This window comes from Thamnophis elegans, chromosome 10 (genome assembly GCF_009769535.1).
Source record: "Thamnophis elegans isolate rThaEle1 chromosome 10, rThaEle1.pri, whole genome shotgun sequence".
Classification (NCBI taxonomy): domain Eukaryota; kingdom Metazoa; phylum Chordata; class Lepidosauria; order Squamata; family Colubridae; genus Thamnophis; species Thamnophis elegans.
The window spans coordinates 66971813-67043156 of record NC_045550.1 but is presented as its reverse complement, the minus strand read 5'-3'; the positions used below and the strand labels follow the sequence as shown (position 1 = coordinate 67043156).

At 45.2% G+C, this 71344-nt stretch overlaps 2 protein-coding genes across 2 annotated transcripts in view; both read right to left on the bottom strand.

Annotated features, from left to right (window-relative positions):
• Positions 1-15552, bottom strand: part of LOC116514267 (cytochrome P450 2C8-like) — a 25479-nt gene extending 9927 nt beyond the window's left edge. Inside the window, exons 1-5 of the mRNA XM_032225779.1 lie at positions 15246-15552; positions 11748-11910; positions 8779-8928; positions 4557-4717; positions 2383-2559 (exon numbers count right to left, since the gene is read on the bottom strand). Coding sequence (XP_032081670.1) covers positions 2383-2559; positions 4557-4717; positions 8779-8928; positions 11748-11910; positions 15246-15419 — 825 coding nt within the window. The 5' untranslated portion in view covers positions 15420-15552. The remainder of the gene's footprint in view (positions 1-2382; positions 2560-4556; positions 4718-8778; positions 8929-11747; positions 11911-15245) is intronic.
• A 15055-nt stretch (positions 15553-30607) lies between these two features.
• On the bottom strand, positions 30608-57998 carry LOC116514420 (cytochrome P450 2C8-like). Its single transcript, XM_032226001.1, has 9 exons — positions 57096-57998; positions 50726-50888; positions 49248-49397; positions 45330-45490; positions 44041-44217; positions 42171-42312; positions 36092-36279; positions 32586-32727; positions 30608-31239 (listed from the first exon to the last, which is right to left on the bottom strand). Exons 1-9 carry the CDS (start codon positions 57267-57269, stop codon positions 31061-31063), a joined length of 1476 nt encoding a protein of 491 aa, XP_032081892.1. The 5' UTR covers positions 57270-57998; the 3' UTR covers positions 30608-31060.
• Positions 57999-71344: the final 13346 nt, after the last annotated feature.

The window sequence follows — 71344 nt, the reverse complement described above, 5'->3', positions numbered from 1 at the left end:
AGCCAGACAGGAGGTCATGTGGAGCCCCAGTGCTGCCACCACTGTGAGGCGGGTGTGTGTGTGGAACTGTTTGATGCAACCTGCACCAGCTTACCTCAGGACCCCCGCAGTCAGGCCACCCATGCCTCAACACGTGGGGCAGCTCCACTACTGCCTCATCTTGTGGCCATGATATCATAAGCAACCAGATGGAATTGACAGGGCAGTCAGCTATGAAGCCTCTTTTAATAAAGCTTATTTTTGGGATAGGTTTTATTTTTAGGGGAACAGGGTGTGTATCAGAGGTGGGCTCCTCCGAGTATGGTATGGTACACCAGAAGAGGTAGTGAAAATCTGGCATACCTGATAGGACTGATAGTAATGATGGCTTGGCCACGCCCCCGAACCTGTTTTCCCATCAGAAGCTTTTTAAAAAAATGTTTTTCCCCCTGCTGGTTCAGACAAGGGGAAAAAACCTTTGAAAAGTAATAGAGAGGGAGGGAGGGAGGGAGGGAGGGAAAGGAGGAAGAAAGAGAAAGAAAAAGAAAGGAAGAAAGAAGGAAACTCACTTTTCAGCCGGGAGATTCAGCAAAAGGGAAAAACAAATGCTGTCATGTTAAATAGGAACTAAGCATGCCTGGCTGTGGAATTCTGGGAGTCCACAAGTTTTAAAGCTGCAAACTTTGGAGTCCTGCTTTAAATTGAAAAGCTGCTTGGAAAGAGGTTTGCAAAGTGGCATTCAGCAGTTACTGGGGGGTGAGGTTGCTTCCTACAGAGGGAAGGGAGAAAGGAAGAAAGGAAGGAAGGAAGGAAGAAAGGAAGAAAGAAAGAAAGGAAGGAAGGAAGGAAGGAAGGAAGAAAGAAAGAAAGAAAGAAAGAAAGAAAGAAAGAAAGAAAGAAAGAAAGAAAGACAGCACAGCAATTTAGGGCCAGAAGGCTACTCATCTAGTCCAACCCCCTGCTGCAGCAGGAAACCTTACATTGTATGGATTATTTTGGTGCCTCTAACAGAGAGGAAAATTGCCAGAAAGGAGAAGGAGTTTACTGGAACAAGACTGCCATGCAGAGGAAGGCAGAGATAGTCCTTGACTTATGACTACAATTGAGCCCAAAATTTTGGTTGCTAAGCAAGAGCGTTGTTAAGTGAGCTTCACCACATTTTACCCAATCTATGACATCAACTTGACATCTCACCCAGCCACAAGACTGCCAAGCCATGCCCACAAAATAGGCCACGCCCACAGACCAGTTAGTAAAAAGTTTTGAAGCCCACTCCTGGTGTGTATATATAAACAGACTTTCTAGCATTGCTAATTTCAACAGTTGCAACCTTCCCTCTTTGAAGAAAGCAGGGCCAAAATAATTTCTCCTATAGGTCTCAGAGTCCTAGTATTCGCTCCAATGCTGCATGGTCACAATCCCCAGAACAGACGGTACTCAAGGCTTCTATACAGCTTGCTGGCTGGGGAATTCTGGGAGCTGAAGTCTGACTATCTTGTAGTCGCCAAGTTTGGGAAGCCTTTATATTATAAGCCCGTGATGGTGAATCTATGGCGCACTTAGCCTTCTCTGATGGGACTCCAGCTGTCGCCGCAGCCCAGCTCCATCGGTCAGCTGGTTTCTAGGTCTCTGCCGCGCATGTGTGTGTGGGTGAGGTGCATGTGCAGGGGGAGGGTGCTCACAATCCTCCTGTGCCCCATTTTGGGCCTGGTGTCAGGCCTGCAGTCATATTCCTTTTAGGATCTTTGGCCTGCCACACACTCTCTATTATTTTACTATGCTGTTTCATTAGTGGGGTAATTGGGAGGGGGAATAGTAAGGAGTAGAATTGTAGAATGTGTTGCCATCAAAATAGAACATTCCTTTCTAGAAGCCCAAGGTCATTCTTTGTCTCCGCACCTCTGCACCTGACCGGAACCAGATGGGTGGAAATGCCAGCGTGGCAGAGGAAGATTGGACCATGGGATGGACTTGTGGGTGTGGGGGCAAGATCATGAACTTTTAACTGGGTGGGAACCACGGGAAGCTTTCAGATTCGGGTTTCCCACAGATGTGCCAACATGTCTCTCTTAATAAATTGGAACTTTGAGGAAAGCTCTGCCTTGAACTCTGATTTAATTTTGGATGATATCTGGAACGCTGACACCTGGAAGGTGTCATGCCCCAACTTGGAAGCTGAAACGAGATGCAAGGGGAGCATGGCGCATGCATGGGGGTATGTGGGAGACCGGGGGGGTTGTGTATGCATGTGTGGGAAGCCACACGTGCATGCATGGGGGAAGGGGCACTTGGGGGGGGTGTCACGCATGTATTGCATTATGGATGCGGGCACACAATGATAAAAAGGTTAGCTATCACTGTTATAAAGCTGTCTAAGAGTCACACAAAAGTGTATCCCCTTACTTTCTCTATTTTAGCCAGGTAACAATCAATGAAGTCTTGGTCTTTTCCTTGATGTTCTGCTTCTTGGTGTTTCTTGATCTCCTCTCTTATGAAGGACTGAACAAAGTCACGGGAGGAAAATGCCTTCTGGTGACTTCCTGGGACATGCTGCATAATCCTGGGGAAAATATTGTACAGCTGTCGGAAGAGAAGGAACATCACCTGAGTTAGGCAAACATATCGTTAAAATAAAGAAATAAGGATTAAACACAGGCAAAAGGAACTGAGAGGTGGCGCAGTGGCTAGAGTGCAGTACTGCAGGCTACTTCTGCTGACTGCCGGCTGACTGCAATTGGGCAGTTCAAACCTCACCAGGCTCAAGCCTGACTCAGCCTTCCGTCCTTCCGTCCTTCCAAGGTTGATAAAATGGGGACCCAGATTGTTGGGGGCAAGAGGCTGACTCTGTAAACCGCTTAGATAGGGCTGTAAAGCACTGTGAAGCGGTATACAAGTCTAAGTGCTATTGCTATTTGAGAGCAAAATCATGGATCTTTGAGAATATTCTTGGCAGAAATTATGAAGACGTTGATGTGACCAGAACATTCTACCCTACTTTCTTTAACTCCAGGATGAGTTAATTTCTACTTTCTAATTTCTCTATACAAGGAGTATAAATCCTTCCATTCCCCACCATCCAGTCAGAGTGGAAGAAGCTTCTTGGATGAGAAGCAAAAGGTTTTCAAAGGAAAAACCAGAAAGTCTAGTTGCCTCTTGAAAAAGCACCTTTGAGACTCCAAGTGGCCTCAACGACTCTCTAAAAGGAGGCAAATGATCAGCTGTCTGCAAGGAGTATAAATCCTTCCCAGGGGTGGTGTACACTTATCTTCCCTACCAGTTCACAAATGTGAATCACCTGCAATTTCCGCTACTGGTTCAGGTGATCCAGTCCGAACTGGTAGAATAACACCTCTGATCCTTCCATTCCTCAGGTAGTGAAAGTCTGGCGTACCGGTTCGGACCGGTAGTAATGGTGGCTTGGCCATGCCTCTGAACCTGTCAGAAGCTTTTTTTTAAAGCCCTTTTTTCCTGTCGGTTCAGGCTAGGGAAAAGAGGTTTTAAAAACTAAAAGAGAGAGGGGAGAGAGAGGGAGGGAGGAAAGGAAGGGAGAAAGAAAAAGAAATAAAAAGAAGGAAGGAATCTCACTTTTTAACCAGGATTCAGCAAAATAGGAAAAAAATGCTGTTGCTTTAAATCGGAACTGAGCATGCCTGGCTGCGGCATTCTGGGTGTCCACAAGTCTTAATGCTGCAAACTTTGGAGTCCTGCTTTAAATTGAAAAGCTGCTCAAAAGGAAGTTTGCAAAGTGACATTCAGCAGTTTGTTTCTGGGTCAACCAAACAACAAAGGTATCCAAACAACTGGATAAAAGGTAGGATTCTTATATGGTTCTATGTTTTTGAAGTTTTGGAGTTTGTGCAATATGGGCTTTGTGTTTCTAAAAGGGTTTGGATCATTCCCTTCTTGTGAATGGAGCCAAACTTTCTATAGGCTCATTATCTCATTATTTATCTGGCAGGCATGTGGAATGAGCATTTCTCGGAGTAATATTTTATTCGAGGGGGGGTGTTGGTTGCTTCCCACAGAGGGCAAAGAGAAAGGGAGGGAGGAAGGAAGGAAGGAAGGAAGGAAGGAAGAAAGAAAGAAAGAAAGAAAGAAAGAAAGAAAAGCAATTTAGGACTAGAAGGCTACTTAGAGGTCATCTAGTCCAATCCCTGCTGCAGGAGGAAACCTTACATTGTCTGGATTATTTTGGTGCGTCTAACAGAGAGGAAAATTGCCAGAAAGAAGAAGGAGTTTACTAGGACAATTTTACAACCAATATGAAAAGTTTTACGACCAACACAAGTTCACTAAGGTAGTAGCTCAAGGGCCATCTGATTGGTTCAGGAAACCCAACCAATCTTACTCGGCAAGGATGGGATGAGAAATATGGCTGCCACCACACTTCAATCAAAGATCTGTCCTTTTCACATCTGTGCCCTCTGTGTGACGCCTGGGGTAGGTTTTCGATTGCACTGTCATGGCCGCCATTTCTGGACTCCTCTTGCTGCAGATAGGCCTGCTTCCCAGCTATACTTTTAGTCCCCATTGCAGGTTTTTTGACCCACAACCTCTAGGCCTGTTCAGTGACCGACGTTACTCACGGGGGTTTCAGAAATACTGAAAATATTCTCTATGGCTTCCAGCAGGTGGTGAAAAGTCTCATCTTCTATGGGGAAACGATGACCAAAGACTAACGCACAAATCACGTTGGAAACGGAGAGGTTCAAGGCGAAATTCGGATTCATGGGTTTTCCTAGAAAGAGAAAGAGGGACTTGGTTACTGGCATGACTCTTGCAAAGATTACATCGGGCCTGGGGAGAAAGACTAGGGGTGACACGATAGCATCTTCTAGTCCTTGAGGGGTTGCCACAAAGAAGAGGGGAATCAACCCTGAAGGCAGGACAAGAAGAAAGGGATGGAAACGAATCAAGGAGAGTCTGTAGATATTCTCAGTCGTCCAGGTCATGGTTTAGAATAACAGAGTTGGAAGGGACCTTGGAGGTCTTCTAGTCCAACCCCTTGCCTAGGTAGGAAACAAATGGTTATCTAACAGCTTCTTAAAAACTTCTAGTGTTGGAGCATTCACAACTTCTGGAGGCAAGTTGTTCCACTGGTTCTAACTGTCAGGAAATTCCTCCTTAATTCTAAGTTGCTTCACTCCTTGATTAGTTTCTACCCATTGCTTTTTGTACTGCCTTCAGGTGCTTTGGAGAATAGCTTGACTCCCTCTTCTTTGGGACAGCCCCTGAGATATTGGAAGACTGCTATCGTGTCTCCCTTAGTCCTTCTCACCTGGTCCCTCAACACCGGTTCCATAACAAGGAAGGCCCAGCAGCGGCTTTACTTCCTTAGTAAACTGAGGAAGGCACATCTTCCACCACACATCCTCACAACCTTCTACAGAGGGACCATCGAGAGCACCTTGAGCAGCTGCATGTCTCCTCTAGTCCTTCTTTCTATTAAAGTAGACATCCCCAGTTCCTGCAACCGTTCTTCATATGTTTGGCTCCTATTTAAATGGTTGTCCACTAGGACTCCAAGATCCCCCTCACAGTTACTACTATTGAGCAAGGTACCATCCTGTGCATTTCATTTTTCTTCCCTAAATGTAGAACCTTACTCTTTTCACCATTGAATTTCATTTTATTAGATAGTGCCCAATGTTCAAGTTTTTCAAGATCCTTCTGTATCTTAAGCCTGTCTTCTGGAGCATTGGCTATTCCTGCCAGCTTGGTGTCATCTGCAAATTTGATAAGGTCCCCATTTATTCCCTCATCCAAATCATTGATGAATATGTTGAAGAGTCCTGGGCCTAAAACAGAGCCTTGGGATACTCCACTGCATACCTCCCTCCATGAAGATGCAGTTCCATTGAGGACGACACGATGAGTGCGGTTGGTCAGCCAGTTACGAATCCATCTGGTGGTGATGCTGTCTAACCCACATTTTTCTACTTTATCTAGTAGTAGGTTATGGTCTACCTTATCGAATGCATTACTGAAGTCCAAGTAAACTATATCAATGGCATTCTTCTGGTCCACTAATTTTGTCACATTTTCAAAGAATGCAATAAGATTAGTCTGGCATGATCTGTTTTGACAAACCCATGTTGGCTTTTGACTATTACTTTGTTTGTTTCTAGGTGTTCGCTAATTTGTTGCTTGATTATCTTTTCTAGAATCTTTCCTGGTATTGAGGTCGGGCTTATAGGTCTGTGGTTTCCTGGATTTGTTTTTTTCCCTTTTTTGAAGATGGGAACCACATCAGCTCTTTTCTAGTCCTCTGGTAGTTCCCCAGTGCTCCAGGATCTCTGAAAGATATAGTTCAGTGGTTCTGAGATCTTGTCTGCCAGTTCCTTCAGAACCCTGAGGTGTAATCCATCCGGTCCTGGTGATTGGAGATTTCTCTCTCTCTATCTCTCTATCATTTATCAATCTCTATTTTCTCTCTCACACTCTCTCAGATAGATCTATCTATCTATCATCTATCTATCTATCTATCTATCTATCTATCTATCTATCTATCTATCTATCTATCTATCTATCTATCTATCTATCTATCTACCTACCTACCTACCTACCTACCTACCTACCTACCTACCTACCTACCTACCTACCTACAGTATCTTATCTATCTATCATTTATCTATCTTATCTATCTATCTATCTATCTATCTATCTATCTATCTATCTATCTATCTATCTATCTCTATATCTATATCTATATCTATATCTATCTATCTATCTATCTATCATCTATCTATCTATCATCTATCTATCTATCTATCTATCTATCTATCTATCTATCTATCTATCTATCTATCTCTATTTCTCTCTCTGTGTGTGTCTATCATCTATCAATCTCTATTTTCTTTCTCTCACTCTCTCAGAGTCTCCCGACACGCTTCAAGGTGCTAGTCGTTACTTTTAAAGCCCTACATGGTTTAGGACCTGGCTACCTGAGAGACCGCCTCCTGCCATTTACCTCCCAAAGACCGATAAGATCGCACAGATTGGGCCTCCTCCGGGTGCCATCAGCTGGTGAATGTCGGTTGGCAAATCCTCGGGGGAGGGCCTTCTCTGTTGCTGCCCCGGCCCTGTGGAACGATCTCCCCGTAGAGATCTGGACCCTCACTACTGTCCCCGCCTTCTGCAAAGCTGCCAAGACCTGGCTGTTCCGGCAGGCCTGGGGCTGTTGATGAGTATCCAGCCCGACGCTAAGCTGTATGCATGATGTGAATTTTTTAATTAACTGTATTCTTATTTTTAATTTTTATATGTCTCCTATTTTGTCTGTAAGCCACCCAGAGTCCCTAGGGAATGGGCGGCACACAAATGTAATAAATAAATAAATAAATAAATAAATAAATAAATAAATAAATAAATAAATAAATAAATAAATAAATAAATAAAGTATCTTATCTATCTATCTATCTATCTATCTATCTATCTATCTATCTATCTATCTATCTTTCTATCTATCTATCTATCTATCTATCTATCTATCTATCTATCTATCTATCTATCTATCTACAGTATCTTATCTATCTATCTATCTATCTATCTACAGTATCTCATCTTATCTATCTATCTATCTATCTATCTATCATCTATCTATCTATCTATCTATCTATCTATCTATCTATCTATCTATCAATCTATCCATCCATCCATCCATCCATCCATCCAGTATCTTCTCTATCTATCATCTATCTTTCTATCTTTCTTTCTATCTATCTATCTATCTATCTATCTATCTATCTATCTATCTATCTATCTTTCTATCTATCTATCTATCTATCTATCTATCCATCCATCCATCCATCCATCCATCCATCCATCCATCCATCCATCCATCCATCCATCCATCCATATCTATCTATCTATCTATCTATCTATCTATCTATCTATCTATCTATCTATCTATCTATCTATCTATCTATCTACAGTATCTCATCTTATCTTATCTTATCTATCTATCTATCTATCTATCTATCTATCTATCTATCATCTATCTATCTACAGTATCTTATCTATCTATCTATCATCTATCTTATCTATCTATCTATATCTGTCTGTCTGTCTGTCTATCTAGCTATCTATCTCTATTTCTCTGTGTGTGTGTGTCTATCATCTATCAATCTCTATTTTCTCTCTCCCACTCTCTCAGATAGATCTATCTATCTCTCTATCTATCCATCCATCCAGTATCTTATCTTTCTATCTATCTATCTTTCCTATCTATCTTTCCTATCTATCTATCTATCTATCTATCTATCTATCTATCTATCTATCTATCTATCTATCCAGTATCTTATCTATCTATCATCTATATTTCTATCTATCTATCTTTCTTATCTATTTATCTATATCTATCTATCTATCTATCTATCTATCTATCTATCTATCTATCTATCCATCCATCCATCCATCCATCCATCCATCCATCCATCCATCCATCCATGTCTGTCTGTCTGTCTGTCTGTCTGTCTGTCTATCTATCTATCTATCTATCTATCTATCTATCTATCTATCTATCTATCTATCTATCTATCTATCTACCATCTCTATTTATTTATAAAATGTATTGGCTCATATTACATTTCCTTACACATAACATGAAAAAAGGACCAAGGCTTTGATTGGGTGAGCCTCCATTTTGATCTTTTATGACACTTTGCCTTCCCTTGCAGACATGGAAGAAACGACTTCAGCCTGTCCTCTTCGTCTTAGCTTTTGCATTTTGGGAAATGAAAACAAATAAGAAAAGACAGGTTTCCGGTCAAAGGAGAAAGGGCCTGGCCTTCGTAGTACCTTCACTTTTCCTGAAAACGTCCACCAGACTTTCTGCTTCCTCTTGGATCTGATACTCCAGAGCGCTCCTCCCCATGCCCAGGGTCTTCAGGGTCGCCATTGAGAATCGCCTTTGCTGCTTCCACGTCAAGCCCGTGGAAAGCAGGATCCCTGGTGACACAGAATGACGGGTTATTGGCCTTATTCGAGTTTTTAGAAATGACAGAAGACAGTGGTGGGTTCCTACCGGTTCAGACCGGTTTGACTGAACCGGTAGTGGTGTGGCAGCCTGGGTCACTGGAACCGGCAGCGACCCAGGCCTGCCATGTCCCCAGACCATTTCCCCGGTCCCTTCTGCCATCGCCGGCTTGTTTCTGTGCATGCGCAGAATGGTTTTCAGTCAACTGCACATGCGGAGCAATACGTGGCAAAGCGCCCTCTCGGCCAACCGGTAGTAAACTGGTTAGGAACACAGCACTGACAGAAAGGCAAAATACCTTCCTCAGCAGTAACACTGGCGGTAGCCCACCCCTGTGCCCACTGCCAGCAGTTCAGTCATGACTGGCTGAAGGTTGACTCAGCCTTCCATCCTTCCAAGGTTGTTGGGGGCAAGAGGCTGACTCTGTAAACCACTTAGAGAGGGCCATAAAGCCCTGGTATATAAATCTAAGTGCTATTGTTTAATGCTATTGCTTTTAGGCATGGTTCTTGTTGTGACTCAGCAGAAGTCTCCTGTGAGTCTTTTCAGGATGCAAGATTAACAATGCAGCTGGGGCTCGTTAGTGGCGTCTTCTGGTGATAAAAGGATGGATGGTGCCACGCAACGTTCGTTCGTTCATTCATTCATTCGTTCATCATTCATCGGTCGTGGTTTGTTTGTGAGAGAGACTTGGAGAAGTGCTTTGCTTTCTGTAACCCTGATTCAAGGAGACACTTGGAGAAGTGAATTGCTTTGTAAGAGCTTTGTTTTGCATTCTGTTATCTTCTGGTCAGAGACTTTATTTATGTTTATTTTTGGGCTTGCAGCCAGTCTGAGCCGAGGACTGATAAAGTTCTTTCCTTTTAAGTTTGTCTGCCTGTCGTCTGTTAGCGAGCGAAGAAGGGGGGACAGAACCGTTCTTAAGTGAATCACTGCAGTTCAGTGATGGGTTTCAATTTTTTTTAGAACCTCTTCTGTAGGTGTGGCCTGCTTTGTGGGAGTTGCTTGCCGGCCATGTGACTGGGTGGGAGTGGCTTGCCAGCCATGTGACTGGGTGGGAGTGTCTTGCCAGCCATGTGACTGAGTGGGCGTGGCCAACTTGTAAAATGTGGTGAAACTCACTTAACAATGCTCTTGCTTAGCAACCAAAATGTTGGCTCAGAAACTCTGGCATTTGAAGCACGCAAGTCTTAAAGCTGTCAAGTTACAAGACCCTTGCACCCCTAACCCTTTAGGAAAAAAAAACCTCCAGGGGTGTTCAAACTTGACAGCTTTAAGACTTGTGGATTTCAACTCCCAGAATTCCCCCTCCAGTCATGTTGGCTCAAGAACTCTGGCATTGAAGCACACAAGTCAAGACCCTCACACCCCCAACCCTTTAGAAAAACCCCAGGGGGGTTCAAACTTGATAGCTTTAAGACTTGTGGACGTCAACTTCCAGAATTCCTCCTCTCACTCTTCATCGTGATGATGTGTGGACGGGCGGGGGGAGGGAGCTGGAACCGGTTCTAAACGGCATTGTAGATTTGTGGAACCTCTTCTATAGAAGAGCTTAGAACTGGCAGGAACCCACCCCTGCTGCAGTTGTTAAGTGAGTCACAATTTGTCCCATTGACTTTATTTGTGAAGCTGGCTGGGAAGATTGCAAAGGATGACCACACAACTATGGGACACTGCAACCATCCAAAATGCATGTCGGTTTCCAAGCATCTACATTTTTATCACCAACCATGCTGCAATCTAAGGGTGGGAACCAGTTGCAAAGTCACTTTTTTTCAGTGCTGATGTAACTTCAAGCAGTTGCCAAATGAATAATTTTAAGTTGAGGACTACCTGTCCACTCAATTTTTGGAAGACATGGAAGCCAAACAAATGAACATGCCATGCAGTAATTCGGCAAAAGTTATTTTCCCTCTGGAAAGTTTTTCTGTAAAAGGGATGCGGTAACTCAGGGGCTAAGATACTGAGTTTGTTGATCAGAAAGGCCAGCAGTTCGGCGGTTTGAATCCCTAGCACCACATAACGGAGTGAGCTCCCGTTACTTGTCCCAGCTTCTGCCAACCTAGCAGTTCAAAAGGATGTAAAAATGCAAGTAGAAAAATAGGAACCACCTTTGGTGGGAAGGGAACAACGTTCAGTGCGCCTTTGGCATTTAGTCATACCGGCAACATGACCACGGATACGTCTTCGGACAGCATTGGTCTTCAGCTTTGAAACGGAGATGGGCACTGCCCCCTAGAGTCAGGAACGACTAGCACGTACGTGCGAGGGAAACCTTTACCGTTACCTTTAAAGTTTTGTGCATTTTTATTAGCTACTCTTCCTCATCACTTGAACCAAAAACAGAATTTGTACCAGAACAAAAGCTCCTTCTGCATTCAGCAAGGCCAAAAATCTACTCATTTGTATTTTGACTCCGCCTTCCGTCCTTCCGAGGTGGGTAAAATGAGGACCCAGATTTTTGGGGGCCAAAGGCTGACTCTGTAAACCGCTTTGAGTGGGCTGTAAAGCACTGTGAAGCGGGATATAAGTCTAAGTGCTATTGCGATTTCCCAGCCAGCTCCTGACGAGCAAAGCCAATGGGGGGGAAGTCAGATTCACTTAATGACTGTGGCAAAAAGAGGCAGCAAAATCAGGCATAACTCACTAGAAGACGTCCTTGCTTAGCAACAGAAGTTCCAAATGGGGTTGTAAGTAGAGGACTAGCTGAACCACGACAAAGGTGACACCAAAGAAATGGACATAGTCCTGTTTCCTGTGCCCACATCTGAAGGAAGTTGATTGTTTTTACCTTTGTTCTTCGCCAACTCTTTAAAAAGGGGGATCAGAGGACGGCCAGAAACATTTTCAGGATGGGTGGTGAGACCGTCCTTCACGGCTTGGTAACCTTGGAGTATAATCACAGGGTATGGCCCGAACCACAGTGTAAAGATATTCCCGTAGACCTTGGACATCTGTTAGAAAAACAATCCCACACGGTGTTTAAGATTCTTGGGCTAAATCGGTGACTATGTTACTTTCTTTTCCTTTGAATAAAAGCTTAAATTCATTAGATTCATTACACATAGGAGAGGGAGGAGGAGGAGGGCTGTGGGGTTCTTGGTGCCCTCTGAGCTTTCTTGCAGACATTTCATCACCCGACTAGAGAACATTATCAGTCTTAGAAGGGAGAAAGGTTTGGAGGAGGAGAAGGAGGAGAAGGAGGAGGAGGAGGACAACGACTGTGGGGCAGTGGTGAAATTCATATTTTTTTACTACCAGTTCTATGGATGTGGATTGGTTGGCATGGCAGGGGAAGGATACTGCAAAATCTCCATTCCCACCCCACTCCAGGGGAAGGATACTCGGGCTCTGTTTTCAGCTGCGACAGCCTCCTGCAGCCCTCTGCCAGCAAAAATGGAGCTCTGTTTTTGCTGGCAGAGGGCTGCAGGAGGCCGCTGTGACCAAAAATGGCATCCTGAAGCCCTCTGCCAGCAAGAAAGGGTTCCATTTTCGCTGGCAGAGGGCCAGCAAAACAAACTAAAAACAAAACAAAAGGAGAACTGTTTCCCCTTTTGCATTTGAGCATGCAAGAAGGGACAGGAAAGGAGAAAGGGAAAGAAGAGAAGATGGGAAGAGAGCAAGGAAGAAAAAAGAAGGAAAGAGGGGAAGGAAGAAGAAAGGAGAATGAAGAGGGAAGGAAAAAGAAGAAAAGGAAGGAAGGAAATAATGAGACTGAGGAAGGGTCTGAGGGGAGTCCTGCCTTAGCACTTTGCCACCACAGGTGCCCCTAACACAAGTGACATCAAGCTGGTCACACGCACCCTGGCTATGCACACTCCGGCCCTCCAAAGTCAAACACAACCCTGATGCGTCCCTCAATGAAATCAAGTTTGACACCCCTGCTGTAGACAGTCAAGCATTTCCAAATGACACCGTGCGTGGCCCGACAATAGCGCGCCCGACAACAGCATGCCGACAAAACCGCGTCGATAAAACCGATAAAAGCGCCGACAGAAGCGCCATTATGGTTAAGGTAAGGGTTAGGGTAAGGGTAAGGGTTAGGTTCAGGGTTAGGTTTAGGGCTAGGTTTAGGGTTAGGTTCAGGGTTAGGTTTAGGGTTAGGTTCAGGGTTAGGTTCAGGGTTAGGTTTAGGGTTAGGTTCAGGGTTAGGTTCAGGGTTAGGTTCAGGGTTAGGTTTAGGGTTAGGTTCAGGGTTAGGTTCAGGGTTAGGTTTAGGGTTAGGTTTAGGGTTAGGTTCAGGGTTAGGTTCAGGGTTAGGTTTAGGGTTAGGTTCAGGGTTAGGTTCAGGGTTAGGTTCAGGGTTAGGGTTAGGGTTAGATTCAGGGTTAAGTTCAGGGTTAGCTTTAGGGTTAGGGTTAGGGTTACGTTTAGGGTTACGTTTAGTATTACATTTAGGGTTAGGTTTAGGGTTAGGTTCAGGGTTAGGTTCAGGGTTAGGTTTAGGGTTAGGCTCAGGGTTAGGTTTAGGGTTAGGTTCAGGGTTAGGTTTAGGGTTAGATTCAGGGTTAATTCAGGGTTAGGTTCAGGGTTAGGTTTAGGGTTAGATTCAGGGTTAATTCAGGGTCAGGTTCAGGGTTAGGTTTAGGGTTAGGGTTAGTATTACATTTAGGGTTAGGTTCAGCACGCTCCTGTCGGCGCGCTAGTATTGCATTTTGCACAGGGCGAATTTGCCCTCCGCTGTTTTGTCGGCACGGAAAAGGGCTTCGCGCTTTTGTCGGTGAACCACACCGTGTCACACAACCGTGCATTTTCATACTCTTAGACAAGGTCTCTAATTCTTCCAAATGATCATCAGCAAGTGATGCATTTGGCCGTTGCCCACATAAAGGCTGAAGTGGGAAAAGCAAGAGCAACTTTAGAAATGGAATAACAAATGAAAAGAGAGAGAGCACGGTTAGAAGCTGAAAGTATGGAGCAAGAGGCATCCCGGGAAAGATTAGATTTTTTTTTCCTGGTTTCTTTCTCTTGCCTAAGTTAGACCTCCCAATCTGGAATTTCCACAAATCTTCCAATTAGTTTGTTAATCTCTCCGCCTTATTACATCAGGAGCTGCTGATTCTGTTCTACAGAGGAATTATTGAGTCTGTCATTTGCACCTTTATAACTGTCTGGTTTGGTTCTGCAACCCAACAAGACAGACAGAGACTTCAGAGGAGAATCAGAACGGCAGAAAAAACAATTACTGCCAACCTGCCTTCCATTGAGGACCTGGACACTGAACAAGTCAAAAAGAGGGCTGTGAAAATATCTACAGACCCCTCACATCCTGGACATAAATTGTTTCAACTCCTACACTCAAAACGAAGCTATAGGGCACTGCACACCAGAACAACTAGACACAAGGACAGTTATTTCCCAAACGCCATCACTCTGCTAAACAACTAATTCCCTCATCACTGTCAAACCATTCACTAAGGCTGAATTGCTATTACTCTTAGTCTTCTCATCGTTCCTATCACCCATCTCCTCCCACTTATGACTGCCAGACTGTAACTGTGTGGGTTGTATCCTTAAGATTTATATTGATACTGATTGTTTCCTGATTGCTTATTTGTATCCTATGACTATCATTAAGTGTTGTACCTGATGTTTCTTGACGAATGTATCTTGTCTTTTTATGTTCACTGAGAGCCTATGAACCAAAGACAAATTCCTTGTGTGTCCAATCACACTTGACCAACAGTAGCTCTTACGAAAAAGAAAAATAGATTTCACTGCCACTCTCTTTGGCTACATAAAAGCCACAGTGTCACCTAGAAATAAATGATAAGTCCTCAACTTATGACCACGGTTGAGCCTGACATTTTGGTTGTTAAGTGAGACATCCATCAAATGGGTTGTGCCGTTTTACGACTTTTCTTGCCACTGTTGTTAAGTGAGCCGCTGCAGTTGATAAGTGAGTCACCCGGTTGTTAACTGCACCTGGCTTCCCCATGGACTCCCCTTGTCAGAAGGTCACAAAAGGGGATCGCGTGACCTTGGGACACAGCAACGGTCGTAAATATGAACCCGTTGCCAAACATCTGAATTTTGATCACACGGCCATGGGGATGCTGCAAAAGTCATAACTATGAAAAAATAGTCATAAGTCACATTTTTCTGTGTGGTTGTAACTTTGAACGGTTACTACATGAACTGTTGTAAGTTGAGAACTAATTTGTTCTGTTCTGTTGTTAGCTGTATTTTTAGCAAACTTATAAATATGCATCGGCGCCTCTTTCCTCTAACAACAATTCATTTTTTGATCCGGGTCAATCAGCTGATGAAAGGGATAGAAAATTCTTACCTCACTCAGGAGTTCCCGGTTGAAATAAAAATATTTGGGGTTCCATAAGCACCCGATGAAAGGCAGAGGGGTCGGTCCAGGTGGGTAGAGTCTTCTCTTAAACTGGAGCCTCACCAGTTGGACAACCAGAAGGCAGAAGGCGAGCGGGAGGAAAATCGAGCTCAGGGCCAGCATTTCCGTGCAGCTTGTAGCCTGTTCTGTGTTAAGACTTGGCCTGCGAAATCCTTTTGCTATTCCAATTTTGTTCCCACGGGCGGGATCCTACCCAGAGTATTTAAATTTGCCCTCCCTCTTTGGCACATCTATGCTCTTGGGGCCTTTTCCTCTCGGGATGAGGCTCAGAAAATTATGTCGTAATGTTAAATGGAAGAAATGGTGGGCCTAGCCTGGATAACTTGTCTTACACCTTTGTGGCTTCAGCAGAAGATTAAGCTGGCAGGAGATTAAGGTATCAGAAAGTTCCTCCTTATTTCTAGGTTGAGTCTCTCCTTTATCAGTTTCCATCTGTGGTTCCTTATCTGGCCTTCAGGTGCCTTGGAAAATAGGTTTTGGCAACCTCCCTCCTCTCTGTGACAGCCGCTCAAATATTGGACATGGGGCTATCTCATCACCAAGGAGCCCCTTGGGCCACAAGGAGATCCTAAAGGAAAACAACCAGGGGTAGATTCTGGCTGCCGCTACTGCCGTTTCACTCAGGGACGTGACACACACACACACACACACATGCACAGTGCAACCAAAATAACTCTGTGCATTTGTAGAAGGCAAAAATGAGAGAACTGGTTCGTGGGAAACCTTGGTCGCTGCTGGTTCCAGTGACCCAGGCTGCCAAGTTACTACCGGTTCAGCCGAACCGGTAGGAACCGACCTCTGAAACCAACCCTCACTGTTTTTTAGAACAGGACTCTCCAACCTTGGCAACTTTAAGAGTTGTGGACTTCAACTCCCAGAATTCCTCAGCCAGCAAAACTGGGTTAGGGTTAGGGTTATGGAAGGGATGAAATGCTCTGAAGTCTGCTCCCAGTTCGCTTTGCTACCGGTTTGCTTTGCGTGTTACCACGCAGCACTGAGAAAAGGAGGATTAAGAAGCCCTTTCTAAGTCTGCAAAGATGAGTAGAACAACGAGGAGGGGAACAGCTGTGCCGTGGCATTTAGATTTGCTACAATGCAGGATATAAATCGCGTGGCACAGCTGATTGTCACACAGCTGATAATCGGAACTACCAGTTCGCCCAAACCGATAGCATCAGTTCAAGCGAACCGGTATCATTTTTTTTTTTACTATCTGTTTGGGCGAACCGGGTTAGGGCTAGGGCTAGGGTTTGGGTTAGGGTTAGGGTTAGGATTAGGGCTAGCGTTAGTGTGAGAGTTAGTGTGAGGGTTTGGGTTAGGGTTAGGGTTAGGGTTAGGGTTAGGGTTAGGGTTAGGGTTAGGGTTAGGGTTAGGGTTAGGGTTAGGGTTAGGGTTAAGGTTAAGGTTAGGGCTAGGGCTAGGGCTAGGGCTAGGGCTATGGGTAGGGTTAGGGCTAGGGCTAGAGTTAGTGTGAGAGTTAGGGTTAAGGTTAAGGTTAGGGCTAGGGCTAGGGTTAGGGCTAGGGCTAGAGTTAGTGTGAGAGTTAGTGTGAGGGTTAGGGTTAGGGATAGGGATAGGGCTAGAGTTAATGTGAGAGTTAGGGTTAAGGTTAAGGTTAGGGCTAGGGCTAGGGCTAGGCCTAGGGCTAGGGCTAGGGCTAGGGCTAGGGCTAGGGTTAGGGTTGGAGACAGGGGTGGGTTCCTACCGGTCCTTGCCGATCCTTGAGGACCGGTTGGTCGGTGAACCCGGAAGTAATTAACTTCCGGGAACGCCCCCTCTAAGGTGAGGCTAGAACTGGCCACCCGCAAATGACCTCCCCAGACTTGTTTTGTTGAGCACTGGGCGACTAACAGTAGCTAGCGCCAGTTGCCCCGTTTTCAGCAAAGCAAGCCCAGGGAGGTCCCTGCCACTGTGTCTGTCGGTGTCTGAGGCTGACCCGGTGTGGGGAATCGAGGAGGGAGCGAGAGCGCGCATGGGCGTGGGGGGGGGAACAGAGGGGGACTTCAGTCCCATGCGCTGCCTCGGCTAAGATGGTAGTAGGGACGGCATCAGTGGCTGTGGCCCAGTTAAAGGGCCGCGAGTTCGAATACCTCATGAAAAAGCGCTCATTAACCATTGGCCGCAACTCCTCTCAGGGCTCGGGCTACTCCAGTTTCATCTCCTGGCGGCACCTAGAGATTTTCACTGCTCTGCCCGCTCAGGCCCCTGCCAACAGTGGTAGCAGCCCTGCCCCGACCCTTGCCGGCGATGGGACCAGGACTCAGCCTCCGCCTGTTGCCGCCAGCCCTTCATCTGGCAGTGGCAATTTCTACCTGCATTGCCTGGGCAAGAACAGCATCTTCGTGGACGGAGGGTCCCAGCTGCCTCCTCCTCCTCCTCCTGTGGCTGAGGTGAAGCCCCAAATCCCCTGCTGGCACCCCCGCCCGTGGCAGCGACGCCTCCCCCTCTGCTTGGAGCACCTGAGCTGAGCCTGCGTTATCCCTCCCCCCTCCTCCTCTGCCGTGCTTTTGAGGAGCCATGAGGCCGCGGGAGCCAGTAGGAAGGCAGCCGAGAGGGCGGGAGCAGGAAAAAAAAGGCCTCAAGCATGGCAGAAGAGGAGGAGGCGGTAACGCGGGGCCCAGCTCAGGTGCTCCAAGTGGAGGGGGAAGCGTCGCTGCCACGGGTGGGGGTGCCGCGTGAGCTTTGACGGCTTTACCTTAGCCACAGCGCCAGGCGCAAGCAGCTAGGACTGGCCGCCCACAAAAGGGGCTTACCAAGTTTACCCATCTTCTCCAAGAAGCAACTACATTTATCTCTTTCTTTATCCCCTACATTACTTCTTTTTCAGTTTGTACATGTCTTTTTGTCCACTTCTATTTAAGGATGGAAGTCCTCGGATATGATTATTCTACACTATCAGTTCAGATTCTTGTAGAAAGCTTAAGCTTGCATTTGAACTGCCAGGATCCCCTGATTTCCCCCTGTGCTTGACAGGACCATCAGTTGTACAGAAGCTTCTGCTGGGTCATCATTTATTTATTATTTGCTTTATTATTCAAATTTATGCAGCCACCCATCTCACAGAACGTGACTCAGAGCAGAGTGCAGCAATCCAATAATTAAAAAAGTAAAAAAATCATTAGCTGAAATCATTATATAATAATTATTAAAACTGATACTTTTAGCTTTGCAATATTAAAAACATTTAAAACTATAAAGCTGTATAGTTATAAACTATGTAATATTACAATATTAAGGCACTAAAAACTATGAGAGATAAAAAATAGAAAAGAAAACCATAGATGGGGGGATGTTAATAATAACAGAGCAACCTTGTGAATTCACCTGTCCCTCGGGGGTCTTGTGTGACCTTCAAATGCTCAGGAATGGTGAGTCCAGAGGTGGGTTCCTACCAGTTCGCACCTTTTCGGTAGAACCGGTTCATCAAATCTACCGAACCGGTTAGAAGAGGTTCCACCAGTGGACCCGGAAAGCAGGCCACACCTACAGAAGAGGCTCCAAAATTTTTTGAAACCCACCACTGGTCCTTGGATATGATTATTCTACACTATCATGCTCATATTTATAAAACCCCGTGCCTCTGTGAAAGGTAAGGATGACTACTGTGTTTGTGGTGCAATCAGAACATTGAGTGTGTTGAAGTTGTTTTAACGCAAACCAAAGATGCCTTTTAAAAAACAAGTTTACATCCTATTCTTATGCGTGCTAGTGCTGTGTGTGAGGTAATTTAAGGTGGTTCTGACAAGTGTCGTTGGCATCTTGATTGATTGATTGATTGATTGATTTAATTTGTATGCCACCCACTCTCAAAGAGACTCAGGGCAGCTTACAATAAAAAAGGGTGAGGGAAGGACATACAAAAATAGGACAACATTAAAAGATTACAACATTCACAACTGAGGGTGGGGCTGGACAAATTCAACAGCCCCAGGCCTGCCGGAATAGCCAGGTCTTTGTCGCTTTGCGGAAGGCCGGAAGGGTAGTGAGGGTCCGGATCTCCACAGGGAGATCGTTCCATAGGGCCAGAGCAGCAACAGAGAAGGCCCTCCCCCAGGGAGTCGCCAGCCGACATTGACCGGCAGATGGAATCCGGAGAGGCCTAATCTGTGCGATCTTATAGGCCTCAGGGGGGTAATTGGCAGGAGGTGGTCTCTCAAGTAGTCAGGTCCGAGACCATGTAGGGCTTTAAAAGTAATGACTAGCACTTTGAAGCGTGTCCGGAGACCAACGGGAAGCCAGTGCAGCTCGCGGAGGATAGGTGTGACGTGGGTGTACCTAGGTACACCCGCAATCGCTCGCGCGGCTTCATATCTGGTCACATGGGCGGCAAGCCACTCCCATCCGGTCACATAGGCGGCAAGCCACTCCCACAAAGGAGGCCACACCCACAGAGTAGGTTCGAACAATTTTTGAAACCCACCACTGGTTGGAGACCCCTGTTTTCAAATGACAGATCCTGAAGCTGAAGCTCAAATATTTTGGCCACCAAATGAGAAGAGAGGATTCCTTGGAAAAGATCCTGATGTTGGGAAAGGTGGAAGGCAGAAGGAGAGGGAGACGACAGAGGATGGATGGCATCATATACGCAACGACCATGAATTGGGGCAAACACTGAGAGAAGAGTCAGGCGTGACTTAGCAACTGTACAACACCCAACCACAAATTATAGAAAACATAGACAATGTTAATAAAATCAGCAGAAGTACTAATTACCAGTACTAGTAGATATTATAGCATACAACACCTATAATACCACAAGCATGAAACCAGTATTTCTGAGATTCATGGAACACAACATGGAACCCCTAAAAAAAGAGTTCCACAATTTGAGGAAAGCAACCCCCCCCCCCCCAAATCTTCCTTCTCTCTCCATTTCGGTTTTATTTTCACAGCGGGACATTCTGATCTTCCATCGGCCTGGAATTAAACATGGCTGCAGCGTAATCTGGGGACAAAATGAAAAACAACTTTAGTGCCTTTGCAGGATACCAAGCAAATTTCCCCTGGGAAGAGAGAAACAAAAATAAAAATAAAAATGAAAAGGGCTCTTGATAGCTAGCTAACATACAGGGGGGGGGATGGAATGACATTTGATAGAGAGAGAGATGCAGTTTGGGAAAGAGAAATGTAACGACCGATTTCCTCAGGTGGCTTGTCAGAAAGATCTTGTCAATATAAGAGGTTATGAGGCAGCCATATGCTGTGCCTGCAAGAAATTTCACATTGCACCATCAGGAATATATTTCCCAAATCAGGGCAATAAGTGGGAGTACAGGTAATTCTCCTGATTAAATCTTTTTTTAATTAAGTTTCAAGATGTTATAAAATAGCAAAGCAAGTAAGATAACAGTGAGGAGGAAGAGGAAAGGAAAGTGAAGAAGGATAGGGAAAGAAAAAGGTAAAGAAGCAGTGATTTCCAACTGTTGGAAGAATTATATATATATCTGGCTCAGTCCCAAGTGGGGAGAAAGACACTGGAAACATGGAGGCTGATTGGAAACATGATTTATTGATGGACAGGATCACATGGGTTGGAGGTCCTGGGCAGCTGACCAGAGGTGGTATTTAGCAGGTTCTGACCAGTTCTGGAGAACTGGGAGTGGAAATTTTGAGTAGTTCGGAGAACCGGTAAATACCACCTCTGGCTGGCCCCGCCCCCATCTACTCTCTGTCTCCCGAGTCCCAGCGGAGTGGATCGGGATGGCATGGGGATTTTGCAGCAACATTCCCATGGATTGGGGAGGGAATTGAGATTTTACAGTATTCTTTCCCTGCCACGCCCACCAAGCCACACCCAGCCATCCACGGTGAATTCTCCCTGTGGCAAGTTGGCCATATGGAGTTGTCCTGTGGTGAGATGGCAGAGACGGGCTTTCTCCCAAATGGAGAAGGGCAGAGAATGTCTCTGGAATTTCTTTGTCCATTGGATTTGTTTTCTCTGCTTCTCCATAAGCCTGGTTTCCTACCAGTTTGGACCAGTTCGGCCGAACCGGTAAGTGGTTTGGAGGCCTTGCAGGGAATCAGCAGTGACACAGGCCTGCCACGCCCCCGAATCGGTGCCCGGGTGGCACAGGTGGTGCCGCCATCTTGTTTTTGAGTTCTGCGCATGCTCAGAACAAATGAGCGAAGCGAGCGCTTGTGCAAAAAATTGTGCGCATACCGACAGGAACCCACCTCTACTCCCAACTCTTGTTTTCCATCTACCACTCATGAGTGCATTGCCAAGAAAGGTGGGATACCAAATCCCATCAATCAAATACAGATAGACATCAACTTACGACCACAACTGAGGTCCAATTCCTGTCACTAAGTGAGACGGTTGTGAATTTTGCCCCACTTTACAACCTTTCTTGGTTTGCAACCCATTTTACCAGCTTTCTTTACAACCTTCCTTGTTATTAAGTGAACCACGACAGTTATTAAGTTAACAGCACAGTTGTTAAGTGAATCTGGGTTCAACATTGACTTTGCTTGTCAGAAAGTCCCAAAAGGGAATCACATAACCCCAGGCAGTGCCGGATTTAGATGAAAAGAAGCCCTAGGCTATTCCACTTATGAGACCCTTTCACCTCCCATTTTTAAGTTTGTAACTGACCACATTACATGAGAGACAATAAAATACATCATTATTGTGATATATCAATATATATCAATATATATATAGCTGGCCTCCCGACGGAGGGAGGCTCTGCTCTGCGGCAAAGGCAGCGAGACCAGCTGCCTCCCCTGCTGCGTTCAGCTGCCCGGCTCGGCCCCCTCGCCCTCACCTGCCTGGCCGCTGGTGGGCTCCGCGTCGATGCGGTGGCTACTGGGAGCGGCCGTGCCTCTCACCCGACCGCCAGTGCTGGGAATGTGGGCAGGCTCCCCAACTGCCGCGGCGCTGGAACAGTCTTAACCAGTACATTTTTATGTTTGTTTATTAGTCATATGCGTAGAATTTCTCCTTATTTTCGGTTCAGTGTTTTAGTGTTCACTGTTTTTAGAATAGTGTAATTTTAATTTTGCTAACAATTTGAATGTAGGCCCCTCTTGATCTTGAGGCCCTAGGCTGAAGCCTAGTTAGCCTATAGGAAAATCCGGCCCTGACCCCAGGACAATACAATGGTCGTAAGTTTGAAAAATGGTCATAAGTCAGTGCAGTTGTAATTTTGAACAGACACTAAACAAACTATTGTAATTCAAGATAAAGGTTCCCCTTGCACATCTGTGCTAGTCATTCTCGACTCTAGGGGGCGGTGCTCATTTCAAATCTGAAGGAATTAGGAAATGGTTCCTATTTTTCCACTTGCATTTTTGCCTACTTTCGAACTGCTGGGCTGGCAGAAGCTGAGATAAGTAACGGGAGCTCACTCCGTTATGCGGCGCTAGGGATTCGAACTGCCAAAATGCCGACCTTCTGATTGACAAGCTCAGCATCTTAGCCACTGAGCCACCATGTCCTTATAATTCAAAGACTACCTTTAAACATTGGATGGTGAAGAATACAGGTTTAAAAAGATGCTTTGTGTCTGATTGGCGTTGCCCCGTTTTCAAGGCAGCGCAAGTTACTTTTCAAAGGTCCGCTTGTCTATTGTGGTAATTAGGCTCCTCTCAAGACTGTAAAAGTTAAAACTTAGCTGTGTCTAATTTTGTTCTTTTTTATTGTTATTGTTATATATATATAGTCCAAAAGTATTTCTAACCTTCCCTTCACGAGTAACATTCAATATTCATATCCAATTATTACTTATCATAACAGCTCAACATTGTATACATTACTATCATTATCAATTTGTATCTAACTCTCCGGATGCGCTTCAAGGTGCTATTAATCACCCATAAAGCCCTACATGGCAGTGGATCTGGATACTTGAGAGACCGCCTTCTGCCAATTACCTCCCTGCGACCAATAAGATCCCATAGACTAGGCCTCCTCCGTATTCCATCGGCCAGCCAGTGTCGGCTGGCAACTACAAGGAGGAGGGCCTTCTCAGCAGTAGCCCCGGCCCTTTGGAACGAGCTCCCCGTGGAGATTCGTACCCTCTCCACCGTCCAAGCCTTCCGCATAGCCTTGAAGAACTGGCTCGCCCGTCAGGCCTGGGGATAAGGATAGTTACCCCTCCCGAATGATGAATGTATGTTGCCTACCATTTTATTATATGTTTCTATCTTGATGTTTGTGTTCCCCCCTTCCCAGTTTTATGTGAGCCGCCCTGAGTCCCCTCAGGGAAAAGGGCGGCCTACAAATTCTAATAAAACTCAAACTCAAACTCAAACTAACTATACCTATTATTACTAAATTTAACTAAGTTTAGCTAGTTTTAAATGATACTCTTCCATCTATCAACCTGTATCTCTCCAATAGCAAAGCAATCTTATCTCTTCTGCCATTTGTGGATCCAGTCCTCCAAACATCCTCTTAAAAAAATCTGTATGGACCCCTCTTAGCAACTCCTTACTTGTCATATCTCTCATGAAATACTGACGCCCTCTTTCTGTTTCCTTTTTCAGCTTGTCTTTAATTACCATCAGCATTTAACAATGAAATATGATGAAAAAACTGAGGATGTTCTTCAAACACAAAATAAGAAGATTGAAATTCAAAAAACTGAAATGGAAGACGAATATAAAGCGATTGAGCCTGTTGATATTCGTGGCAATTGATTTATTTCTGAGGGAGGAAGGAATGGAATACTGGAAGAGGAATTAAATGGAGAGAAAATTTATTTCAAAGGACAGGACATAAAAGAAGAAGAAAGCATTAAAAATTTATGGAATATGAAATGCTATTTGCAAAATATTTGATAACACTACCAAGAAATCATTTTAAAGGCCACAACAGTGATATCTCCGCCCGATATTCATTTTCATCTATTTAAGGATGACCGGCAACGAGGAATGGCACAGATGTTAAAAGGTTGAGGATGTAAGGTAATTCCTATTAGCGGTTCCTGATTGAGTTCTTTCACTCCTTCCGGCAGCTGCAATTTGAAGCTTCTCAGCAGGTTGGTAAACAAAAGGAAAGACTCATGTCTGGCTAAGTTTTCCCCCAAACAGATACGAGCTCCTGCAAAAGAAATATTAGAAAAACAGAAAGGGGCGAATTAGATCCATCACTGAGAGACATTGATCAAGGGCCAAGATACGGAAGACTAAAATAAAGAAATAAATCCAAGTTGGACCTCTAAGTCCCCCCAAACCCTCTTTTATTTAGACGGTTATGAATTATGGTCATTCACAGCCTGCAATGATTCCGACAGATATCTGCTCAAGTTGACACAGGACTCGCCTTTATCTCCCTTGAAACACTGCCAGAGACCTCATTGCCAATTAGTTTTGCAAGGCCAAAAGTAGCACAGAGTCTTCTCAGAGCTTGACCCAACTGTATGAACTCATTGGTTCCTGCAAAGGCTCAGGTCCATTTGTCCTCTTTTATGTCTTATGGGAGGGCCAATCATCTCCGAGCCTTACTCCTGACTCACCCTTTTTTTCCTTAATTGTTCTTGCCTTCTGGCAGTTCACAGGGGACATTAATCTCTATGATAGTTTACAGGTAGTCCTCGACTTACGACCACAATTGAGCCCAAAATTTGATCACCAAATGAATTGTTGTTATGTCATCATACCTGTACATGTATATAATATTTCGCTTCTATATTTACACACTTTATACACAGTTATATATATATATAGTTTTTTTGGCTTAATTAATTTTGTTCTTGTTTTGCAGCCATTTGTACCAATTGTTCCAAATTTCATAATTTTTTTTTCTATTTCTATTTTTATTATACATTTATAGGCCGCCCTTTTCCCTGAGGGGACTCAGGGCGGCTTACAATAAAAGGGGAAAGGGAGTGTAGGACAAATACAAAAAGAAGTGTGAACGAGAATAAATTAAACAGTAAAACACAACATTCACTCAACATTCGGGAGGGGCGAAAGTAAAAACTTATCCCCAGGCCTGACGGGCTAGCCAGATCTTGAGGGCTGTGCGGAAGGCCTGGACGGTGGTGTGGGTACGAATCTCCACGGGGAGATTATTCCATAGCGTCGGAGCCGCAACAGAGAAGGCTCTCCTCCGAGTAGTCGCCAGTCGGCACTGACTGGCGGATAGAATACGGAGGAGGCCAGCTCTATGCGATCTGATGGGACGCAGGGAGGTAATTGGCAGAAGGCGGTCTCTCAAATAGCCAGATCCACTACCATGGAGCGCTTTATGGGTGGTGAGTAGGACCTTGAAGTGCACCCGGAGATCGACAGGTAGCCAGCGCAGCTCACGGAGGATCGGTGTTATGTGGGCGAACCGTGGTGCGCCCACGATCACTCGCGCGGCCGCATTCTGGACTAGCTGAAGTCTCCGGGTGCTCTTCAAGGGCAGCCCCATGTAGAGCACATTGCAGTATTCCAGCCTAGAGATCACAAGGGCTCGAGTGACTGTTGTGAGGGCCTCCCGATTCAGGTAGGGCCGCAACTGGCGCACCAGGCGAACCTGGGCAAATGCCCCCCTGGTCACAGCTGAAAGATGGTGGTCGAAACTCAGCTGTGGGTCCAGGAGGACTCCCAAGTTGCGGGCCCTATCTGAGGGGTATAAATTTTGTCCCCCCAGCCTGAGTGATGGTACGTTGGTCAAATTTTTGGGAGGAAAACACAACAGCCACTCGGTCTTGTCTGGGTTGAGTATCAGCTTGTTTGCTCTCATCCAGTCTTTAACGGCCTCAAGACCCCGGTTCATCACGTCCACCGCTTCATTGAGTTGGCACGGGGCGGACAGATACAACTGTGTATCGTCCGCATATTGGTGGTATTTTATCCCGTGCCTACGAATGATCTCACCCAGCGGTTTCATGTATATGTTAAATAGTAGGGGGGATAAGACCGAACCCTGCGGCACCCCATATGTTAGGGTTAATATTCCGACTCTTCTTTATCTTTTAATTTCAGTGTTAATTTGTCCATCTCTGCACAATCCAAAGTTGTTTTTAATCACTAATTCATCCGAGGGGGTATTATTTTGTTTCCAGCATTGGGCAAATGCTATTCTAGCTGTAATTAGCAGATGTGTTAATATGTACTTAATTTCCTTTGTATATTTCCCTTTGATTATTCCCAGTAGGAAGATTTCGGGTTTGTATTTTATCTGTTCTCCTGTAATTTCTTGCACCCATTTCCAAATTTTTGTCCAATATTTTTGTGTTTCCGGGCAGGTCCACCTTATGTGATAATAAGTCCCTTGTACTTTTTTTACACTTCCAGCTGGTCGGCTTCATGTTTGGGTACATTTAAGCTTCCTCTGTTTTAAAGCAGTGTTTCTCAACCTTCGTCGTTTTAAGACAGGTGGACTTCAGTTCCCAGAATTCCACATTTCTGGCTGGGGTATTCTGAGAGTTGAGGTTGTGGGAAGACCCCCCCCCCCTTCCTAGAAACATTGTCCTAATGATTTTCTGATCTGTCTGAAATCAGATTTGTCACGCAACTCTTGCTTGTTTTTGTTTCCAGGGAATGAATTTGGACAGAAGAAGGGAGTGGGGCAGTTTTGATAGGAGGTATCGAAGATGGAAGGGTTATATCCCAGGGGATAGCAAAGGGTCAATGCAGTGATTTTTCTGGAGATCCTCCGGAGGCCGGAAACAGGCCCATTTTTGGACTTCCGGTAATTCCAGTAGGCCCATTTTTCACCTTCCCAGAGCCTCCCCTGCATTTACCCGGCATGTTGAATGGGCCATGTGGAGACTCCTGGAAGGGGACGGGCAGGGTGGGCGTGGCCAGCCAGTCTTTGCAAAATTAACATCCAGTTCGTTTGAACCGGTGCGGACTGACTGAATCCCACTTCGGCATTACCTTGATACTTTTGTCCTTAAACAATCCTGTCTTCCACCTTCCTGATTTGATATAACATTCATTTTGTAATATTCAAGGATTCAACAGAGCCTTTCTGTCTTTCTTCAGAAAGAGCCGAGAATACCATACAAATTGTGAGAGTTGCCCCACTGGCTGTCTTGTTAAAGAAAACCCAACTTCAAGTGCTTTTTCCGATGAAAAACCAGATAAATCTTCCCAGTAAACAAATCATGTCCCAAACCTTGGATGTGCTGCATCTTTCTTGGGGTGCTTGTCCAAGTTCACATCGGTTCACCAGGGTTAGCAGAGGGTAACCCAGGAGATTTTAAAAAAAAAAACTGGACAGACATTAAACCAGGTTGATGTAAGGTCTCCTGCCTAGAGCAGATTTATCCAGATGCAATGGAGACAAAACCTGGAAATCTAGACAACCAGATGGATTTTTTATTTCCCTTCTGTTTTTCAAAATGAAATAAAGAAAGGAATCGTACATGTTAAATATCTTCAACTATTCAATGTCAGGTGAAGCGCCAGAAATGTTCCCACATCTCAGATCCAGGATCCGAAGCTGACTTCTGGCTGATCATTGTGAAAAAGGCTTTGAACGTCAAGAAAAGATGACATCCGTGAACATAAAGATCCAGTGTTCAATTTGGAGATTTTCTTTTATATGCATCTGAATTCTGAAGCGTTTAAAGGTTATTTTTTAGCGGGGCATCTAATGTTCCATTGTGGGCAATGCAAACTGCCAAGTTATTCATAGAACATGGAACATTATCAGAATTGGAGGTCTTCTAGTCCAGCCTCCCTGGAAACCCTATATCATTCCAGACAAATGGCTGTCCAATCTCTTCTTAAAAACCTCCTGTCAACCCTGAAGATGACCTGACTGAAGCCATTTTGTAGGCTTCAGTGTTGTGACACTGGAGCGGAGGGATAGGGGAATAGAGATAGCTGGGGCTTTATAGCCAAAACAAAATACTTTCTCTTGAGAACCAAGGACATTCTCCCATCTGGTCAGAGGAAGGAGGAGTGATGTCACTAGGCAACAAGACTGCACCTTGATTCGACCATGGGACTGATTGTTTGGGAAGGGGGGGAAACTTTTACTTTTAATTAAGTGAAAATCAAGGGAATCCGTTTTCACCAGAACTGTGCCAATATAATAAATCCAAATAAAACTATTCTTTGAGGAATCTACCTACCTCGGAGTTTTGTTTGCTGTCGGTATATTACTAGGAACCCTGACACCTCCAGCGTTGGAGCACCCACAACTTTGGGAGGCAAGCTGTTCCACTGATTAATTATTCTCACTGTCGGGAAATTCCCCATGTCCCAGGATAATGTTATAGGATCCAATCTGGGCCAATGACTGGGACCAGAGCCTTCTGAGTTTTCAGACTCCTTCCTGCTGGGACTCTTCAGGGAATATCTCTCTAGCAGAGTGCGTGCCATTTTGTGTGTTGTATTTATATAGTGCCTGGTGTATGTGGCTTTTTAGATGTTGGTTGAGGTGTTGATGGCTGGCTTTTAAGTCATCAGCTGTCATTTGCTTGTGCTGCCCAGCCCTCGCCTTCTAGATAAACTTGATAAAGGTAAAGGCTCCTCTCACGCATATGTGTTAGTCGTTCCCGACTCTAGGGGGTGGTGCTCATCTCCATTTCAAAGCCAAAGAGCCAGTGCTGTCCAAAGATGTCCCTGGGGTCATGTGGCTGACATAATTAAATGGCGAAGGTGCATGGAACGATGTTACATTCTCACCCAAGGGTGGTCCCTATTCTTCAGGGGTGGGGCCAGCCAGTGGTGGGATTTGGAAGTTCTCCAAATTGGCCATAACGTTAGCTATGGGCTCTCCTGTAGCAGCCCACCCATGTGGGTGTATATACACACCCTATATCAGGGGTGAAATCCAGCAGATTCTAACAGGTTCTGGAGAACCGGTAGCGGAAATTTTGAGTCGTTCAGAGAACTGGCCAATGCCACCTCTTGCTGGCCCCAGAGTCGGGTGGGAATGAAGATTTTGCAGTATCCTTCCCCTGCTATGTCTATCAAGTCACACCCACCAAGCCATACCATGCCCACCAAGCCACACTCCCAGAACTGGTAGTAAAAAAACTTGAATTTCACCACTGGGGCTGTATGTGTGTGTGTGTGTGTGCGTGAGAGAGAGAGAGACAGACAGGCAGACAGAGACAGAGACAGAGAGAAAGAGACAGAGAGAGACAGAGAGACAGAGAGAGACAAAGAGAGACAGAGACAGAGAGACAGAGATTTTGCATGTATTTACAGGATTCCTGCACATTTCTGAGATGATGGGAGAAGGTTGAAGGGAAGAGGCATTCGTTAAACCTAGCAGAAACTTCTCAGTTGCTTAACTGTTGTATGAAAGCCTGCGCAAAGGAGAATTTGAGAACGTACCTAAACACAAAGTTTTAGAAGTTTAAACTTTAGAAAAGTTTAAAAAGCAGTATGTTGTGACATCTGGTGTTATACGTGAATATTACATCAGGAGGCTCTCAAGTCTGAATTTAAATAAACAAGATAGGGTTGCATAACACAGTTGGAAATGGACCTTGGAGGTTTTCTAGTCTAACCCCCTGCTCAAGCAGGAGACCGTATATCATTCCAGAAAAGTGGCTGTCCAGTCTCTTCTTAAAAGTCTCCAGTGATGTAGCACCCCTAACTTCTGGAGGAAAGCGTTCCACTGGTTAATTGTTCTCACAGTTAGGAAATTTCTCCTTAGTTCTAGGTTGCTCCTCTCCTTGAGTAGTTTCCATCTGAAGGGACCTCGTGACAGGAATCAATCTAACCTTTGCTATTGGCTTCTGTTAAGAATTACTTGTGCTATTTTGTTACTGTTAAGAATTGTTTATTAGGAATTTAATTTAATTTAATTTGTCAAGCATATATACGTGTTCTGACCCCCCTCTCCGTACACCAAAGCACACCAAGACAAAGATACTGCAAGGATTTATTAATACACAGATGAGACCTTGGCAGCAATCCAGCCTGCCAAGACAGCCCTGATAGCTTCTCCAACTCTAGTAAATACGTTGATTCCTGCGAACACCTTGTGGAAAGTCATTCCTTTTATATTATTATTATTATTTATAAAATTTATATGCCGCCCAATCCCGAAGGCTTACAAAAAAGAGGGGGAAAAAGGCATATAACGAACACATAACAAGAGAGAAAAAACGGTTTTGCTGGTTAGCAAAACCAACTGAAAACAAAACAAAAGGAGAACTGTTTCCCCTTTTTGCATTTGAGCATCCAAGAAGGGACAGGGAAGGAGAAAGGGAAAGAGGAAGGACAAAGAAAAAGAAAGAAAGATTGGAAGAGAGCAAGGAAGGAAAAGGAAGGAAAGGGAGGAAGGAAGAAGAAAGTGGAATGAAGAGGAAGGAAAAAGGAAGGAAGGAAGGAAGGAAGGAAGGAGAGAGAGACTAGGCCCAGACAGGAGGAAGGGAGGGAGGAGTGGGGAAGGAAGGAAGGAAGGAGGGAGGGAGGGAGGGAAGGAAGGAAGGAGATTATAATGAGAGTGAGGGCGGGTCTGCCTTAGTACTTGGCCGCCACATGTCCATCATGGCCATACACACCCTGGCCCTCTGAGGTTAAACACAACCCTGATATGGCCCTCAATGAAATCGAGTTTGACACATCTGGATTAGAGGCTCAGACAGAAGGGAGGAAGTGGAACAAGATAAATGACAAGAACATAGAGGACGGATTAATGCTGATGTTGCCATCCTGGCTGTATTCAAAAGCCCATGTTGCAGAATGAGACTAGGTTGCATGTATTTGGCTTCCACAACCAGGAGGGCTAGAAACTTGCTTTATTTTCAGACAAACGTTGGAGGAGGCAAACTCAGCTGCTTGGATTCCCAGTCCCAGTATCCACAGCTGCCGTTCGGGCCTGACATATGGGCCTATCGTGGACTTGCACAGATGTCGAAGTCATGAGGCTTCATAGTGGCTCCCAAGACAGGCTCAAGTTTTATATCTTTTGATCCTTCGGCCAAGTGGAAATGGAACATTTGTAAAAGTTTGCTAAAGAACAGGAAGATCTCAGTCTTTGCTAAATTTTCTCCCAAACATGCTCGATGACCTAGGAATGGAGAAGAAAACAGAAAATCAGTGCTGGCAGTGACTTATTAGGGAAGAAGTGGGGACCCATGGCCCTTTATGACCAGTGGACTTCAACTCCCAGAATTCCTGAGCCAGGATGGCTGCTTCAGGAATTCTGGGAGGTGAGGTCCCTCACAGCTGTCTCATGAATTCTGGGAGTTGAAGTCCCTTATGGCTGTCTCAGGAATTCTGGGAGTTGAAGTCCTTCATGGCTTTCTCAGGAATTCTGGGAGTTGAAGTCCCTCACAGCTGTCTCATGAATTCTGGGAGTTGAAGTCCCTCATGGCTGTCTCAGGAATTCTGGGAGTTGAAGTCCCTCATGGCTTTCTCAGGAATTCTGGGAGTTGAAGTCCCTCACAGCTGTCTCATGAATTCTGGGAGTTGAAGTCTCTTATGGCTTTCTCAGGAATTCTGGGAGTTGAAGTCTCTTATGGATTTCTCAGTAATTCTGGGAGTTGAAGTCCCTCATGGATTTCTCAGTAATTCTGGGAGGTGAGGTCCCTCATGGCTTTCTCAGGAATTCTGGGAGTTGAAGTCTCTTATGGCTTTCTCAGGAATTCTGGGAGTTGAAGTCTCTTATGGCTTTCTCAGGAATTCTGGGAGTTGAAGTCCCTCATGGATTTCTCAGTAATTCTGGGAGGTGAGGTCCCTCATGGCTTTCTCAGGAATTCTGGGAGTTGAAGTCCCTCACAGCTGTCTCATGAATTCTGGGAGTTGAAGTCCCTCATGGCTGTCTCAGGAATTCTGGGAGTTGAATTACACAACTTCAACCCCCAGGGATGGCCAACTATGTTGATGACCACAGCTGTACAATTGAAGAATATGTAAACTAGGTGGCACTTGGACTGCATCATCATGGATGCCACCATGATTTTTTTTTTTACCACAATCTACAGACATCCCTGTTGATAATCCACCCCAAAGTCCTTTTTTCTGATTTAAAACATTCTTGGTACAGATTGCTGTTCATTGAGGAACGTTGAGAGGAGCTCTTTCTTTCAAGCTCCCCATAATCAGAAAGCATGTCCATCGCTAAATACATATAAATAGTAGTGTCTGAGGGGCAAAACAGGAGCAGTCCATAGCAATAGGACTTAAAACTTATATACCGCTTTACAGTGCTTTACAGCCCTCTCTAAGCTGTTTACAGAATCAGCATTTTGCCCCACAACAATCTGGCTCCTCATTTTATCGACCTTGGAAGGATGGAAGGCCGAGTTAACTTTGAGCTGGTCAGGATCGAACTGCTGAAAGTCAGCAGTCGGCAGAATTAGCCTACATTCTTACCACTGAATCAATGAAAATATTAACAAGCTGAAAGAGCACCTAAAGAAAACGGGATGAATGCTTCTGGGCAGGTGAAATTCCCGTCCTTGTCAAGGAAATGGTTTGGGTTGAACGTGAGGGGCGTCTCCCATTCGTTGGCATCATACAAAGCCGAAGACATGTTCGGGAAAAAGGTAGAACCCTGTCAAAAAGAGAAGGAGGACGTCAGTTTTGCCTTTCACCCTGAGGGAAGGGAAAAAATTGTTATATCTCCTGACAACGGAGCAGTGGTGGGTTCAGGATCCCATTCCAACCAGTACAATTGGAACGGGCCTGGTGGTGTCCAAATGGACGTGCGCAGCACGTGCGTGCGTCTTAGCGCCTCCACAAGTCTCCACGACGCTCCAGCTGCTCAGCTGTGCGCATGCGCCGAAGCACAGAAGACTTAAAAGACCGGTAAGGAGCTTGGGCAGGCGGGTGGGCCCTCCGGAGCACCGTACCGGAACGGTATCCGGTGCTCCAGGCAGGCTCCTGTACACCCGTACTGGGGCGTACCGCCTGCAACCCACCACTGCAACGGAGGCCGAAGTGAGAAATTCCCTAGGAAATTTCGTCGTCAATACATGGCTTTAAAGAACACTCTTCTAAAAATGCAAATAGGTTAAACAACAGTCATTGTCCCCCCCCCCCCAAAAAAAAATAGGATCCTAATAAGCCTAATTTTTGAAGCTGACAGGCTGACCTAAAAATAATTAAGCAGGTTGGGAACTGATAGATGAGAAACAGGGGTGGAAATCTACCGATTCAGACCGGTTCGGGTGAACTGGTAGCTCTGACTATCAGCTGGGAGCGAACTGGTTCACTCCGACTTTGAAGCGGGCCCCCCCTGCTGGCCCCTGTGCTATGCTCACCTATTTTTCCTTTTGCCTTTTTCCTGCTGCCCCCCCCCCGCTGTTTTCCCCGCCAGCAGTTAATGCGGAAGGTGAGTTTTCCGTAAACTACGCAGGCGACCGGTTTTTAAACCAGCAGGATCCCACCCCGGATGAGAAACCATCAGGAAATTTATCGGAGCTCAACGTCTGTGGGGATTCTTGGTCATCCAAGGTCACAGTTGTCCCAACGGTGCTTTTTCAAAAGGCAACCTGGACTTTCTGGTTCTTTTTTTTTTCCTTTGAAGAGGTTTCGCTTCTCATCCAAGAAGCTTCTTCCCGCTCTGACTTCCCCACCATCCAGCCAGAGCTGAGGAAGCTTCTTGGATGAGAAGCGAGACATCTTCAAAGAAAAAAACAAGAAAAGTCCAGTTGTCTTTTGCAAAAGCACCTTTGGGCCTTCTGAGCTCAATTTTAGGCCGGGCAGTTGGAAAAAAAAAACAATTCCTCCCGAGAGAAAGCAAAGCGGCACCATTTCTCATTTGTTGCCATAAAAATGATATATGGGTCTCTCTGAAGTGGCAGCAGCTGCGCTCCACCCAAAGGAGATCAAACGTCCACCTTTGTGTGCACAAAGCACGAAAGGACTTTTCAATGTTTGGGCTTCGGCATTAGCAAAGAAGAACCTCAGTTTCAGGCCAAGATTGATGAGGACTAACGTGGCAAGCTGGTCAAGAAATCGGAGTGTACGACGGTCATTGGAAACCGATGCACTTCATAGCTAACCCTCAGGAACACAAAATACGGGTCACAATGTCACGACACAATCTTCCCCTTTGAATTTTGGGCCCATAAAGTACATCTTGTTCTCGTTTTCTCTGCTCTGCAGCAGGGAGAGTTATTCCTGCCACAGGATTAGATGCTTGGGGATAGCTGTGGTCGTGACCTTGTAGGTATGCAAGAAGGCCAATGAATTATTGCTGCTTTCCTTCCCCCGCAGCATCCTTGACTTCTCTTGAAGTGCTCCAGCGTTTTTCAGCACGTTGAAGTCCGACATTTCTGGAGAACAGCAGCTGCGGTTATGACTATATACGAAGGTCCACCGACAAATGCGCGCTCAACAAAAGCGCGACCGACAAAACCGTGGCGATAAAACCACGAGTTCTAAATCGCGCCGACGAATGAGCGCAGAAGCACGCCAACAACAATATGTTCGTACACGATATGTTCGTATATCGTGACCCGACAAATGTTCGCACGACAAAAGCGCGCCAACAAACGTGCGCTTTCAACAAACAAATAATAACTGTGAGTTCTAAACCTAACCCTAAACCTAACCCTAAACCTAACCCTAAACCTAACCCTAAACCTAACCCTTACCTTAACTGAAATCCCTAAACCTAATCCTGAACGTAACCCTTACCTTAACTGAAATCGTGCTTTTGTGGGCGTGGTTTTGTCAGCCCGTTGTTATGGGTGCGTTTATGACGTCGCGGTTTTCTCGCCGCGCTTTTGTCGGCGCGCTTTTGTCGTGCGAACATTTGTCGGGTCACGATATATGAACATGGGTAGTCCTCTGTTAACGACTGTTTGTTCAGCAACTGCTTAAAGTTACAACAGTGCTGAAACAAGGATACTCATGGCTGGTCTTCAAATTACACTTTGCACGGTAAGTTCCATCCTAGGCTGCATTAACAGGGGGATTGGATCAAGGATCATGAGGAGTACTAATATCACTTTATAAAGCCTTGGTAAGACCACTCTTGGAATATTGCGTCCAGTTTTGGTCGTCACAATATAAAAAGGATGTTGAGACTCTAGAAAGAGTGCAGAGAAGAGCAACGACGATGATTGAAGGACTGGAGGCTAAAACGTATAAAGAACAGTTGCTGGAATTGTTCTAGATCCAGTTTATTGAAAAGAAGGACCAGGGGTGATATGAAAGCAATAGCACTTACTTATATACCGCTTCCCAGTGCTTTACAGCCCCCTCTAAGCAGTTTACAGAGTCAGCCTCTTACCCCCAACAATTTGGGTCCTCATTTTACCAACCTCGGAAGGATGGAAGTCTGAGTCAACCTTGAGCCTGGTGAGATTTGAACTGCCAAATTGCAGGCAGCCGGCAGTCAGCAGAGGTAGCCTGCAGTACTGCACTCTAACCACTGTGCCACCCCAGCTCTTAATGATAGCAGTCTTCCAATATTTGGGGGGGCTGCCACAGAGAAGAGGGGGTCCACCTATCCTCCAAAGCCCCTGAAGGCAGGACAAGGAACAATTGGTGGAAACTGATCAAGGAGAGAAGCAACCTAGAACTAAGGAGGAATTTCGTGACAGTTAGAACAATGAATCAGTGGAAGGACTAATCGTGGTTCATGTGTTTGGCAAACAGCTTGCCATTTGCAACCTTCACGGCTGGCTTCTAACGAGCAAAATCAATAGGAAAGTTCACCGGAGTTCACACATGTCAATCGTGCGACATTGCACCTAACAACTGCCTAGAATTCACCTACTGAGCATAACGGGAATTTCCAGAATCGCCACTGTAAGTTGATGCGGTCCCGTGACGTTGCGCTTAACAACAGAGTCCTCGCTCCAATTACCATCGTTAACCGACGACTCCCTATATTGCCTGGGCTCCCTTCTAGCAATACGGGGAGGAGAAGAAAAGGAGGCTCTAGATCAGAGAAATGCAGTTACCTTTCTAACGAGAAAGTTCTGGATCTTTGTGTCTCTTATGCAGAATCTGGGCATTCCAATCCAAATGATGTTGCTAAAGCGCTGGATTTCGTGCACCACAGCATTGGTGTACGGAAGTTTCTTGCGATCCTCGTAACAGATCGAGTGGCCCGGTGGTAGAACTGTATCTATTTCCTGTTGGACTTTGGCTGTGGAGAAAGAAAGGTTTTTCACATTAGCTAGAGCTAGGATTTCATAAGTGTCCAGGGGTGACCCCAGCTGTCCATGATCAATTAATAGCAGAAGCTCAACCTACCAGGAGGGAATTATCTAGACCAGGGATATTCAATCTTGGCAACTTTACGTTTAGTGGACTTCAACTCCCAGAATTCCCCTGACAGCCTTGTTGGCCAAGGAATTCTGGGAGTTGAGTTCCACAAGGTGCCAGGAGTGTCCAATCTTCTATTCTATTCTATTCTATTCTATTCTATTCTATTCTATTCTATTCTATTCCATGCCATGCCATGCCATGCCATGCCATGCCATGCCATGCTATGCTATGCTATGCTATGCTATGCTATGCTATGCTATTGAGGTGGGTTGCTATCGGTTCGCACCAGTTCGAGTGAACTGGTAGTGAAAATTGCGACTGGTTGTTGAACTGGTAGGGACGGCAGGCTGGCCACACCCCTGAACTGGTTACCCGGTCGCCCATGATGTTGCTGGCATGGTTTTCACTCCATTTTTAATGTACTGCGCATACACAGAACAATTCTGCTATGCGTGTAGCAGCACCTGCCATAACCCACCCCTGATTCTATTCTATTCTATTCATTCTATTTTTATTTTCCCCACAACCATAAACCTGGGATTCCCAGTGAGTCATGTCTGATTTTAGGGCATGTTACTCACTTCTGTTTCTTGGCCAAAGGAGCCAGCATTGTCTGGAGAGAATTTCCATGGTCATGTGGCCAGCATGACTATATGCCGAAGATGCACAAAATATGGTTACCTTCCCAATTGAAGTGGTACTTATTTATCTATTCGCACTTGTATGCTTTGGAACTGCTAGCTGGGCAGGAGCTGAGGTAAAGGATGGGAGCTCACTCATCCCACAGAACTCAGGTCTTGAACCTCTCCAGCTGACAAGCTCAGCATCTTTAACCATTGAACTATTCATTAGTTTGGTCTTAACCACTAGACTAGGGGTCATCAACCTGCGGCTCTGGAGCCGCATGTGGCTCTTTCATCCCCCTGTTGTGGCTCCCTGTCGCTGGTCGGCTCCACAATTGATGAGCTTTCGGTTAGGACAGGTAGAGTAAAAGGGATGCTGCACTAGGAGGAGACTCCATGGTGGGGGAATCGGACTTCTGGTCAGCTCCAGAATTGAATGAGGGGCTTCCGGTTAGGACCTTTGTGGTTCTTTGAGTGTTTAAGATTGCCATCCCCTGCACTAGACCAAACTAAAGAAGAGTTAGTTCTCAGCCATGATATTCCGAAGGCCGTTCCCTTCAACTAAGTGCTGAACAATCCTTGAATCAGACCACAGACACAATGCAACAAAAATGCCCTACTTAGTTCATATTAAAGATAAGGGTTAGTGGGTTATCCTGGCACTTTCTCACTCTCCGCCTACCAAACGACGCTTTAGTAGGAAAACATCCAGCTATCATTCGCCTTAAGGTCAGGGTGAGGCTGGGAAGCAGGCAAACTTTATCAGGTGTCTTGCTCAGCCCATTAAGCGACCTGTCAAAATGTGCTCTTGATTTGCCCACGTATTTTGCACAACTGGCATCTCCACTGGGATCTGGATGTAGTATTCCTCTGGTGGAGCACTAAACCCTTTGTGCTTTTTCTTTTTGTATCGACTTCCACGAGGGTCAGCTTATCTTTCATTTGGGGGCCTCCTTCCCATGCTTCAAAGAAGTTTTTTGCTTAAAATGTATTGTCTCAGCAGCTCTTCCCACTTTTAAAAACTGAGATGAACTGTGCTTACACTCCCTTATGTTTCAAGCCACTTCTAAACAATTTCTGAAGCATGCATAACTTGCCTTCAGAATTTATGGGTGCTTAAACACAGGGGGGGTTTAAAGAAGGGACTGGACAGCCATTTGTCTGAAATGGTGCAGGGTCTCCTGTTTGAGCAGCGGGTTGGATTAGAAGACCTCCAAGGTCCCTTCCTATGTTTCTATTGTTCTGAGAGATAAATAAGGTACCGTATTTTTCAGAGTATAAGACACACCTTCCCCCCCCCAAAAAAAAAGAGGGTGCGTCTTATACACTGAATGTAGCCTTGCCCACCCAATCAGAGGCCAAAAACATGAGGCATGGAGGCAGCAATGGACTGTGGCAATCCCTGCAGCCTGGAACAGCTGATTGGGGGTATTCCAACCCACCTGCCAATCAGCTGTGCTGAATCAGACTGCAATAAGTGCTGAAGCTGACCTGGCTGGTAATAATAATAATAATAATAATAATAATAATAATAATAATAATAATAATAATAATAATAATAATAATAATAATTTACTATATATGGATGATTTGAAACTCTATGGAAAGTCAGAAGTAGAAATCCAATCATTGACAAACACAGTCCGAGTATTCAGCACCGATATTTCAATGCAGTTTGGCATGGAAAAATGCGCCACTGTATCCATAAAAAGGGGCAAAATCACTGCATGTGAGGGAATTGAAATGCCCAATGGCCAATTAATTAAATGCAAAGAAAATGAAGCCTACAAATACTTAGGCATTCTGCAGTTGGATAACATCAAGCATGGAGAAGTAAAAACTATTGTCAGGCGAGAGTACACCAACAGAGTTAATAAAATTTTAAAATCTAAATTGAATGGTGGAAATACAATCAAGGCCATAAATACCTGGGCAATACCAGTTATAAGATACACAACTGGTATAGTTAACTGGACACAAGCTAATTTGGACATTTTGGACCGAAAAACCAGGAAACTAATGACAATGCACTACAGTTTACATCCACGTGGTGATACTGATAGACTTTACCTGCCCCGAAAATCAGGTGGCAGAGGATTATTACAAGTGAAGCAAACAGTTGAAGAAGAAAAACATGCACTGGCTGATTATTTAAAAGAAACTCAAGAACATCTATTAATCGAAGTAAAGAACAAAAATCTACTGAAGGCCCAACAGACGAAACAAGAATACAGAAAAGATGTGATAAAATCAAGAATGGAGAGTTGGCAGAACAAAGCACTGCATGGCCAATTTCTGGAAAAAATAAAAGATAAAGTGGACAGTGAACAAACTTGGTTATGGTTAACAACAGGTACATTAAAGAAAGAAACAGAGTCACTAATCCTGGCTGCGCAAGAACAAGCTATCCGCACAAATGCCATTAAGGCCAAAATCGAAAAATCCTCTGATGATGCCAAATGCAGACTTTGCAAAGAAGCTGATGAAACTGTTGATCACATACTCAGCTGCTGTAAAAAAATCGCGCAGACTGATTATAAATTGCGGCACAATTCAGTAGCACAAATGATCCATTGGAATTTGTGCAAAAATTATAATATTAAAACAGCAACAAACTGGTGGGAACATCAGCCTGAAAAAGTGACCGAAAATCAGATAGTCAAGATCTTGTGGGATTTTCACATACAAACGGACAAAATACTGGCGCATAATACACCAGACATCACACTGGTTGAGAAAAATAAGGTCACAATCGTAGACATTGCAATACCAGGTGATAGCAGGGTCGCTGAGAAGGAACATGAAAAAATCGCAAAATATCAGGACTTAAAAATTGAAATTCAACGACTATGGCACAAATCAGCAGTGATAATTCCAGTGGTAATTGGCACACTGGGTGCTATTCCAAAAGCACTGGAATTACATTTAAAACAGTTAAAAATTGACAAAATCACCATCAGTCAAATGCAAAAAGCCGCACTGCTTGGATCTGCACACATATTACGAAAATACGTTACAACGTCCTAGGCCCCTGGGTGCGGCCCGACTAGTAACCAATGCCAAATCCGGCGAAACAACTGGCCGCTGTGATACAATTGTATAATAATAATAATATACAAGACATTTCCAAAAGCAGATTTTCCAAGATAGAAGTAAATATAAGCAAAGCACAAGCAGTTTCACTTTCAGTTCTTCGCTAAGCCTGTCTCTTTCCTTTCCCCTTGTTGCTCACATGGCAAATTTCGGAGTCCAAATAGCCCTCATTGGCTGACTTAGTTGCTATGCCTATTGATTGGCTGACTTTGTTACCATGTGTCAGCTGAATACCATGGATGCTGGTAGGCAGAGGCAGAATTTTTTTTTCTTTTTCTTTTCCTCGCCAAAAACTAAGGTGCATCTTATTCCTCCGGCGCATCTTATACAGTGGTGGGATTCAAATAATTTAACAACCGGTTCTCTGCCCTAATGACCAGCTGGGGTGGTGTGGCTCGGTGGTCATGTGACTGGGTGGGCATGGCCAACTCAACATCTCTCACGTCGATGGGCTCTTCGTCTTAGCTGTTACAATGTACTAAGGGTTAACTGGAGAGGCAGTTTCTGTAAGCAGAGCAATAAAGATTAGGCTAGAAACAACACCAGAATGTTTCCTTCCTGCCTTCCTTACAGGATTAGCCCTGCAAAGTGGAAAAAAACAAAAGGAGATTTCTTCCAACAACCGGTTCTCCAAACTGCTTAGAAAGTTACCAACTGGTTCTCCCGGATAGGTGCGAGCTGGCTGAATCCCACCACTGATCTTATACTCTGAAAAACACAGTACATCACAGACAGAATGGATGGATGGACAGAACAACTTGCTTTCAGAAGTTGTGGGTGCTTCAACACTGGAGGCTTTTAAGAAGGGACTGGACAGCTATTTATCTGATATGGTGCAAGGTCTCCTGCTTGAGAGGGGTTGGACTAGAAGACCTCCAAGGTCTCTTCCAACTCTGTCATTCTGTAATATTGCATATGTGTAATATTGCATAAGATCCTTGACATTGCACGTAACCCTCTGCTATATTGCATTAAAAAGCTATAGATAATTAATGATCAGAAGACATGAGTAAGCATTAATTTAAAGGTACACTGCCATTGGTGTAGGATGCTAAAAGGAGGTTATCTTGGGTGTGCTTGGAACACCCTGGAACATTTACTGGGCTTACTCAAGAGTGGACAGGTAGCCTTTCCCAATACCTCACATGTCCATCACCCTTTCTGGATGGTATGTTCTTATAGAGCCGGGATGGAGAACCTATGGCACACGTATTATATTTAAGTACAATGACAATAAAGATTATACTTATTCAAATATTTTTACTACTGGTTCTGTGGGCATGGCTTGGCTTGGTGGGCACTGCTTGGTTGGTGGGGCAGGGGAAGGTTACTGCAAAATCCCCATTCCCTCCCGATCAGCTAGGACTCAGGAGGCAGAGAATGGATGGGGGCGGGGCCAGCCAGAGGTGGTATTTACCGGTTCTCCTAACTACTCAGAATTTCCACTACCAGTTCTCCAGAACCATTTGTTCAGTGACTATCAGAAATTACGATGGTGCTGAAGAAAGTGACTTATGATCCCTGCCTGAAGTTACACTTGCTGTGGTGCTCCTGGCATCATGTGAACATAATTTGGGTGCTCGGCAATCCACCGGCCCTTATGACTGACTCTAAGACCGACTCCGCCACTCCTGAGGCATCCTATGCTCCACTTAATAACCCAGACGGTCATTTAACAACTGCAAGGAGGAGAGGAGGGACTGGAGTCCTTAAACGAGGCAATCACCTAATAATAATAATAATTTAATAGATTTGTATGCCGCCCAATCCCGTAGGATTCTGGGCGGCTTACAGAACAAAATAAAAAAAAAATTAAAAGTTAAAACTAGAAAGATACAATTAAAAATACAATACCTGGACACCTCACTTAACAAATGTCATTACTTGAGGCCATAAGGAGCAGCCTGCATTATGATTGTAAGTTGAGGACTAACTATAACTAAAGAATTCTCCCAATAATAATTGTCAATTACAGATAAGATGCTACAAGCAGCTTCCGGCATTAAGCCTGATGGTCCCTTCTATCTCATCCATCCTATGATGCTTCTCTCACCTTGAATGTCAGAATAAAATGCCATATATAACAATGCCCAGTAGAGAGTGGTGCCTGATGTGTCTGTTCCACCCAGGAAGAGATCAAAGACGCACTGAACCATATTCTTTTCATCATAGGGTGATTGGGGTTGGTTTTTTGTCTGCAGAACAAAAATGGAGAAATGAATCCCTGAGAAACCCGTCCAGTCCTTACCTGTTGGAATATGTATTAGAATATATTTTGTATTGCAACAGTTATAGAATCATTTCAGCTAGGAGATGGCGGGGTTTACTTTGCATCAATGGTTGTAATCTATTGTTCTATTTGTTCTGAGGAGAGTTTCCTGTTTCCTCTTACAATTTAAAACAGTTGAGCAGTAAAGCACATGGTGACTGTACTCTTTGTTTCTTCTGTGGTACTATCCAGGTCTTATTTTATTGTGGGCCCCAAAATAAGCCCTAGTGCTTATTTTTGGGGGGGTGTATTATTGTTTTTCCATGTATGGGAGGCCCACTTCTTCTGCTTGCTTGCCGCCAGACAGGAGGTCATGTGGACCCTCAGTGCTGCCACCACTGTGAGGCGGGTGGTGGTGGTGGAATTGCCCGATGCAACCTGCACCAGCTTACCTCAGGACCCCCGCAATCAGGCCACCCATGCCCTGACACGTGGGGCAGCTCCACTACTGCCTCGCCTTGTGGCCATCATATCACAAGCAACCAGATGGAATTGGCGGGGCAGCCAGCTGTGCATCCTCTTTTAATAAGGCTTATTTTTGGGATAGGTCTTATTTTTAGGGGAACAGGGTGTGTATCAGAGGTGGGTTCCTCCCGGTACGGTATGGTATATCAGAAGAGGTACGCCATTTGCTCCTATGGGTCTCAGAGTCCTAGTATTCGCTCCAATGCTGCATGGTCACAATCGCCAGAACAGATGGTACTCAAGGCTTCTATACAGCTTGCTGGCTGGGGAATTCTGGGAGCTGAAGTCACCAAGGTTGGCAAGCCTTTATATTATAAGCCCATGACGGCGAACCTATGGCACACATAGCCCTCTCTGAGGGCACTCCAGCTGTCAACGCAGCCCAGCTCCACCGGGCAGCTAGTCTCTAGGTCTCTGCCGCGCATGTGTGTGTGGGTGAGGTGCATGTGTGGGGGGAAAGCGCTTGCAATCCTCCTGTGCCCCATTTTGGGCTTGGTGTCAGGCCTGCAGTCATATTCCTTTTAGGATCTTTGGCCTGCCACAGTCTCTTTACTATTTTACTATGCTGTTTCATTAGTGGGGTAATTGGGAGGGGGAATAGTAAGGAGTAGAATTGTAGAATGTGTTGCCGTCAAAATAGAACATTCCTTTCTAGAAGCCCAAGCTCACCCTTTGTCTCCGCACCTCTGCACCTGACCGGAACCAGATGGGTGGAAATGCCAGCATGGCAGAGGAAGATTGGACCATGGGATGGACTTGTGGGTGTGGGGCAAGATCATGAACTTTCAACTGGGTGGAAAACCCAGGAAGCTTTCAGATTCGGGTTTCCCTCAGATGTGCCAACATGTCTCTCTTAATGAATTGGAACTTTGAGGAAAGCTCTGCCTTGAACTCTGATTTAATTCTGGATGATATCTGGAACGATGACACCTGGAAGGTGTCATGCCCCAACCTGGAAGCCAAAACGAGATGCGGGGGGAGCATGGCGCATCCCTGGGGGGTATGTGGGGGAGCGTGTGTATGTGTGTATGCATGTGAGGGAAGCCGCACCTGCGTGCATGGGGGGGAGGGGCACTTGGTGGGGTGTCATGCATGTATTGCATTATGTGTGCGGGCACACAACGATAAAAAGTTTAGCTATCACTGTTATAAAGCTGTCTAAGAGTCACACAAAAGTGTATTTGCTTACTTTCTCCATTTCAGCCAGGTAACAATCAATGAAGTCTTGGTCTTTTCCTTGATGTTCTGCTTCTTGGTGTTTCTTGATCTCCTCTCTTATGAAGGACTGAACAAAGTCACGGGAGGAAAAGGCCTTCTGGTGACAACCTGGGATATGCTGCATAATCCTGGGGAAAACATTGTACAGCTGTCGGAAGAGAAGGAACATCACCTGAGTTAGGCAGCCATATCGTTAAAATAAAGAAATAAGGATTAAACACAGGCAAAAGCAACTGAGAGGTGGCGCAGTGGTTAAATGCAGCACTGCAGGCTGACTGCAGCCCTCTCTAAGCGGTTTACAGAGAGTCAGCATATTGCCCCCAACAATCCGGGTCCTCATTTTACCCACCTCGGAAGGATGGAAGGCTGAGTCAACCCTGAGCCAGTGAGATTTGAACCGCTGAACTGCTGATCTAGCAGTAGCCTGCAGTGCTGCATTTAACCACTGCGCCACCTCGGTATCCAAACAACTGGATAAAACGTAGGATTCTTATATGGTTCTATGTTTTTGAAGTTTTGGGGTTTGTGCAATATGGGCTTTGTGTTTCTAAAAGGGTTTGGATCATTCCCTGCTTGTGAATGGAGCCAAACTTTCTATAGGCTCATTATCTCATTATTTATCTGGCAGGCATGTGGAATGAGCATTTCTGGGAGTAATATTTTATTGGGGGGGGGGTTGGTTGCTTCCCACAGAGGGAAGGAAGGAAGGAAGGAAGGAAGGAAGGAAGGAAGGAAGGAAAAAAAGCAATTTAGGGCTAGAAGGCTACTCAGATGTCATCTAGTCCAACCCCTGCTGCAGCAGGAAACCTTACATTGTCTGGATTATTTTGATGCTTCTAACAGAGAGGAAAATTGCCAGGAAGGAGAAGGAGTTTACTAGGACAATTTTACAACCAATAGGAAAAATTTTACGACCAACACAAGTCCACTACGGTGGTAACTCAAGGACCATCTGTCTGGGAAACCCAACCAATCTCACTCGGTAAGGATAGGATGAGAAATATGGCTGCCACCACACTTCAATCAAAGATCTGTCCTTTTCACATCTGTGCCCACTGTGTGACGCCTGGGGTAGGTTTTCGATTGCACTGTCATGGCCGCCATTTTGACTTTCTGGACTCCTCTCGCTGCAGATAGGCCTGCTTCCCGGCTAGCCTTTTAGTCCCCATTGCAGGTTTTTTGACCCACAACCTCTAGGCCTGTTCAGTGACTGTAACATTTTGATTTTCTTTAGAAAAAGAGAAGAAGGGGTCAGCTCACGTTACTCGCGATGTTGTCAGAAACACTGAAAATATTCTCTATGGCTTCCAGCAGGTGGTGAAAAGTCTCGTCTTCTATGGAGAAACGATGACCAAAGACTAACGCACAAATCACATTGGAAACGGAGAGGTTCAAGACGAAATTCGGATTCATGGGTTTTCCTAGAAAGAGAAAGAGTGACTTGGTTACTGGCATGGCTGTTGCAAAGATTACATCGGGCCTGGGGAGAAAGACCAGGGGTGACACGATAGCATCGTCTAGTCCTTGAGGGGTTGCCACAAAGAAGAGGGGAATCAACCCTGAAGGCAGGACAAGAAGAAAGGGATGGAAACGAATCAAGGAGAATCTGTAGATATTTTCAGTCATCCAGGTCATGGTTTAGAATAACAGAGTTGGAAGGGACCTTGGAGGTCTTCAAGTCCAACCCCTTGCCTAGGTAGGAAACAAATGGTTATCTAACAGCTTCTTAAAAACTTCCAGTGTTGGAGCATTCACAACTTCTGGAGGCAAGTCGTTCCACTGGTTAATTGTTCTAACTGTCAGGAAATTCCTCCTTAATTCTAAGTTGCTTCTCTCCTTGATTAGTTTACACCCATTGCTTCTTGTCCTGCCTTCAGGTTTGACTCCCTCTTTTTTGGGGCAGCCCCTGAGTTATTGGAAGACTGCTATCGTGTCTCCCTTAGTCCTTCTCACCTGGTCCCTCAACACCGGTTCCATAACAAGGAAGGCCCAGCAGTGTCTTTACTTCCTTAGGAAACTGAGGAAGGCACATCTTCCACCACACATCCTCACAACCTTCTACAGAGGGACCATCGAGAGCAGCCTGAGCAGCTGCATGTCTCCTCTAGTCCTTCTTTCTATTAAAGTAGACATCCCCAGTTCTTGCAACCATTTTTCATATGTTTTAGTCTCTAGTCCCCTAATCCTCTTTGTTGCTCTTCTCTGCACTCTTTCTAGAGTCTCCATATCTTTTCTACATCGTGGTGACCAAAACTGAATGTGGTATTCCAAGTGTGGCCTTACCAAATCGTTATAAAGTGGTATTAACACTTCACGTGTTCTTGATTCTCTCCCTCTATTTATGTAGCCTAGAACTGTGTTGGCTTTTTTGGCAGCTGCTGCACACGGCTGGCTCCTATTTAAATGGTTCTCCACTAGGACTCCAAGATCCCTCTCACAGTTACTACTATTGAGCAAGGTACCACCTATATTGTCCCTGTGCATTTTGTTTTTCTTGCCTAAATGTAGAACCTTACTTTTTTCACCATTGAATTTCATTTTATTAGATAGTGCCCAATGTACAAGTTTGTCAAGATCCTTCTGTATCTTAAGCCTATCTTCTGGAGTATTGGCTATTCCTGCCAGCTTGGTGTCATCTGCAAATTTGATGAGTTCCCCATTTATTCCGTCATCCAAATCATTGATGAAGATGTTGAAGAGTACTGGGCCTAAAACAGAGCCTTGGGGTCCCCCACTCCATACCTCCCTCCATGAAGATGCAGTTCCATTGAGGACTACACGTTGAATGCGGTTGGTCAGCCAGTTACGAATCCATCTGCTGCAGAGGTGGGTTCCTACCAGTTTGCACCTATTCGGTAGAACCAGTTCATCAAATCTACCGAACCGGTTAGAAGAGGTTCCACCAGTGGACCCGGAAGGCAGGCCACACCTACAGAAGAGGTTCCAAAAATTTTTGAAACCCACCACTGGTCTTTGTATATGATTATTCTACACTATCATGCTCATATTTATAAAACTCAGCACCTCTGTGAAAGGTAAGGATGACTACTGCCTTTGTGGTGCAACCAGAACATTGCGTGTGTTGAAGTTGTTTTAACGCAAACCAAAGATGCCTTTTAAAAAACAAGTTTACATCCTATTCTTATGCATGCCAGTGCTGTGTGTGAGGTAATTTAAGGTGGTTATGACAAGTGTCGTCTTCATATCCGGTCACATGGGCGGCAAGCCACTCCCATCCAGTCACATGGGCAGCAAGCCACTCCCACAAAGGAGGCCACACCCATAGAGTAGGTTCGAACAATTTTTGAAACCCACCACTGATCTGCTGGTGATGCTGCCTAACCCACATTCTTCTACTTTATCTAGTAGTAGGTTATGGTCTACCTTATCAAATGCCTTACTGAAGTCCAAGTAAACTATATCAACGGCATTCCTCTGGTCGACTAATTTTGTCACATTTTCAAAGAATGCAATAAGATTAGTCTGGCATGATCTGTTTTTGACAAACTCATGTTGGCTTTTGGGTATTACTTTGTTTGCTTCTAGGTGTTCGCTAATTTGTTGCTTTATTATCTTTTCTAGAATCTTTCCTGGTATTGAGCTCGGGCTGATAGGTCTATAGTTTCCTGGATCTGTTTTTCCCCTTTTTTGAAGATGGGAACCACATCAGCTCTTTTCTAGTCCTCTGGTAGTTCCCCAGTGCTCCAAGATCTCTGAAAGATATAGTTCAGTGGTTCTGAGATCTCGTCTGTCAGTTCCTTCAGAACCCTGGGGTGTAATCCATCTGGTCCTGGTGATTGGAGATTTCTCTATCTCTCTATCATCTATCAATCTCTATTTTCTCTCTCACACTCTCTCAGATAGATCTATCTATCTATCATCTATATTTCTATCTATCTATCTATCTATCTATCTATCTATCTATCTATCTTTCTATCTTTCTATCTTTCTATCTTTCTATCTTTCTATCTTTCTATCTTTCTATCTATCTTTCTATCTTTCTATCTTTCTATCTTTCTATCTTTCTATCTTTCTATCTTTCTATCTTTCTATCTTTCTATCTATCTTTCTATCTTTCTATCTTTCTATCTTTCTATCTCTATTTCTCGCTCTCTCTCATCTATCAATCTCTATTTTCTCTCTCTCTCTCTCAGATCTATCTATCTATCTATCTATCTATCTATCTATCTATCTATCTATCTATCTATCTATCTATCTCTATTTCTCTCTCTCTCTCTCTGTCTATCGTCTATCAATCTTTATTTTCTCTCTCTCACTCTCTCAGATGATCTATCTATCTATCTACCTTCTCTATCTATCATCTATATTTCTAGCTATCTATCTTTCTTATCTATTTATATCTATCTATCTATATCTATCTACCGTATTTTCACCCATATAACCCGCCCACGCGAATAACCCGCAGGTTTTCGGGATCGTGTAAAATATTTTCCGTATACCCCGCCCACGCATATAACCCGCGACGAGTAAGGGAGAAGGGAAACAGCTGAGATGGGGGGGGGGAAGAAACGGAGAAAGAAGCCTGCGCAAGCTGGGGAAGAGGAAAGGAACGGAGGAGAAGGAAACAGCTGAGATCGGGGTGGGGGAAGAAACGGAGAAAGAAGCCTGCGCAAGCTGGGGAAGAGGAAAGGAACGGAGAAGGAAACAGCTGAGATCAGGGTGGGGGAAGAAACGGAGAAAGAAGCCTGCGCAAGCCTCCGATCGTGTAAAATATTTTCCGTATACCCCGCCCACGCATATAACCCGCAGGGGGTGCTGTGCATGTAAAAACGCATATAACCCGCGGGTTATATGGGTGAAAATACGGTATCTATCTATTTATCTATCTATCATCATGTATCTATCTATCTGTCTGTCTATCTATCTATCTATCTATACTCCCCCCTCTCTCTATCAATCAATTTATCTATCTATCTACCATCTCTATTTATTTATAAAATTTACATTTCCTTACACATAACATGAAAAAAGGACCAAGGCTTTGATTGGGTGAGCCTCCATTTTGATCTTTTATGACACTTTGCCTTCCCTTGCAGACATGGAAGAAACGACTTCAGCCTGTCCTCTTCGTCTTAGCTTTTGCATTTTGGGAAATTAAAACAATTAAGAAAAGACAGGTTTCCGGTCAAAGGAGAAAGGGCCTGGCCTTCGTAGTACCTTCACTTTTCCTGAAAACGTCCACCAGACTTTCTGCTTCCTCTTGGATCTGATACTCCAGAGCGCTCCTCCCCATGCCCAGGGTCTTCAGGGTCGCCATTGAAAATCGCCTTTGCTGCTTCCACGTCAAGCCCGTGGAAAGCAGGATCCCTGGTGACACAGAATGACGGGTTAATGGCCTTACTCCAGTCTTTACAAATAACAGAAGACAGTGGTGGGTTCCTACCTGTTCGGACTGGTTCGACTGAACTGGTAGTGGTATGGCAGCCTGGGTCACTGGAACCGGCAGCGACCCAGGCTTGCCATGCCCCGGCACAGTTCTTAAGTTAATCACTGCAGTTGTTAAGTGAGTCACAATTAGTCCCATTGACTTTAGTTGTGAAGCTGGTTGGGAAGATTGCAAAGGATGACCACACAACTATGGGACACTGCAACAATCAAAAATGCATGTCGGTTGCCAAGCATCTACATTTTTATCACCAACCATGCTGCAATCTAAGGGTGGGAACCAGTTGCAAAGCACTTTTTTTCAGTGCTGATGTAACTTCAAGCAGTTGCCAAATGAATAATTTTAAGTTGAGGACTACCTGTCCACTCAATTATTGGGAGATGTGGGAGCCAAACATATGAATATGCCAAACATTTTGCCATGCAGTCATTCGACAAAAGTTATTTTCCCTCTGGAAAGTTTTTCTGTAAAAGGGATGCGGTAACTCAGGGGCTAAGACACTGAGTTTGTCAATCAGAAAAGCCAGCAGTTCGGCGGTTTGAATCCCTAGCACCGCATAACGGCGTGAGCTCCCGTTACTTGTCCCAGCTTCTGCCAACCTAGCAGTTCGAAAGGATGTAAAAATGCAAGTAGAAAAATGGGAACCACCTTTGGTGGGAAGGGAACAGCATTCCGTGCGCCTTTGGCGTTTAGTCATACTGGCCACATGACCACAGAGATGTCTTCGGACAGTGCTGGTCTTCGGCTTTAAAGTTTTGTGCATTTTTATTAGCTACGCTTCCTTATCACTTGAACCAAAAACAGAATTTGTACCAGAACAAAAGCTTCTTCTGCATTCAGCAAGGCCAAAAATCTACTCATTTGTATTTTGACTCCGCCTTCCATCCTTCCGAGGTGGATAAAATGAGGACCCAGATTGTTGGGGGCCAAAGGCTGACTCTGTAAACCGCTTTGAGTGGGCTGTAAAGCACTGTGAAGCGGGATATAAGTCTTAAGTGCTATTGCAATTTCCCAGCCAGCTCGTGACGAGCAAAGCCAATGGGGGGAAGCCAGATTCACTTAATGACTCTGGCAAAAAGAGGCAGCAAAATCAGGCATAACTCACTAGAAGACGTCCTTGCTTAGCAACAGAAGTTCCAAATGGGGTTGTAAGTAGAGGACTAGCTGAACCACGACGAAGGTGACACCAAAGAAATGAACATAGTCCTGTTTCCAGTGCCCACATCTGAAGGAAGTTGATTGTTCTTACCTTTGTTCTTCGCCAACTCTTTAAAAAAGGCGAGCTGAGGACGGCCAGAAACATTTTCAGGATGGGTGGTGAGACCGTCCTTCACGGCTTGGTAACCTTGGAGTATAATCACAGGGTAGGGCCCGAACCACAGCGTAAAGATATTCCCGTAGACCTTGGACATCTGTTAGAAAAACAATCCCACATGGTGTTTAAGATTCTTGGGCTAAATTCTTAAATTCTTAAAAGCTTAAATTCATTAGATTCATTACACATAGGAGAGGGAGGAGGAGGAGGGCTGTGGGGTTCTTGGTGCCCTCTGAGCTTTCTTGCAGACATTTCATCACCCGACGCGCGAACATTATCAGTGTTAGAAGGGAGAAGGGTTTGGAGGAGGAGGAGAAGGACAAGGAGGGGGAGGAGGAGGACGACGACTGTGGGGCAGTGGTGAAATTCATATTTTTTTACTACCGGTTCTGCGTGTGTGGATTGGTTGGCGTGGCAAGGGAATGATACTGGAAAATCCTCATTCCCACACCACTCCAGGGGAAGGATACTGTAAAAGCTCCATTCCCTTCCTACTCCAAGGCAAGGATACTGTAAAATCTCCATTCTCTTCCTTCTCCAGGGGAAGGATACTGTAAAATCTCCATTCCCTCCCCACTCCAGGGGAATGATACTGCAAAATCTACATTCCTACCCCACTCCAGGGGAAGGATACTGTAAAATCTCCATTCCCACCCCACTCCAGGGGAAGGATACTGTAAAATCTCCATTCCCACCCCACTTCAGGGGAAGGATACTGCAAAACTTCCATTCCCACCCCACTCTGGGACCAGCCAGGGGTAGTATTTGCCGATTCTCTGAACTACTCAAAATTTCCGCTACCAGAATCTGTCAGAACCTGCTGAATTTCACCCCTGCTGTGGGGTCCTTGGTGCTCTCTGAGCTTGGTTGTTTTCTTGATGTTTCATTACTCAACTAGGGAACATTATCAGTGCTAGAAGGGAGAAGGGTTTGTGGGGAGGGAGGGAGGGAGGGAGAGGAGGAGGAAGAGGAGGAGGAGGACTGTAGAATCCTTGGTACTTTCTGAGGTTGGTTGTTTTCTTGCAGACATTTCAGTACCCAACTAGGTAGCATTATCAGTGCTGGAAGGAAGGGGGGTTTGCAGAGAGGAGGAAGAGGAGGAGGAGGAGGAGGAGGAGGAGGAAACCGACAATGTTCTCAGAAAAAATAACGTTTGTCCACTGTCCAGTGTTACCCCAGAGATTTTAGATGAGATGGGAGGTTGTGCAAACATTTGATAAACAAATACATCTACTCTAACTGCACACTAGATAACACCTTTGTTACGTTAAACAACGGACACAAGGGAGTGTGCAAACTTTTCAATTCTCTGAAAGATTTCATCCTGTCAGACTGTTTTTAAAAAAGAAAGCAGGAAGAAAGGGCATCGATTTTTTAAAAAAAAATGTGGCTTGTGTCATGAACGAAGTTAAAGTAGAATAAGGAGATTTTCAATGTTGATGGAAAGTTGTGGATGACGTCCAGTTTAATTTGTACCCGGCCCAATACCAAGTCATCCTTACATTCAGAGCAGAGGAAGTGCAAATGGCGCTTCCTTTAGTTAGCGGGGGGGGGGGATGTTTGTTTATTAGACATCAGCAAGTATCAAAAATAGTTAACAGGCATAAATGAAATAAAATCTAGGCAAAAGCAGGGAAATACAGAACTATTTGCACAAAAGACAACAATTGTCATTAGTGATTCATTTCTCTATGCCAGCAATCTGTGGCTCTGGAGCCACATGTGGCTCTTTCATCCCTCTGCTGTGGCTCCCTGTCGCCGGTCAGCTCCACAATTGATAGGGCTTTTGGTTAGGATAAGTAGAGGAAAAAGGATGCTCCGCTAGGAGGAGACTCTATGGTATAGGAACTGGACTACCGGTCAGAATTGAACGGGGGGCTTCCAGTTAGGACCTTTGCGGCTCTTTGAGTGTTTAATGTTGCTGACCTGTGCTCTATGGCAAAAGGGGGAAGAATTTCACAGAGTCCCATCCCAACCTAGGATTTCCATTTCCCCTTTTGCCAGTTATGACCCCTACATAACCCTTACATGGCCTCATGGGAGTCTGACAACAGCCAATAGAATACATGTTCCTGCACAGAAACAGGAAGCTCAAGTTCAAAGCCCAAGAGAAGGTATAAAAACCCCTCACTCTCAACTCCATGTGGTCAGCTGTTCCAGAACCACCAAAGCTTTATTTATGTCAATATTTATATCCCTACCCAGTGATGTTTGTTTTCAGCAATAGAGACTTTGCTAATTCTTCCAAACAGTTCTTGCTTGTCTTCATTTTGTAGGCATAATTTTTATTAAATCTTTTATGACAGAAGCTAAAAAGCTAATATAGACTAATTGCTGTTTGAATCTTTGAAGCTGAGCCAAGGTCAGCTAGTCCATCTGAACTGTTCAACTGCAAATAGTCCTTGATTTTCCACCGTCTGTTTAGCGACTGATGTTACGGCACTTTAAAAAAAAATAACTTTCAACTGGTCCTCACAGTTATGATCGTTGCAGCATCCCCATGATCATGTGACCAACATTCAGATGCTCGGAAACCAGCACATATTTGCAGACCGGGAATGTGGGATCATCATTTGTAAACTTCCCAACCCATTTCAGACAAATAACGCCAATGGGGCATGTCGTGCCCCAGCATATAGTCTTTAATATACTGTTGTTGCTCTCTAGCCCCATCTAGTGGCCAGAGGGACAAATACCCTTATATTGTTTGAATTGTTTATATTGTATGAAGCTTACCCTACCCCTTTGCCCATCCGCCCACATTCTCAAAACAAGTGAACGCTGGGAAGCCAGGCTCCATTTCCTTTAGCATTTGGAGAAGGCAGAAGCACAAAGAAGAATCCATCTTAATCTATTGCACATGGTCATCCAAGGACAAATCTATATCCCACACACAGAACATCACTGGTGAGATTTAAATTACATGTACTTATTAATTGCTATGTTCAGCAGTAACTCATTACTTATCCTGTATTTGGTTCTCATTGTACGTATCCCTATTTTCCCCAGTTTCACCATATCCTGTTCTTTCAATAAAGCCTTCAGATCTACGCACACAGTCTGTTTTACTGGAGGATAGGTGGGTTTAGCTGCCTGTCGAGCTGTGCACAGAGTAACGTGTAGTGAGGACAGAACAGTGAAACAGAAGCTACCCAGAAGTGGGATACAGATCACAACTGTACAGAGAACTGCTACTCTGCCAATGCAGCTACCTGCATATAAGCATACAGCAGTCTCTAGACCAGGGGTGTAAAATTCAAGGCCTCTAGGTCGGAACCAGCCTGTGGGGTGCTTAGATCTGGCCTGCCAGGACACCCTAAAAGCATCAAAGGACTGGCCTGCAGTACTTCTGCCAATGAAAACAGAGCTTGGGGGGAGGGGGGAAACGTGTGGCCCTCTCGGGCTCCGTTTTCAGCTGCGACAGCCTCCTGCAGCCCTCAGCCAGCAAAAATGGAGCTCTGTTTTCGCTGGCAGAGGGCTGCAGGAGGCCACTGTAGCCAAAAATGGGGCCCTGGAGGGCTGCACGCAGTCCCCCCAACCCCGAGATCCATTTTTGCTGGCAGAGGGCCATCAAAACAAACTAAAAACAAAACAAAAGGAGAACTGTTTCCCCTTTTGCATTTGAGCATGCAAGAAGGCACAGGAAAGGAGAAAGGGAAAGAAGAGAAGATGGGAAGACAACAAGGAAGGAAAAAGAAGGAAAGAGGAGAAGGAAGAAGAAAGGAGAATGAAGAGGGAAGGAAAAAGAAGAAAAGGAAGGAAGGAAGGAAATAATGAGACTGAGGAAGGGTCTGAGGGGTTCACCGACAAAACTGCGAAGCCCTTACCGCGCTGACATAAGCGTGGAGGGCAAATCCGCGCCGTCCAAAGCGCTAAGGAAAAAGGCGACCCTAGCGCGACGACATAACCGTGGAGGGCAAATCCGCACCTTCCGAAGCACTCAGCACCCTAACCCTAACCCTAAACCTAACCCTAACCCTAAACCTAACCCTAACCCTAAACCTAAACCTAACCCTAAATCAAACCCCTAAACCTAATCCTAACCCTTACCTTAATTTAAATCGGCTTTCTGCCGCCGCGCTGCTTTAAAGAGCCCTTCTGTCGCTGCGCTGTTGTCGCCACGGTGACGACGTCGCAATGGTGACGTCGCCGCTTTAGCGACACGGTTTTATCGCCGCTATTTTGATGAGCGCGGTTTTGTCGGGCCACGGTCTGAGGGGAGTCCTGCCTTAGCACTTTGCCACCACAGGTGCCCCTAACACAAGTGACATCAAGCTGGTCACACGGACCCTGGCTATGCACACCCTGGCCGTCCAAAGTCAAACACAACCCTGATGCTTCCCTCAATGAAATTGAGTTTGACACCCCTGCTGTAGACAGTCAAGCATTTCCAGATGACACTGTGTCACACAACATCTTCATACTCTACATCTTCATACTCTTAGACAAGGTCTCACGTCTCTAATTCTTCCAAATGATCATCAGCAAGTGATGCATTTGGCCATTGCCAGCGTAAAGGCTGAAGTGGGAAAAGCAAGAGCAACTTTAGAAATGGAATAACAAATGAAAAAAGAGAGAGCACGGTTAGAAGCTGTAAGAATGGAGCAAGAGGCATCCCGGGAAAGATTAGATTTTTTTTCCTGGTTTCTTTCTCTTGCCTAAGTTAGACCTCCCAATCTGGAATTTCCATAAATCTTAGTTTGTTAATCTCTCTGCCTTATTACATCAGGAGCTGCTGATTCTGTTCTACAGAGGAATTATTGAGTCTGTCATTTGCACTTTTATAACTGTCTGGTTTGGTTCTGCAACCCAACAAGACAGACGCAGACTTCAGAGGGGAATCAGAACTGCAGAAAAAACAAATACAGCCAATCTGTCTTCCATTGAGGACCTGGACACTGCACAAGTCAAAAAGAGGGCCGTGAAAATATCTACAGACCCCTCGCATCCTGGACATAAATTGTTTCAACACCTACCCTCAAAACGACACTATAGAGCACTGCACACCAAAACAACTAGACACAAGGACAGTTTTTTCCCCAAACGCCATCACTCTGCTAAACAACTAATTCCCTCACCACTGTCAAACCATTCACTAAGGCTGCATTGCTATTACTCTTAGTCTTCTCATCGTTCCTATCACCCATCTCCTCCCACTTATGACTGCCAGACTGTAACTGTGTGGGTTGTATCCTTAAGATTTATATTGATATTGATTGTTTCCTGATTGCTTATTTGTACCATATGACTATCATTAAGTGTTGTGCCTTATGATTCTTGACGAATGTATCTTTCCACAAGAGCCGAGGTGGCGCAGTGGTTAGGGTGCAGTACTGCAGGCCACTTCAGCTGACTGTTATCTGCAGTTCAGTGGTTCTAATCTCACCGGCTCAAGGTTGGCTCAGCCTTCCATCCTTCCGAGGTGGGTGAAATGAGGACCCAGACTGTGGGGGTGATATGCTGACTCTGTAAACCGCTTAGAGAGGGCTGAAAGCTCTATGAAGCGGTATATAAGTCTAACTGCTATTGCTATTGCTATTCATGTCTTTTTATGTATACTGAGAGTCTATAAACCAAAGACAAATTCCTTGTGTGTCCAATCACACTTGACCAACAGTAGCTCTTACGAAAAAGAAAAATAGATTTCACTGCCACTCTCTTTGACTACATAAAAGCCACAGTGTCACCTAGCAATAAATGATAAGTCCTCAATTTATCACCACGGTTGAGCCCAACATTTCGGTTGTTAAGTGAGACATCCATCAAATGAATTGTGCCGTTTTACAACTTTTCTTGCCACTGTTGTTAAGAGAGCCGCTGCAGTTGATAAGTGAGACTCCGCTTGACAGAAGGTCACAAAAGGAGATCACATGACCTTGGGACACAGCAACGGTCGTAAATATGAACCCATTGCCAAACATCTGAATTTTGATCACACGGCCATGGGGATGCTGCAAAAGTCATAACTGTGGAAAAATGGTCATAAGTCACATTTTTCAGTGCCGTCATAACTTTGAACAGGCACTAAATGAACTGTTGTAAGTTGAGGACTAACTTGTTCTGTTCTGTTGCTACCTGTATTTTTACCAAACATCTGAATTTGGCTCACGCAATCATGACTTTGGACAGTCACTAAACAAAGTGTTGTAAGTAGAGGACTACCTGTATCTACTTCTGAAGGGGCATCTTCCATGCCTTCATTTTTTTCCCCTTATAAATATGCATCGGCGTCTCTTTCCTCTAACAACAATTCGTTTTTTTGATCCGGGTCAATCAGCTGATGAAAGGGATAGAAAATTCTTACCTCACTCAGGAGTTCCCGGTTGAAATGAAAATATTTGGGGTTCCATAAGCACCCGATGAAAGGCAGAGGGGTCGGTCCAGGTGGGTAGAGTCTTCTCTTAAACTGGAGCCTCACCAGTTGGACAACCAGAAGGCAGAGGGCGAGCGGGAGGAAAATCGAGCTCAGGGCCAGCATTTCCGTGCAGCTTGTAGCCTGTTCTGTGTTAAGACTTGGCCTGCGAAATCCTTTTGCTATTCCAATTTTGTTCCCACGGGCGGGATCCTACCCAGAGTATTTAAATTTGCCCTCCCTCTTTGGCACATCTATGCTCTTGGGGCATTTTCCTCTCGGGATGAGGCTCAGAAAATTATGTCGTAATGTTAAATGGAAGAAATGGTGGGCCTAGCCTGGATACCTTGTCTTACACCTTTGTGGCTTCTGCAGAAGATTAAGCCGGCAGGAGATTAAGGTATCAGAAAGTTCCTCCTTATTTCTAGGTTGAGTCTCTCCTTTATCAGTTTCCACCCGTTGTTCCTTGTCTGGCCTTCAGGTGCTTTGGAAAATAGGTTTTGGCAACCTCCCTCCTCTCTGTGACATCCCCTCAAACATTGGACATGGGGCTATCTTGTCACCAAGGAGTCCCTTGGGCCACAAGGAGATCAGACCAGTCAACCAGGGGTAGATTCTGGCTGCCGTTACTGCCGTTTCGCTCATGCACAGTGCAACCAAAATAGCTCGGTGCATTTGCAGAAGGCAAAAACGAGAGAACCGGTTCGTGGGCGTGGGAAACCTTGGTCGCTGCTGGTTCCAGTGATCCAGGCTGCCAAGTTACTACCGGTTCAGCCGAACCGGTAGGAATCTACCTCTGAAACCAACTCTCACTATTTTTTAGAACAGGAGTCTCCAACCTTGGCAACTTTAAGAGTTGTGGACTCCCAGAATTCCTCAGCCAGCAAAACAGGTTATGGAAGGGATGAAATGCTCTGAAGTCTGCTACCAGTTCGCTTTGCTACCGGTTTGCTTCGCATGTTACCATGCAGCACTGAAAAAAGGAGGATTAAGAAGCCCTTTCTGAGTCTGCAAAGATAAGGGGAACAGCGAGGAGGGGAACAGCTGTGCCGTGTGATTTAGATTTGCTAAAATGCAGGATATAAATTGCGTGGCACAGCTGATTGTCACATAGCTGATAATCGGAACTACCAGTTCGCCTGAATCGGTAGCATTATTTTTTTTACTATCAGTTCAGGTGAACCGGGTTAGAGTTAGGGTTAAGGTTAGGGTTAGGGCTAGGGCTAAGATTTGGGTTAGGACTAGGGCTAGGGCTAGTGTGAGAGTTAGTGTGAGGGTTAGGGATAGGGTTAGTGTGAGGGTTAGGGTTAGGGTTAGGACTAAGGCTAGGGCTTGGGTTAGGGCTAAGGTTAGTGTGAGAGTTAGTGTGAGGGTTAGGGCTAGGGCTAGGGCTAGTGTGAGAGTTAGTGTGAGGGTTAGGGATAGGGTTAGTGTGAGAGTTAGGGTTAGGGTTAGGGCTAGGGTTAGTGTGAGTGTTAGTGTTAGTGTGAGGGTTATGGTTAGGACTAGGGCTAGGGTTTGGGTTAGGGCTAGGGTTAGTGTGAGAGTTAGTGTGAGGGTTAGGGCTAGGGTTAGTGTGAGAGTTAGGGTTAGTGTGAGAGTTAGGGTTAGGGTTACGGTTAGGGTTAGTGTGAGAGTTAGTGTGAGGGTTAGGGATAGGGATAGGGTTAGTGTGAGACTTAGGGTTAGGGCTAGGGTTAGAGCTAGGGTTAGAGCTAGGGTTAGGGCTAGGGTTAGAGCTAGGGTTAGGGCTAGGGCTAGGGTTAGTGTGAGAGTGTGAGGGTTAGGGCTAGGGTTAGTGTGAGAGTTAATGTGGGGGTTAGGGCTAGGCCTAGAGTTAGTGTGAGAGTTAGTGTGAGGGTTAGTGTGAGGGTTAGGGTTAGCACTAGGGTAGGGTTAGGGCTAGGGCTAGGGTTAGTGTGAGAGTTAGTGTGAGGGTTAGTGTGAGGGTTAGTGTGAGGGTTAGGGTTAGGGTTAGCGGTATGGTTGGAGACCCCTGCTTCCAAATGACAGATCCTGAAGCTGAAGCTCAAATATTTTGGCCACCAAATGAGAAGAGAGCATTCCTTGGGAAAGACCCTGGTGTTGGGAAAGGTGGAAGGCAGAAGGAGAGGGAGACGACAGAGGATGGATGGCATGATATACGCAACGACCATGAATTGGGGCAAACATTGAGAGAAGAGTTGGGCGTGACTTAGCAACTGTACAACACCCAACCACAAATTATAGAAAACATAGACAATGTTAATAAAATCAGCAGAAGTACTAATTACCAGTACTAGTAGATATTATAGCATACAACACCTATAATACCACAAGCATGAAACCAGTATTTCTGAGATTCGTGGAACACAACATGGAACCCCTAAAAAAAAAAGTTCCACAATTTGAGAAAAGCAACCCCCCCCCCCCCCCAAATCTTCCTTCTCTCTCCATTTCGGTTTTATTTTCACAGGGGGACATTCTGATCTTCCATCGGCCTGGAATTAAACATGGCTGCAGCGTAATCTGGGGACAAAATGAAAAACAACTTTAGTGCCTTTGCAGGATACCAAGCAAATTTCCCCTGGGAAGAGAGAAACAAAAAAAAAAATGAAAAGGGCTCTTGATAGTTAGCTAATGTACAAGGGGGAGGGGGAGGAATGACATTTGATAGAGAGAGATATTCAGTTTGAGAAAGAGAAATTTAACGACCGATTTCCTCAGGTGGCTTGTTAGAAAGATCTTGTCAATGTAGGCGGTTATGAGACAGCCATATGCCGTGCCTGCAAGAAATTTCACATTGCACCATCAGGAATATATTTCCCAAATCATGGCAATAAGTGGGAGTACAGGTAGTTCTCCTGATTCAATCTTTTTTAATTGAGTTAAAATTATAAAATAGGAAAGCAAATAAGATGACAGTGAGGGGGAAGGGGAAAGGGGAAAGGAAAGTGAGGAAGGATAGGGGGGGAAAAGGGAAAGAAGCAGTGAATTCCGACTGTTGGAAGAATTATATCTCTGATTCAGTCCCAAGTGGGGAGAAAAACACTGGAAACATGGAGGCTGATTGGAAACATGATTTATTGATGGACAGGATCACATGGGTTGGAGGTCTTGGGCATCTGACCAGAGGTGGTATTTAGCAGGTTCTGACCAGTTCTGGAGAACTGGGAGTGGAAATTTTGAGTAGTTTGGAGAACCGGTAAATACCACCTCTGGCTGGCCCCGCCCCCATCAACTCTCTACCTCCTGAGTCCCAGGGAATGGATCAGGATGGCATGGGGATTTTGCAACAACATTCCCCTGGATTGGGGAGGAAATCAAATTTTTACAGTATCCTTTCCCTGCCACGCCCACTAAGCCACACCCACGGAACCAGTAGTAAAAAAATTTGAATCCCACCACTGCAGCTGACCACATGGAGTTAAGAGAGAGGGTTACTTATACCCCCTCTAGGGCCTTGCCCTTGAGCTTCCTGTTCCTGTGCAAGGACATGTATTCTATTGTCTGTAGTCAGGCTCCCATGGGGCCATGTAGGGTCAAGGTTGTCTGAATCAAGTTTGGTTGGAGTTTGGAGGTTAATGCAATGCCCCCAGGTGATTTTGTAATGCGGTGAGCTCTGCGCCTAGATAATCCTATGATGTCCTGGAAGGTCATGTCTTAATCCGATCACTCTGGAGCTGAAGGTCTTTCGTTTTGTAGATAGGCTGGCCAAGTCCTTCTCAAGGGGCTGCTGGGGACAGGGAGCTGAAGCTCTGAGTTTCGGTCTCCCTTAAGATTTCTCTTTGTCTTTTGGGGGAAATATAATATTCTGCCTTTTTAATATTTCCTAAACTATTTCCTTCTTCTACTGCAGTGTTTCTCAACCTTGGCAACTTGAAGATGTCTGGACTTCAACTCCCAGAATTCCCCAGCCAGCATTCGTAGAACAGTTCTACGTGTGTTCTACTGTGTTTCCCCGAAAATAAGACAGGGTCTTATTTTCTTTTGACCGCTGAAATAAGTGTTTGGCTTTATTTTCTGCAGACTTAAAAAGTAAGTTTTTAAGCTTAATTTTTTTTTAATGCTGTGTGCTTGCGCAAAGCATGTGTTAGGTGCATGCAAGCTCACCCAACCAATTGTTAAACTGGTTTCTCTGCATTCTGCCCACCCACTCGTCTCCTCGGCTGCCCACGGAGCTCTCCCTCCAGCCATCCACGGTGAGTTCTCCCTTTAGAAAGTTGGCCATGTGGAGTTGTCTTGTGGTGAGATGGCAGAGACGGGCTCTCTCCAAAATGGAGAAGGGCAGAAAATGTCTCTGGAATTTCTTTGTCCATTGGATTCGTTTTCTCTGCTTCTCCATAAGCCTGGTTTCCTACCAGTTTGGACCAGTTCGGCCGAACCGGTAAGTGGTTTGACGGCCTTGCAGGGAATCAGCAGTGACACAGGCCTGCCATGCCCCCAAATCGGTGCCCGGGTGGCACAGGTGGTGCCGCCATCTTGTTTTTGAGTTCTGCGCGTGCTCAGAACAATTGAACGAAGCGAGCGCTTGTGCATTGTGCGCGTACCGACAGGAACCCACCTCTGCTCCCAACTCTTGTTTTCCATCTATCACTCGTGAGTGCATTGCCAAGAAAGGAGGGATACCAAATCCCATCAATCAAATACAGATAGACATCAACTTACGACCACAACTGAGGTCCAGTTCCTGTCGCTAAGTGAGACGGTTGTGAATTTTGCCCCACTTTACAACCTTTCTTGGTTTGCAACCCATTTTACAACCTTTCTTTACAACCTTTCTTGTTATTAAGTGAATCATCAGTTATTAAGTTTTTTTTAAAATATACTTTTTTTAATTTTCCATTTTCATAACATATAATCACATGTATACTATTACATAGCCAATATCCTATTGTATTAAGTAGTAGTTACATCAGTTCCTCTTGCCATCAACGTCCAGAAAGATAAAAACCCATTATTAGTTCTTCTGCTCTCCATACACCTCTTTCTTCCCTCCATCATCCTTTTCTATTCTACTTCCCCTTCCTTTCTCCTTCTCCTCTCTCTTCATTCCACTCCTCCTTATCCTCCTCATCTTCCCCCCTTACCCTCTCTCCTATCCCTCTCTTCCTATCATTCTTCTCTCCTCTGCTTCCCACTCTTCCTCTCTTTCACTTGGTGTATTTCAGCTTCTGAGCAAACTCCATTCTATGTTGATGGTATTTATGCTTCCATATCAATATACTTAACATATCTTAGTTTTAAAGACAGTTATTAAGTGCAGCGCAGTTGTTAAGTGAATCTGGCTTCAACATTGACTTTGCTTTTCAGAAAGTCCCAAAAGGGAATCCCATAACCCCAGGACAATACAATGGTCGTTAAGTTTGAAAAATGGTCATAAGTCAGTGCAGTTGTAATTTTGAACGGACACTAAACAAACTATTGTAATTCAAGATAAAGGTTCCCCTTGCACGTCTGTGCTAGTCGTTCTCGACTCTAGGGGGCGGCGCTCATTTCAAATCTGAAGGAATTAGGAAATGGTTTCCTATTTTTCCACTTGCAATATTACCTGCTTTCGAACTGCTAGGCTGGCGGAAGCTGAGACAAGTAACGGGAGCTCACTCCGTTATGCGGCGCTAGGGATTCGAACTGCCGAAATGCCGACCTTCTGATTGACAAGCTCAGCATCTTAGCCACTGAGCCACCGTGTCCCTGTAATTCCAAGACTACCTTTAAACATTGGTTGGTGAAGAATACAGGTTTAAAAAAGATGCTTTGTTTCTGATTGGCTTCTGCAAAATCTTTTTGCTTCAAGAGGTTGCCCCGTTTTCAAGGCAGGGCAAGTTACTTTTCAAAGGCGTGCTTGTCTATTGTTAATCCCATATTCGTGGCTAATTGCCCAAAAAACCCGCTGCCAGAGCAGTTTGTAAGATTGCACAATCAGCTGAGTACGAGTAAAGCTGCAGTGTGATGACAGTAATCAGCGGATTAGAGAGAGTACAAAATTTCCCCAGCTTTAATTATTACTGATTTGTTATGCAATAGAGATCTGGAATGCTTTCTTTCTTCAGACTCCTTCTAAGATCAGGCCTATATTCTAATGCCACACGGACAAAACCTTGCAAAGAGTTGCAAAGAGTCAAAACCGACTGCTGGCACATACTTACAGTAAATATATAAATAACAGAGTTGGAAGGGACTTTGGAGATCTTCAAGTCAGCAGAGGGCTCAGGCAGGAAACGTGAGGTACTAATGCCATTTTGCAAAGCCTTAGTAGGAGCACCACATCTAGAATGCTACATCCAGTTTTGATCACCACGCTATTGTTGCAGCCAATTGAGGTTTGTAATCTACTTACGAAAGACCAGGACTCGATACCACGAAGGTGAGAGAAACAGGTTTATTTGATGCATCGAGTTCAGCGTGTTCACAGACCAAAATCTGAACTGCCTGGGCTCTGCCCAGGATGCTACTTTTATGCCGTGTTCCACACTGTGCATTCTCAAGGCGTTTCCATACACGAGACAAGCATGACATTTCGAAAAGGAGAAGTTCATTTGGAATGTTACAGAGAAGTACATAGGAGAAATACAAGAAAGAGAAGTTCCTATAATGTCTTAAGCTGTCAGCAGTTTTTACCTCTGTTCTATCTCTCACCCACGCCTGGCTTCCTGTGCCCCCCCTTTACAGGGCCTTGCCACACTGTTCAGCCCTATTTTTAATACTTATGAGGAAGTTGGAGAGAAAGTTCACTCCAGCTAAAAGTCAACTTTGGAACTCCAGGGCACTAGAATGAAAAGCCAAGCTAATATGAATTTATAAGGTCCATTCTATTAAGACCACCTAACCTGGCCAGCCACTGGTGGGTTTACCTGTGCACCCCCTCCTGCGTCACTATAAAAAAAGAAGTGAAGATTCCAGAGTGCAGAGAACAGCAACAAAGATAATAACCATTTGTCTGAAATGGTCCATGGTTTCCTGCCTAAGCAGGGGGTTGGACTAGAAGACCTCCAAGGTCCCTTCCAACTCTGCTATTGTATTCTAACCATAACCCCCAGGCTTCATTAGAATTGTAAATTGAGGTTTATCTGTATTTGGAATAATAGCATTCATACATGAGGTTCTCTTTGCTTTCGTAGACATCTGGAGTCTCAATTTTTTTCTGTTAAGATACTTAAGGATTTTTCTGATGAGCATCTTACCCAGTTGTTGGTCACTCTCCTTAACTTCCCACCTCCTTGTTGCTATTACAGAGAAAATTTGACACTGAGGGTCTATGGTAGTGATGGGGAAGCTTTTTTGCCATGGGTGCCACAAGCACCCGCACGAGCGATATCATGCACGCTACTGTGCCCGCCCCTATAATTTAACGCCGTTTTGCACCGTGCACTCTGCGTGTGCATACATGACCTCCTCTCCACTGCCCCTCCACATGCACACACAGCTTTCTTGGAGCCTGGGGAGGGCGAAAACGGCCTCCCACGCCCCCCTCCCCTGGAAGCCCTCCAGAGGCCAGAAATTTTCAGACTTCTGGTGAGCCTTGTAAGTCCGTTTTTTCACCCTCCCCAGACTCCAGATACTGTCTAGGAGTCTGGGGAAGGTGAAAAACGGCCCAACACGCAAATCAGAAGTTTGGGAATGGACTTCCGGGTTGCCCGGGGGGCTGTTTTTCTCCCTCTTCGGAAGACTTCCCTGAAATCTCTGGAGGGCGAAAAACATCTGAAAATCAAGGCCGAAAATCAGCTGGCCGGCATGTGTGCTGGAATTGACAGGGCAATGCCTCTCATGCTTTTAGAAATGGCTCCGCCTGCCACATCTCTATGGAGATTCTCAGTCCTTCAGGTTGTGGTTGTCCCAAAAGTGCTTTTTCAGGAGGCAACTGGACTTTCTGGTTTTTTTTCTCTTTCTTTTTCTTCAAAGAAAAAACAAGGAAGTCCAGTTGCCTCCTGAAAAAGCACCTTTGGTCAGTGGTGGGTTGCAGGCGGTACGCCCCGATACAGGCATATCGGAGCCTGCCTGGAGCATTGGATAAAGTTCCGCTATGGTGCTCCGGAGGGCCCACCCACCCGCCCGAACTCCTTACCGGCCTTTTAAGTCTTCGGCGCTTCTGAGCACGCACATGGCGTGTACAGCGCCTGCGCAATGCTCCGCTGAGCAGCTGGAGTGTGCCCGGTCCTCCGGGCAGGCACCAGTAGGCCCATAACGGGGCGTACTGCCTGCAACCCACCACTGGTCTCGGGGACAAGAAAACTGAGGAAGCCACAGGAAGGATAGTATCTATATTTAGCCCCAAAGGAAAAAAAAAGCGTTGAACAGTTCAAGGTGGCAAAACAGCCATCCTATCTGGGTGCTTTGTAAAAGAAAAAGTATCCTCCCACCCAAAATTTTATGAAGTGTAAGGGGCGCTTACAAAACGGATAGCAGTTTTCCTGCCTAGCAGATGTTCAGCGTGTCTTTGAATTGTATACTAATATTGCTGGGAATCTCAGGTGGGGGATGAATACACTTATCAAACTAGTTTAAATGATTAAATCAAAAGCAAGTTTATTTAGCAATAGCACTTGGACTTACATACCGCTTCCTAGTGCTTTTACAGCCCTCTCTAAGCGGTTTAGAGAGTCAGCCTCTTGCCCCCAACAGTCTGGGTCCTCGTTTTACCCACCTCGGAAGGACGGAAGGCTGAGTCAACCTTCAGCTGGTGAGATTCGAACTGCTGAACTGCTGAACTGCAGCTAGCAGTCAGCTGAAGTAGCCTGCAGTACTGCACTCTCACCACTGCGCCACCTCGACTCTTTGCTTCTCTGTTTATAAGCTGTTTCAGTGAAAATAACTCTAAGCAAGCAGCCAACTCCTGAAGCCAATTCAGTCATAGTGCAAAGGGAAAGCTTTAAAATTTTAAAATAGTTTTGTAGGGTTTTAGTTACCTTTGTGTTCTGACCCCCCTCGTACTACACCAAAGCATGCTGAGACAAATATACTGCAAGGAATTATTAACACACAGACAGGGCCTTGGCAGCAATCCAGCACAGACCAACCTTAGCAGCAATCCAACACAGACCAACCTTGGCAGCAATCCAGCCTGCCAAGCTAGCCACGAGAGTTCTCCAACTCTAGTGAATACGTTGACTCCTGCAAAGGGCATGTGCACAATCATTCCTTTTATAGTCTTGAGAGGAGCCTAATTACCACCAGCTGAGTGCAGTTATCTCCTGTAACTGCGTAACTGTTCCTTACGCCTATTAGCTCTCCGTTGCCGGGCATCCAGGAACAACTCCCTTGTCTCCTCCCCACTGCTCCAATGCATGACGTCTGGATCACACTCCCTTGTCTCCTCCCTACTGGTCCAAGGCTCAGGTACCTCCTGGTGGCCAACCAGCCTCTCTGTGCCCTGCTCGGAGTCGGAACCCTGTCCAGGGTCCTCCACATCCTCCAGAGCCGACTCATAGGGCCTCTTGCTGTCGGAGTCTGATGGCAGCTCCAACGGCTCCTGCTGGGCCACAACACCTTTGTATCCCGCCTTTATTATTTTTACAAGCAACTCAAGGTGGTGAACATAGCCAAAACACCTTTCTCCTCCTATTTAACCCACAACAACAACAACAACCTTGAGTTGGGCTGAGATGGGGGAGTGGCCCAAAGTCATCCTGCTAGCTTTTGGCCCTAGGTTGAGACTAGAAGTCCCAGTCTCCTGGTAATTGGCCCCAAATCACCCAGCCGGCTTTCATGGCTAAGAAGGGATTAGAACTCCCAGTCTCCTGGTGATTGGCCCAAAGTCAGCCAGCCAGCTTCCATGGCTAAGGCGGGGCTAGAGCTCCAAGTCTCCTGATGATTGGCCCAAAGTCACCCAGCCTGCTTTCACTGTTCCCTCTAAGGTGCGCGCGTGCGCAGCCGCGCACGTTGCAAGAAAATCCCGCGCAGCAGTTTTTATCTGCCGCGCAGAGATTTCTTAAGGAAACGTGTGGAAGTCCTTTGCAGGCGGCTGCAACTGAATCCGGCAGTGCTGTTGCCTGTTGGAGGAGGAGGAGGCGAACCAGCCTGCCACCACCGCCCACCGCCAGCCCCGCTGCTCTTCCCGCCCCCTTCTCAGCCCCACAGTCCAGCGGTCGCAGCAGAAACTGCTCCGGGTTTCCGCTGCCGCTCCCCGCATTTTCTGGACAGGGTCTCGCAGGAAGGAATCCCCTCTCCAAGGGATCCCCGTCCAGAAAATGCGGGGAGCGGCAGCGGAGACCCGGGGCTGCTTCTGCTGCGACCGCTGGACTGTGGGGCTGGGAAGGGGGCGGGAAGAGCGGCGGGGCTGGCGGTGGCCGGCAGTGGCAGGCTGGTTCGCCTCCTCCTCCTCCAACAGCACTGCTGGATTTCCGCCCAATGCTGCGGGGGCACCAGCGGGAGCTTCGGCGGCTTCACCTCAGCCGCAGCGTTGGGCAGCAAATGTGTTGGTGCTGTTGGAGGAGGAGGTGGCAGCAATAGCACCTGAGGACAGGACAAGAAGCAATGGAAACTTGTCAGGAGACTCAAGATGGAAATAAGGAGAAATCTGACAGTAAGAACAATTAAAATCAATGGAATCTTAATTCATTTGCTGCAGGTTTTCAAAAGACTGGACGGCCATTTGTCTCAGATGATATAAAGACTCCTGCCTTGGACAAGGGGCTGGACTAGAAGACCTCCAGTATCCCTTCTGATTCTATGATTTTAAAAACCACAAGCTTTTTACAGCTCGCTTGCAACTTTACCAAATGTAATTCAGCCATTTCCTTTTGTTATTAAATGGGTATTGCTAGTTCAATGCACATGCGCTCCACTTTTAAGATGCTGAAAAAATCCCCATGACCTGCAACAAAATTCATTCTTCCACTCTTATCTTGCCCTAACTTCTGATAGGTTCCTGAAATATAGATCTACAAAATTTAGTGAAAATATTTCTATCTATTTTAATACAGACTCGTAAAACAGATTGGGACAAATGAAATTAGTGCTCTGGGATAATAGCAGGTTTACTCTATTTGGATTTTCAGATAAAAGGTATCTTTTGTGCTACGTTCTAACAATGTAGTTCTCTAATGTAACTATGAAACAGTCCAAATATATAATTCCCCTCAGGGAGGAATTCTGGGAGTTGAAGTCCACAAGTCTTAAAGCTGTCACGTTTGAAGACCCCTGGAGTTTTTTTCCCTAAAGGGTTAGGGGTGCAAGGGTCTTGTAACAACAGCTTTAAGACTTGCGTGCTTCAAATGCCAGACTGTCTGAGCCAACATTTTGGTTGCTAAGCAGGAGCGTTGTTAAGTGATACTGATATTATATAACACTTTTAATTAAGCGGGTACCTTGAATAAACATAACTTTGAGTTTCAAATAATACTGATTTTGTTGTTGTCTTAGGTGACATATGTGAAAAAATTCAGGTGCTCAGGCATGAAAATGTGCCGCTCAAACACTATACTTTTCCGCTCACACTGAAAAAAAATTAGAGGGAACATTGCCTGCTTTCATGGCTAAGGCGGGACTAGAGGTCCCAGTCGCCTGATGATTGGCCCAAAGTCACCCAGCCAGCTTCCATGGCTAAAGCGGGACTAGAGCTCCCAGTCACCTGATGATTGGCTCAAATCTTCCAGCTGGGTTTCATAGCTAAAGCAATTCTTTCTTTCTTTCTTTCTTTCTTTCTTTCTTTCTTTCTTTCTTTCTTTCTTTCTTCTTTTTCTGTTATGTCACATTTTTCAATGCCATCATAAATTTGAATGGTCACTAAATGAACTGTTGTAAGTCGAGGACTACCTGTTCTGTTTTTACCTGCATTGTTCTGTTTTCTCTGTCCTTCCTTCCTTCCCTCCCTCCCTCCCTCCCTTTCCTTCCTTCCTTCCTTCCTTCCTTCTTTCCTGTTTACTGTCTTGTGCGCCACACTTCCCTTGGCGACCAAATTTATCTGCTCTGTGAGTTTTTTTCGGAAGCGACACATTAGTGAAACAACGCAGCTGAGAAACCTCAAAAATCAATGGTCTTTTAATGCTAATCACAATTGCAATTAATACTAATCAGGCTTAGTATGCAATGCAAATGCGGAATAACTGATCAACTGTGTATCTTGCTTGACACACTCATGTGGCTGTATAAATGCAACTTTGGGGACAAAGGCCCAGTCTGATCGATTTTTTTTTCACTGTTTGTGTGCGAAATGCAGGGGTGGGTTTCAGGCGGTTCGCGGCGGTCCCCACGAACCGGTTGGTTGGCGAACCCAGAAGTAAGTAACTTCCGGGAACGCCGAAGGATCCACCCGCCCGCCCGCATTTCTTACCCGGTTTTGACGAGTTCTGCGCTTCCACGCATGCACAGAACGCATGCAGCGCCTGCGCGATCCTCCAGGAGCAGCTGGAGCATCGCACAGGCACTAGTACGCATGCGTGCACTGCGTGTGTGCACGAGGACGCCGCCGGCCCCGTTCCAACCGAACCGGTTGGAACGGGGCGAGAAACCCACCCCTGGCGAAATGTCTCCATTTCATGACATTTGACTCGCAGAAATCCTCTTTTACCGCAACTGTTTATGAAAAAGAAAAGATCGCTTATCGCACCATCTTACATCTGGAACAAGGGCAGAATCGGAGCCAGGAAAAGCAGCAGAAACAAAACATTTTAGCCTCCCGATGTGAAACGGAAGGGGAGATCTTTTAAAGGCAGGGGGGAAAAAATTCTAGGCCACCAGGTGAATATCTGTTGGGAGGAGAGAAAAGACATTTTAATAGCCTCGAAGGATCATTCATCCAACAGTTGTTTTATTAGAGGACATTCAATACCTCTTTGGAGAAAAGCAGCATTAAATCTTCTTTAGTAGCACAGTATTAAGTATCCGTCTTTGGGGAGGCGTAGGATTAAAGACTACTTGGAGGGAAATGTAGAATTTTAGACCGACTTTTAAACAAGAAACAGTTCCAGAAAGATTTATGCGATGGCTTTCTTTCTTTCTTTCTTTCTTTCTTTCTTTCTTTCTTTCTTTCTTTCTTTCTTTCTTTCTTTCCTTTTCTTTCCTTTCCTTTCCTTCCTTCCTTTCCTTCCTTCCTTCTTTATTGCCTTCCTTTTTTCTTCCTTTCCTTCCTTTCTTTCCTTCCATATTTCTTTCTTTCTTCATTTCCTTCCTTCGGTCTTCCTTCCCTTTCTTCTTCCTTCCTTTCCTCCTTCCTTCATTTCCTTCCTTCCTTCCTTTTTCCTTCCTTCCTTCCTTCTTTCCTTTCTTTCATCCTTCCTTTCCTGCCTTTCTTTATTCCTTTCCTTTCCTTTCTTTCTTTCTTTCTTTCTTTCTTTCATTCTTTCTACAATACTAGCTTCTTCTCTGGGACATTACAAGTAGTCCTCGACTTATGACCAAAATTGAGCCCAACATTTCTGTTGCTAAGCGAGATGGTCGTTAAGTGAGATTTGCCCCATTTTACAACCTTCCTTGCCACCGTGGTTTAAGTAAATCACTGCTGCTGTGAACAACATGGTTGCTAAGTGAATCTGGCTTCCCCATTGACTTTGATTGTAAGAAGGTCACAAAAGGGGATCGTAATATCGTCATAAATATGAACCGCTTGCCAAGCGCCCGAATTTCGATCACATGACCCTCGGGATGTGCAATGGATGGATGTGTGAAAAAGGACGCTAAGTTGCTTTTTTCAACACTGTTGTAACTTCAAATAGTCACTAAACAAACAGTTGTAAATCAGAGACTATCTGAATTTTCCCCTGGAGGTGAGAAGGAAGTTTAACAGTGGTGGGTTTCAAAGTTTTTTAGAACCTCTTCTGTAGGTGTGGACTGCTTTGTGGGAGTGGCTTGCCAGCCATGTGACCAGGTGGGAGTGGCTTGCCAGCCATGTGACCGGGTGGGCGTGGCCAACTTGTAAAATGTGGTGAAACTCACTTAGCAACGCTCTTGCTTAGCAACCAAAGTGTTGGCTAGGAAACTCTGGCATTTGAAGCACGCAAGTCTTAAAGCTGTCAAGTTACAAAACCCTTGCACCCCTAACCCTTTAGGGAAAAAAAAAACCAGGGGTGTTCAAACTTGACAGCTTTAAGACTTGTGGACTTCAACTCCCAGAATTCCTCCTCCAGTCATGTTGGCTCAGGAACTCTGGCATTGAAGTGTGCAAGTCTTAAAGCTGTCAAGTTTCAAGACCCTTGCACCCCTAACCCTTTAGGGAAAAAAACCCCAGGGGTGTTCAAACTTGACAGCTTTAAGACTTGTGGACTTCAACTCCCAGAATTCCTCCT

Bases quoted from the DNA above. Each gene is read 5' to 3' on its own strand.
- LOC116514420 (XM_032226001.1), bottom strand. From the start codon at position 57,269: ATGCTGGCCCTGAGCTCGATTTTCCTCCCGCTCGCCCTCTGCCTTCTG. The intron at 50,889-57,095 runs GTAAGAATTTTC...TTTTTCTAACAG, and splicing joins ACCGGGAACTCCTGAGTGAG to ATGTCCAAGGTCTACGGGAA. The intron at 44,218-45,329 runs GTGAGCTGACCC...CTCTTCCGACAG, and splicing joins CTGACAACATCGCGAGTAAC to CTGTACAATGTTTTCCCCAG.